This window comes from Mesoplodon densirostris, chromosome 14 (genome assembly GCF_025265405.1).
Source record: "Mesoplodon densirostris isolate mMesDen1 chromosome 14, mMesDen1 primary haplotype, whole genome shotgun sequence".
Taxonomy (NCBI): domain Eukaryota; kingdom Metazoa; phylum Chordata; class Mammalia; order Artiodactyla; family Ziphiidae; genus Mesoplodon; species Mesoplodon densirostris.
The window spans coordinates 49,136,833-49,208,921 of NC_082674.1; positions in this window are offsets into that span (position 1 = coordinate 49,136,833).

Consider the following 72,089-nt stretch of genomic DNA (forward strand, 5'->3'; position numbering starts at 1 on the left):
TTCCTCAGTGATCTCTGTACTATTCATGACTTTGGATAAGCTCAGTGGGTAGAATATCTTCAGACCACAGATTTATATTTATAAATTCGGTCATAATCTCAAATATGTATCATGCCAGATCTTTTATTTTGATTTTTTAAAAGAATTCTCTCTGCTGTTATTTGCTTTTACTCCTGCATTCCTTACCTTGGAGCACAGCCCTCCATCCACCCAGCCTCTCACCTAGAGAGCTGACAGTTGTCCTAAGCCCCTCACTTTCCTTCATTCTCCCTAGTCCATCAGTACCACAACTTTTACGGCCTATTTCCTAAATATATTTTGAACTTGCTCCTTCTTTCCATGCTCACCGTCATTTTCTATAATCAGACCCTCATTATTTCCTAACTTTTTTCCTTTAAGGCTCTGAAATGATCCTCCCGCCTCCTGCCCGCCTCTGTCAGTCTATCTTTGGCACTGTTGTTGAGGCAATTGTTCTAAAAATCAGCTCAGGATTATGCCTGCCCTCTACTGAAAATTTGCCTTCCCTTTGCTTTCACTGGCCAGCTTTGCTTATCCTTCAAAACACGATGGTGAAGGTTCCCTAGCTCCCCTGTTTTTTTGTCAGGGTGTCCCCACCCTGGTGCCCACAGCACCTTGGGCCTAGCATTATCAGAGCACTGTCAAACTGTTTCACTGCCTGTTTGTTTCTCTTCCTCCTTTGAACTTCTCAAAGGTAGTGACTGTATATTTTGCCAGGAAATATTAAGTGCTCAATAAATATTTGTGAAATAATTATATGGAAGAACCACTGTCTCAAAGCATTAACCTTAATTCAGGATGATATTTTTCAACTAGATTTATCATAAATTGAAGTTAATCTTCTCCATGGTTCCTAAAGAAAGTGGAATTAGGGGACATATTTTAGAGAGAGATGAAGTCCTCCAGATTACAGACTCAGTTAGGAGTTGTAGCAGCCTAGAACCCACACTCTGATGTCATATTTTAAGGGAGAGATGGAAATCTGCCCCCTTCCCAGTTTTTCATATGTACATGTAGTAAATTACGTCCACATTATCTGTAGCAGCTTTTCTTGAACTCTATACCCAAATTAGATGTTGCGTTTTTCAAACCTGGATCACTTTATTTAAAAAGAAAAGTTCTTTAGCTATATTCTGTAACTATGAATGGACATCATTGTGCGTCCTTTTGTCTGAAGGAATTTCCCTCTTGCTACATTGAAGTTTCAGAAATTTGATTTAATGCCAAATGATTGCGTCGGTTGGCTATTGTAATGCCAAATATGTATGTATTGGAGAAGTTATTTATTTTACATGTATTTATTGTTTTCTTTTTTATTATTATGTATAATGGAATTTGAAGACAGAGATGGATTTCTTTCCTGCAGTGTTACCACACTAAGGGTTAGCATTATGGAATGTCATTTGACTGGCTCTTGTAATGATAAATATTTCCAAGACAAAACCTACTGTGAACCTGTATTCTCTAGAAATTTCTTTCTCCCTTGGCTACTATTTTACCTTAAGGAGAAGGCAGAGAAAATGCAGTAGCAGATTACTTCTAGAAACTTGTAAGCAATTAAGTAAAACTCACATGTATGAACACATCTTTCCCTTTATATTATTTGCCATCAGTTACACAGTGTGCAGATTTTTTTTCTGCTCTTCTTATTCAAAATTGATGCTCTTGGTGGTGCTATTGTCCATTCATAAATATGCCTTGAAATTCAGGGTGTGCCATAGAGATAGATAAGTTAGATTCTTTGTCTAGTGACCTTTCATTCGTTTAGCCATTAAACATATGACTGAGCACCCCTTGTTGGAAATGTAAGCATGAACCCAAATCCTGGTTTCAAGGAGCGTAGAGTTTAGAAGTGGTGATGAGATATGCACATATATATGACAAAAGTTTAAAAAAGCAATGCTAAAAGACTCCAACCACTTCTTATCAGCTCCACTGTCCTCACTGAGTATGAGTCAATATCATTTCTTGTTCGATAACTGCGGGGTCTGCTAATTGCTTTTGCTACTCGTATTTCGCCCCCATCCCCAATCCAGCCCAGATAATCCTCAACACAGCAGCGAGAGGGTCCTTTTGAATTCAGTGTCAGGTCATGGCACTCCTCAGTTCAGAGCTCTGTAATAGCTTCCATTTCACTGCCATAATCTGCCCTTCAAACCCTCACCCCACGAGCCTCTGCCCCATCTCCTACTGTTCTTTCCCCACCTCACATCCCTCAAGCCACTCTGGTGTCTTTGCTTTCTTTAAAAACGCCAGGTGTATTTCTTCTAGCGCTTTCCACTGGCTTCTCCTGCTGCCTGGAATGCTCTTCCTCATATATCCACGTTGCTGACTCCTTCCCCTCCTTCAAATCCTCTGTTTTTTGCTAAGATTTCACCTTCTTAGTAAGCCCTACTTTAATCACTGTATTAAAAATTGGAACCCCCTGCACCTTGTTCCTCTGCTTTACATTTCATCTTACCGCAGAATTGATCACCTTCTAAACACTAAGTGATGATTTGTTTATGATGTCTGTTGTTTGTGGTCTGTTCCTCACTAGAATCTCAGCTCTATAAGGCAGGGATCTTTTTGTTTGCTGATACGTCTGAAGCACCTAGAGGAGTGCCAGCCCATAATAAGCACTCAGTGAGTATTTGTTGGATGAATGAAAAACATGAGATTTACAGATAAAATATTATTAAAATTTACAGGTGAGAGAAGTTTATTCCAAGAGGAGGGGATTGGGAAGATCTCAATGGAGGTTTATTTCAGTTGGATCTTGATATAGGAGAAAAATTTGGATACATGCAAATACATTAAAGTGAAACTGTTTTGCTCATTGTTTCAAGTATTTTTTCCTTTAATATTGTCTTATAATTCTTATTCATAATATTCTTGTTAAAGTCAATAAGAGGTACACTGAGGAAAGGATAAAGTTCAAAAAGAAATAGGAAGGGCTTCCCTGGTGGCGCAGTGGTTGGGAGTCCGCCTGCTGATGCAGGGGACATAGGTTCGTGCCCCGGTCCAGGAGGATCCCACATGCCGCGGAGCGGTTGGGCCTGTGAGCCATGGCCGCTGGGCCTGCGCGTCCGGAGCCTGTGCTCCGCAAAGGGAGAGGCCCCCGTACCGCAAAAAAAAAAAAAAAAAAAAAAGGAAAACAGCTGTAAAATTCTTTGGGGTATGAGAGTATACTTTTCACCTGTCTGTGTAATGGTTCATTTTGTTTTGTGGTAAGAGAAGGAAAGGAAAAATAAAAGAAAAATCGCAGCAATCACATTAAGTCTATCACTTTCCTGCTACTCTTTCAAAATAATCTCAGACACCTGATGTCCTCAAAGCCTACTTCTATTTAACTAATCACTCGTTAATTCCAACATAGACTTTAAAAACTTCTGTCATTTGAATGCTTTGTAGTTCTTTAACTTCTTCTCTTAGGCAAATATAGAGAAAAAATAACTACATAAATATTAACATCAGATAATTAACATAATATAATGCTAACAACAACACAGGTTTATAGAAGAATCCTAAATTGAAGTGCCTGCATGGTTTCTGCCTTCTCGTTTTTCTTACTTAAACTGCTCAAAAGGAAGCTCGAACTGCAACATCAAACACTGAACTCAGGAGTTCAATACTAAAATGACTGGAGGCCAGGCTGAAAACTAAGCAGCTAAGAGCTGAGGAAAAACCTGAAACACAATTCCAGGCGATAACTTTGCTAATTTGGCAAGAGACTGTTGCTAAGGTGCTGGTTTTCTCTGCACACTTGCCTCTTTCTCTTTCTTGACCACACTCCGGTCAGGCTTTTATACTTGTCTCTCTACTGTAACTTTCAGTCCTCACCTTTGCCATCGCAACAGCATTTGATAACGCTTGGAACACTTTCGTGGCTAGTATTCCTGGACATCGCATCTCTGGTTTCCCTCCTACCTCACTTCTGTCTCCTGAGCTTTCTTTGCTGGAGCCTCCTCTTCCTCCTCGTTGCCACCTTGCAGTCCCGGTGTGTTCCAGGGCCCAGTCTTCCTGCGTGTCATCCTCTGGACCGGCACTCTTGAGCCCACCACACTTTACTCCCCTGGCTCAGATGCCCTTTACGTGCTGATGACCCCAAGTGTTAATCTCTAGCACCTGCCTCTTCCAAGCTCCCACTGCTTATCCTCATTTAATAGGCATCTCCATGTTAACCTGCTTAACACAAAACACTTGGTTTCATTTAGCCTCAAATCTGCAAACCTCTCCTCCCCCCAGCGTTCTTCATCTCAGTGAGTATTAGCATCACCATCATTCAGTTGCTCAGCCCAAATTTCTTGGTTCATCCCCGACTCCTCTCTGTCTTTCACACAGTACATCCAGCCCTATCAGCAACCTGTGCGGGCTCTACCTTCAAGGTGTATCCCAAAGCTGACCCTTCTTTCCAGTCCCTGACTTCCCATTTCTAGTCTTAGTCACCATTGTCTCTGGGAGGTCCTCCTGCATTAGACCCACAACTGGTTTTCCTGCTTCCACTCTTGGCCCCTTACAATGCATTCTCAACCCAGCAAACCAGTGAAGTTTCAAAAGGGTAGATCAAATAATGGCACATTTTCCAATGAGTTTCTATCACACTTAGAATAAATTCAAAGACCTATCAGGGGGCTTCCCTGGTGGCGCAGTGGTTGAGAGTCCGCCTGCCGATGCAGGGATGCGGGTTCGTGCCCCAGTCCGGGAAGGTCCCACATGACGTGGAGCGGCTGGGCGCGTGAGCCATGGCCGCTGAGCCTGCAGCAACGGGAGAGGCCACAACAGTGAGAGGCCCGCGTACTGCAAAAAAAAAAAAAAAAGACCTATCAGGGTCCGTAAAGCCCCGTATGATTTGGCCCCTGATTCTTTCTCCAGCCTCATTGCTTGTCTCACAGCCCATCAAACCCAGTGCTCCATCCCACTGGTTTCTTTGCAGCTCTTCAGACCCCCTGTGGCACAGCCTTTATTGTTGCTACTCCCTCTTCCTGGAATGCCTCCATCCCCTGCAGGTAGCCAGATACAGGACTTGCTTCCTCCCTTTATTCCCTGTACTGCTCCCAGGTCACCAGCTCAGATAGAACATCCTGGCCCACCCCACTGAAACCAGCACCCCACTCTACTCTCTTTCCCAGCCTTGCTTTTCTCCACAGCAGCTATCACTATTAATTGATTTTTATGGTATATTGTCTGTCTCAATACTATAACATGAAGGCAGGAACTTATTTACTTTCCTGTTCCCTAGCACATGGTAGGCACGCAATAATTTTTGGAGCAAATGAATAATTGTTGAATAAATATAAAGTATTTGTTAAGCCTGGTTTTATTTATTTTTTGCCTCCTTTGTTTTCTCTGTTTCTGCTTTCCTCATCAGAAACATGTCATATTTCAACCTTGAAGGTGACTTTTAAAAAAATTATATTAACCAGAAGACAGTATAGATGATACAGAGAAACTTTGAAAATATTCATTGAAAATTATAAATCTCGACCCATTCATACCCTCTGTCTGGCATATTATCATTAGCTTAAGATAATTCAGGTACTGGCTGCAGTTTCTTTTCTTTTTTTTTTAAACTTTCCTTAGAGATACAGATTCCCATCAAAAACAAATACAAAAAGACCATGAAAGAGAGAAATACAGACAGAAAGACAAAATATGAGTATTTATTTCCTTCAGTGCCTTCTGAATAATTTCCATTCAGTCCATGAAAGACTTTGTGGAAACTAGAGAAGTTATTTCATATTTTCCATGACCCAATTCAACCTAATGCCCATAGGCTGGTCAAAACTGGAGCCAGGTTTTCTGATAGATGTTAATAGGAAGTTAGCAGATAATTATGGAGATTAAAAAAAAAAGTGAGAAATGAAAGCAAGATGGTAAGCAGGGGTGAGCTGCACAAACATCTGTGCATCAATAACCACAGAAGAGAGAGGGGGGCATTTGATACCTGGGCTCCTGGCTGGTCTTCCCCATCATCCCACTTCACCTTATGGTCTGCTAACCTTCCTCCTGTGCTGGCTTCTGAGCTGATAGACAAGTAATTACAGCACACTCTTTTGGTTTCTCGCCCACTGGGGTACAAGTAAAGCTGAACAACTAGGACAGTCCTACCTTTAGGGTCAGTCTTTCCCTGATGTTTTGGTTGTTCTTTGTGTTTATTTGCTGTTAGGAAATTCTCAAAGGAGAGTTGTAAGTAATATCAAAGTGGACCTATGCAGAAAGTTCTAGAAAAACTGTTCTCCCCTGGGGGAGTCCTTTACCTCTAGCAAAGGCAAAGTGATTCTATGGTTATTGGACCTGACTGTGAGTGTATAAGTGAACAGGATTTCAAGCAGCCTACTTAGGTATTTGTTATTTGGTTAAGTAACTGTCTAGGTTTTATAAGCCAATAAACTGTGAAATTTAAAAAAATACAGTTTATTTTCACTCAATAAAACTTGCAGCTAATAAGATTTTTCAAGTAGAGATCCTCCAGATCAAAAAGACAAGAATTGGTTATTACTAGTACATTATTTATATACAAATGATGATGCCAAAGTACTAAAAAAAAGTATTGAATTAAAGGGTTAATAATATGTTCTCCCTAAAATCTTATTTTTTTGGATGGATATATGTTAATTCAAATTGTTTCTTAATTTTTATAAATTTAGAATTACAATAGGCAAAGAGAATTTTCAAACTTCACATTTGAACTGATAAGTAGGGAGAGAATATTTGAAATTAAAACTTTTTAGAAAATCTGGGCCATGCCACTGCCCTGCCAATAATAGTTGTCTTTGGTTATAGCCTGGGCCCTATTTCTTCATGTCTATAGGCCAAGAATGTGATGTAGTTCAATTATGATAAAATTTCTGATAAATATAGATGAAAGTAAGCTTGAATACAATCCATACAGTATTTGAAGATGTTTTATTCGATTGATCTTTTTATTTTGTAGAATTATATTTCACTTCATGTGTTTGAAAAATTTTTTGAAGTCTTTCTTAGGTATATCTATGGGTTTATATAATATTTATATATCAATTAGTTATATAGGTTTTTAAAAGCTATCCAATCTAGTTATTAATTTAGTTAATACTAAATTAACATGATATATTCATAATATATACTCTTAATTTTTATTCTTTTGTGTTGGAGATTCTTATGTTTTCTTTTAAATTAGTTTTTTAGCCTCCTTATATTTGTGCTCACTCTTTTTTGTTGTCTTCGTTTAAAGGGACGGGCGTATGACATTTAAAATTAATTAAGCACTCTTTTTCAGATATTTTCTTCTGTTGCCATAACTATACGATTAAATTGAAGAGTAAGATTCAGTTTGAAATGATTGTGTCCTTGGCTACAATAAGTTTTTAATTCATGTTTGAATGAGCGTATTCCATCAATATATTTATAGCTCCACACATTATTCTTTTATTGGACATATTTTAGATGACTTAGGCATAATAAGCATGTGTTAGAAACCTCCTTGAAGTTGACTCAGAGATGTTTGGGGACTTCACATCCATTTTCCAATATTTAGGTCTCATGCACTTCCTAAACTTTGGAGAATTTTGCATTGTATAAGCCATGAAGAAAATTGAATGTTAAAACAATTATTCTTTTTCTTACTTCTGTGGAAATTAAACAGCCCAAAAAACTTTAATTCAATACTGTATTATGCCTGAGGTCTTAAATACACAAAAGTCAGTAAAATAAAAGTGATGGTTCCTAGAGCAAGTATAATTCAGACATATTGCACATATATATTAAAGCATAAAAGTTAACACCATATGTACAAAATACTACACGGGCACATTTGTGTCACCACTGATAAATGCACAACTCCTATAGGAGCTGTGAACTCTTATATGAGCCAGGATTTGAGTCCCAGATATGAGAGAGGTTTAGGTACAGTTGTGGGAATACTGCTACATTTCTTCTGTAAATTTTAAATTTCAACCAGAAAACTGTAGAAGCGAAAATTTCATTAGGGAAACAATTCTAAAACTTCTAATTTTTATAACCACAGATTTATTTCTGTGTGATAATGTAGTAAGGTCTTTGCCACATGCTCTTTGCTGTTCATTTATTAATTTATTTTCAATAAATATTTATTGAGAATTTACTAGGAGCTAGACCACCTTAAATACTCGGGTCATCAGCAAACCAGACAATAATCCTTGCCCTCGTGAAGTTTATGTTCTATGAGGAAAGGCAGACAATAAACATACTAAATTAGTAGATTATAAAGTAGATTAAGAGGTCGTAAGTGCAATAAAAAATGGAAAAAGAACAGGGTGCTGAGGGTAGAGGTTTGGTGGATAAATTGCAATATAATGAATAGGGAAGATGTGAGGAAAAACTGGAAGGCAGTAAGGCAGTCAGCCAAGTTCATAGATGGGAGAAGACAGTTTCAGGCAAAGCAAACAGGTAGAGCAAAAGCCTGAAGACAGAAGCATGTCTAGCATATTCAAGGTGCAGCCTCAGTGTGGTCAGAAAAGGATGAGTGAGAGGGAGATAACTACGAGATGGTTGAGGAAGTTAACAGGAGGCTAGATCATGAAGGGCCTGTAGGCCATTGTCTGGGTTCTGACCTTTACTCTGAGCAAACTAGGATGTAATCCAAGGGTTTTGAGCAGAGAAGTGACACCTTCTGATTTTACTTTTGAAGGGGTCATTTGGCTTTTTAACAATATGGGCACTGTGGTAACAGTACAGTACAGGGCTTTACCGGAGACTCTTAGAATAATCCAGGCTATAGGTTTGAACCAGGTTAGCAGTAATGGAGTAGGGTGAGAAATGGCACATTTTGGAGCTAGTCTGAAGGTAGAACCAAGAAGATTTCCTAACGCACTGGGTGTGGAGTGTGAGAGTAAGAAGGAAATCAAAGATAACTCCAAGGTTTTTGGCTCGAGCCACTGGAAAGGTGGTATTGCTATTGTCTTAGATGTATGATTGCTAGTGAAACGGTTTTGGGAAGGAAGATTAAAAGTGCAATTTTGAACTTGCTGAGTTAGAGATATCTTTTCGATATCCAAATGGAGATGTAGTCAGTTGGATCTAAAAGTGTGGAGTTCAAGAGAAAGGTCTAGGCTGGAGATATAGATTGAGAAGCCATGAGCTTTGAAGCCATGAGTCTGAAAGTAGGCATCAAGGGAGCGGGTGTAGATGGAGGAGAGAATAGGGCCAAGGAATGAGCCTTGGAGCACTCTGACACTAAGAGGTCAGAGCAGAGAGGAAGAACATACAAAGGAGACAGAAGAAATGACTCGTGAGGGAGAAGAATGAGCAGCTGGGTCAAATGTTGCTGATAGATGAAGTCATATGAGGACTGAGCATTGACCACTGGATTTAGCAATGCAGAAGTCATTGAAGACCTTGATAAGAGCAGTTTCCATGGAGTATTAGGGACAGAAGCTTGATTGTAATGGGTTCAAGTGAAAAAAATGGAGAAAATGTTTATGCACAACTCTTTTTATATATTTTGCTGGAAAGGGTAGCAAAGACAACGGATGATACTTGGTGAAGATCATGAGGTCAAGAAAGTGGTATGCTGGTAGGTACTTAACAACCGGTTCTCTGGGAAAAAACAAGTTTGATTTGTAGCTTTTGCCAACTTCAATAGTGTAAATACCCCCTAGTCATGGCTGATTTCACTGAATAAAGAGTTGAGAACAGATGTGCACAACGGGCTCTTGAAAGCTGGCATGAGCCAGCTCTGTCACACCACTGGCTCAACAGAGGTTTTGCTTTGTCTTAAGATGAGAGAAAATAAAAGCTACTTTGTACATCCTGAAAAGATTAATCCAGTAGATAGCTAAAAATTGTTGATGTAGTCAGGAAAGGGATGAATTGCTGGATTACATTTCCCAGAGTAGGCGAGAAGGAATATGATCCAGTGCACAGATAGAGGGATTGGCTTTAGATATAGATATTTATCATTCATCTGTATTAATAGTGGGAGAAGCAAGAACATGTAGTCAAAATCTATAGGTAGTTGTTGTACGGGGAGTCTCAATGCTTATTTGCGTGGAACAGAAACTCATTTAAAATAAATAAAGTTTGGGCTTCCCTGGTGGCGCAGTGGTTGGGAGTCCGCCTGCCGGTGCAGGGGACGCGGGTTTGTGCCCCGGTCTGGGAGGATCCGGCGTGCCGCGAAGCGGCTGTGCCCGTGGGCCATGGCCGCTGGGCCTGCGCGTCTGGAGCCTGTGCTCCGCGGCGGGAGAGCCCGCGGCAGTGAGAGACCCGCGTACCGCAAAAATAAATAAATAAATAAAGTTTGAAAAAATCAATTTTTGGAAGAATATAGTGGTGGCTTAGAAAACCCAGGCTAATTGTAGTTGAGCCTCATGAGGGGACTCATCTCTTTTCTCTTGAGTTTTAGATATGTTCCTCTCTACCTCTGGATACTGACTTCTGTTCCTCCATTTTCACATGACCCAAATTCAGCTTTCTTGTTCAAGTGTCCAGTAGAAAGAAGCAAATGACAAATAAGAGAATCTAGGAGCTTAGCTCATGTCAGTCTCCACCTCTGGTCCCGTCAACCTAGAGCAAAGGTAGGAGCCCTTGGCCAGTTAACAGAGAAGATTTACTCTAAGAAGATGGTTCTCTAAGCAAGATGGAGCTGAGGATGAAAGAGTGGACCATCTCCAGTATGGTCACTAAGAGTTTGGAGCAAGTATTGAATTGGTATGCTTCTGTGTCATTTATTCATTCATTTTAAAATTTATTCATTTGTTTAGTTATTCCACAACTAATTATTAAAAATCTATCATGTGCTAAGCATTGTGGTATGCAACGGAGATATGAAGACACATAAGAATGACTCTGTTCCCTGTCCTGAAAGTGTTTCCATTTTTTCTAAGGTGTTTGTAGTCGTCATCATTATGAAAATGGTGGTGGTAATAGTAATAGAGGTTGATTACATCTTAAGGACCATATGTTGAGGATATTTTGTACTATTTGCAATGCAAATGTTAGTCATTAGCCCAAAGGCATCATGTACCTACAAGGCATTGTTAAAAAATCATTTATTGCCGTTTGAATCTCCTGTTAGAAATGAATTATTTTTGGTAATTTTTATAATTTTAAGTTTCATAGATCTTTAGTCTTTGTGAGAAAAGGAGCATGGATTAATTACTTTCATATACTGAAAAAGATATATTACCTCTTGCTGATGTTTGAGATAATTTGTTTGTCTTCCAAATTATTTTTTGAATTATGTAATAATATATGTACATTGTTAAAGGCTTAAACATTACGGGAGGGAATAAAATTAAAGTTAAAATCTCCCTTCCTGAGCTCTTCCCCCTTAAAACTCCCAGTCTCATTTCCCAGAGAGAAATACTACCAACCATTTCTTATGTAGACTTTGGGAGATTTTTGATGTATATTTAACATATTCATACACACAAAGATATGGTCTTATGCACCAAAAGTGCTTGACGTTTGTTCTTTGAAATTCCCTGCATATTTAAGAATATTTATGGCATTGGGCTAAGAAATAACTTGAATCGCAAGGACTAACTTTCTCCACTGAACAGATCTGAAATAGAAACTCTAGGTAACTGTATTTTTTCTTATAGTAATAATCCAATTTTACTGAATTGTGTTTCAGAGAAGTTACATGACTTGCCCATGGTCACATAATTAGCAAATGGCACAGGTGAGATTCAAACCCATACCCTTATTGTACTGGACTGGACTGTCTCCTAAATGACTTTGCCTCTTAATTATATATAACAGTGTTCTTTTTTCATGAATTAAAATAAATTCTTTTTCCATGCTTTTACAAACCTTGTTACTGTACCTTTTGGTAATGGAGATTTCACCTCTGAAATATTATGCTCTCTATGGTAATGAAAGTAAACACAAGCTTACTTCTCTGAATTAAAAATTTTTTATGTTTCCACAAATTCAGAATATTTTGCAATTTTGATTTTTGGAGCTGATTACTTTTTTAAAAAATTGTATTAGGACTGTTTCCCTGAAGGATAATTTCTCCTATCGTCTTTGTTGCCAGACTAGGTTGACAGGTTCACTTTCCTACCTTCCTAGAAGAACAACAGGAAATAGTCATAGGAAAAAAGAGATGCATATTTTTAACCATCTTTAAGGCCACATATTCTGGTGAATGGTTTTTCTGTTGTCTGAATACTCGAGCCTCAACGTTTGTGTGTTCCCTTTAAGAAGAGAGTATCTTCTATTTCCAAGGCTGGAAAATATAATCTTAATTCCTTCAATGAGAATTCTGCAATTCTGATTGCAAAGAGAGAAAAGAAGGGTGGACAGGTAGCTCGTTTTAGTATTTTGAAATTGGACCTTTTCTATTTCAGCCTGTAGACTATAGGAATGTCTAAAATCCAATATAGTAAAAGCATTTGTTTTTAAGGCCAGTGTCACCAGACATAACATTTTTGCACGTTATGTTTATACTGTAGTTTTGTTTTATTTTGGTCCTTTGTGTTTGCGTAGGATCCTGAGAAAGTTTTCTTTTGGAAACTTAGGCATGTTCATGTTAGAGAGAATATGCCTCCCTTAATGATTAAGATATTAATTTGAGGGTATAAAAAATGAAAACCAATAAATGTCATCAGTGATACGGGAGGTGAAAATATGAATTAGGTAATATGGAGAGTGAATAATGATAACTTTGCATCTTGCCCAGACATTCCTTTCCTCTCTCCTTAACGGATACACTTACTGCTCTATCTTCCCAGCAAGTCAGCTATATTTAGCGAGAGCCCACCATATGTTAAACAGCAATGTAGGTGTTGAGGGTAGTTACAAAAGAACTAAAAAATAAAGATAATTCTCTGGAGGAATTTATAACCTAGTTTCCTCTGTTTCCCCTTGCTTTTCCCATTTGATCTCTTTGTTTTATTCCATTTAATTTTTCATTCTGTGAGGGCTTCAAAGGAACATGTGGATCCAATGTTCCTTTTTTCCCTTTACGTACTTTTTATGCCACTCAGGAATATAAGGCAGTAATTTTTATTTCTAACATTTTAAAATACATAGGCCATGTGGTATATGACTATGCAAAGTAAGATCATAAATATTGTAAAGACAACTTTATAGGTGCTCACAACACCACAGGTGGTATCTATACATATGTGTAAAAAAATTACATATGTAAAATCCTGTAGGCCTAGAGATAGCTATGTGTTTCAGTAATTGAAATGCAGATTTATATGTAATCTATATTATAATGATCAAATTGAGTGGTATTACTGATTAAACATCATAGTTGTTAATATATACTTATTCGTAGTCATTTTGAATACAGTTAATTTTAGGGACTAGACTTCTCCTAAAAGTGCTGGGTCAGCATAGGTAAAATAATCCTGAAAACACTCCACATACACTTCTAGACCTGGAGGAATCACTGCTAAGACTTTGTCTACACTTAGCGTTTCAATATCCTATTTCCATTTTTACCATTGACATTCTTTAAATCTGTTTTTGGTGATTGAGGGAAAGACAAATTAAGTAAAATAATTATTAGTTAAGTAAAACAGTATATCCTTTGCAAACATTTTTTTGTTGTTGTTGTTTTTTGCTGTACGCGGGCCTCTCACTGTTGTGGCCTCTCCCGTTGCGGAGCACAGGCTCCAGACGCACAGGCTCAGCAGCCATGGCTCACAGACCCAGCTGCTCCGCGGCATGTGGGATCCTCCCAGACCGGGGCACGAACCCGTGTCCCCTGCATCGGCAGGTGGACTCTCAACCACTGCGCCACCAGGGAAGCCCCTTTTGCAAACATTTTGAGCAGCTTAATTAACAATGTCCTAGATGAAGCAAATATACACCCAAACCAAAGAATAAAAAAACTCTCTCTCTCCTCCTCTCTCTCTCTCTCATTCTTTCTCATTTTCTCAGTGGGGAAGAATCAGAAAGGACTGATGGGATGGGATGATGACTCTACAAAATGAAAGAGTCTCAACACCCCAGTAAATGCCTTTCCTCATGCATTTGTACTATTTATCTACTCAATTTAGTTATGTGACACTGTACTAGCTAGTGGTGCAACAGAGGCAATAGCTAAAAAGTAAATATAATTAATTAATATTTAATCACTTTGCAAATTTACTGTGATTAAACATGAAATAGAACCACTATAAATCGATTCAAAACAAACTCCCTAGATATTAGAAGACATTTACTGTTTAGAAATATGTATTAACTCATAAATTTCACACAATGTTTCCTGCTATGGGCGAATGTGTATGCCACTTACCCATCAGATGAGTAACCAAGCACTTAAAATGTTGTCAGCCTAACGTAAACGGGATAATGCTTAACATTCAAGAAAAAGAATCTTGAAATGGTCAAACAATTAGACAAAAAGGAAAATATTAAGCAATTTGCATTATAGTTTAGAGGGAAAAATTTTAAGAAAATATAAATGAATTTTTTTTGAGGCTTGATTAAGTTCTTCAAATAGACTGGAAAACAAAGAGATAAAGCCCTAAAGCCATGAAAGGGCACTCCCTCATGGTGATCTTGACAAAGATCTGCTAGGCTCTTTTCAGTCAGAATGGGGCACAGGGAATGCTGGAATCTGGGCTGAGAAGGCAAAGTGTTTGTTTGATGGTTTCAGAATGGAAGGTAACTTTGGTGAACATTCTGGTAGGTTAGCCTGAAGCAAACAGCACCCTGGGATTCATGTTTAACAAGTGGATGAAAATTTGTTGATGTGTTGGAGCCAGGGTTTGTGACACTGAAGTGAGAGTGTTTTGGGAGGAGGAACAGAGAGCCATGATCTGCAGGAGAAACTAGCTAGCAAAAACAAGAGCAGATTAGACTCTTCTGATACTGAACATATTTTTTTGGCAATCACTCTGTTTTGGTGTACATCCTTGCAGATGTAAAAATGAAGTCAGGTTTTATGTGCACACACACACAATTTTCAGATGAATTACAATGTATTTCTGCCTCTATATTCCAATATATGTATATGTTTATACATTTATTTATACAATCAATCATATATACATATATATACATATATAAATATATCAACCTCATCTTTTAAAAAACAGTTGCATGTACTTCATTGTCTACGTGCATCATAATTAAATTAGCCAATTGGATGAAATTTTAACCAAGTAAGTTTACATTGACCCATTTAAAATATATCTTTATGCTTTGTCTTAGTCATAATTTTGGTGATCTATGACCACTGTCTCCCCATTATCCTGATTAACTGGAAACTAACTGCTTATTATTAGGAAACCTCATAGAAAGCAGCATTTAACATTAACTTTTAAGGTAAACTAAAAATCAAAAGACCTAGATTCTATTTCTAGCTTCAGGATGTAGATATTGTGAGTTAACAAAAACAATTGTACACTAACAGCAGTAAACATATGGCAGACGACATGTGGTTATAGATTTGTTCTATAGGTTTGTTATAAATTTTTAAAGGAATACAGACACATGTTGGTTGACAGCAACTCATATGAATGGAAAGGAAGAAAATGATCTTATGAGATGGTTAATTATATTCATTTTTGTTTTCCTCCCTTACATTTCTTTCCTTGTTGAACCATGCACTAAACTACCCTTCAGCCCTCCCACGAGTTCCCTGGTATAACCTATAGCTTTACAGAAACTTCCAAAACTTGCTTCCCTTTTAAAGCTCCTTCACCATGCTTGATTCCTTTAGATCTCTTCTCTTATGATTGTATTTTTCTTAGTGTTGAGCTCTCTTATATTAATTTCCTTTTCAAAGTTCAATGAATACTGAAACATTGATTACTTGTAGATACTCTGTCTACTTTTTACAGTTTTACATGCAATTTTTTTTTCTCTAGATGACATTGAAGGATAGGAGACACAGTAAAGTAAGCTTTTTCCTATTCTGGCATTATTTTTACTCTAGAGATTATATTTAGTTAAATTTAGTTAATTTGAAAAATTTTAGTAGTCTTTATCATCTGGTACCTCCTTCTCTAACATTCCTTTTATGGTATTAAAGGCATTAAATATATGCATATTTGATCCATCTGTCTTCATGCAAGATTTGTATGTGTGTGCGAATATATGTATATATATATATATATATATATATATATATTCAGCTATGATTCAGTTTCACTTTGTTTTGGATGACAATTGTTGTGTGTTCTCCTATGGAAGTATTCAAGTTCTAGTTTCATTTAGGGGTGTATGTTTAGGCTCTTTCTCCATTAGCAAATTATATATAAACTCAACTTCTATAAATAAACCAGTTTCAAGAAACCAGGGATTAAAAAATTTTTTTAATTACATGTTCAGAGCTTTAAAAATGAGGCACCATATTTTCCAGAGCATCCCTTTTTGGTGTGCTTTGATAAGTATCACAACATAATATTGGATTGTATGTACATTTTAAAGCTCTGATTCATAATCAGATTGTAATTTAATAGGAAATTTAATTGTGTTAGAAGATACACTAAATATTTGATAGATGTCCTGAAGACAAATGTTGTGTGCCAAGAAGAGAGTCATAGTTTAGTAAAGATTAAGACAGAGCTGAATCCCCTGCCTATTAGCTGTGTGCTGAGCAGATTACAGGGGTGTATCCATTCCTTCAGGGAAGTTTAACTGGTGCGATGTAATTTACTTTGGATTTTCAATATCTTTTGGTTACTTCATCTCCTAAAAGGATAACTTTGAAAGTAAATTGCAAACGCAACCATATTAGACTCTTCTGAGGAAGAATTAGAACAACAGATCAATATAAACTGAAGTGTGTATTTTTCTAAATCAGTATTAGCGTGGCAACCAAGAGGTGACTGATATGCTTAAGATACAAATTAATCATCAATAGAGTTCTTATATCATACTTTGCAGTTAAAATATTCAGGAGCTAAAATTCAGAAAACGGTATTCTCAGTGCCTTGTGGCCTCATGATCAGAGTATTTGACCACCAGTATTGATCCTGCAAGCTGGTGCCCTGCATGTAAAAACATATGAACATGCAAAGGTTTGGATTTTACAAATTGTAATAAATCCAGTAATTATGAGGTGTAGTCAGTTAGCTCCCATGAACTGAAAGGCATTCTTAAGCACCCAAGGTGTCCTTCCCACACTCGGGATATGCTGTATGTAGGGTGAGAGGGTGCCTCTCCACCATAATCTTTCAGTCCTTGTCTTTTCTCCTGGGTGACAATTCTATAATGTAAGCATCTATCTGCTAAGAACTGAACTGAAACCTCCTATCCATTTTTGCATAGAACACTGGACAGCCATTAAAATGGAACCAATATTTTCTCCTTTCTGATGCAGAGGAGATTTAAATTGGTACCCTGAAGATAAAAGGGCATAGCTTATCACCCAGTGCCCAGCCTTAGGGGACTGTGTTTCTTTTTTTTGAACAGATACAAAAACATGGTTTTCCTTTCCCAATTTTTAGGAATAGTCATTTAAAAATATGTTATTAGTATAATTGCTTATATAAATCATGGTCTTTAAATTATTCTAATTTTCATGGATCCATTTAAAATACTGATTATTTAACTTCTGAGCAAAATGTGTATAGGTGAGTGTGTATATGTGTATGTGGGTATGTGTATGTGTTTCTGGATTTATTGTAATGTAATAGTTAGTGAATATCCATATAAATAAAGTATAGAATTAGAGTATTCAAACCAAAGTTTATTATTTAGGTAAAAAGGTATTTATTGTATGTGTGTTCTTCAGTTGATATATCGTAATTATGGCTACAAGTGTCTATTTCATTTTTCTGTTGTCTCAGTTTTCATTAGCTGCATTTTTCATCTCACAAATAAAAACATTCAGTGTTCCTCCAGTGTATGCACACTTGGCAGATTATTTTACAAACTCAGTCTGTAGCTATAGTTTCTGTATCTGTAGATGGGCAGATGGAACCAGTCAATGAATTCCCTACTATCTTTAAAGTTCCATGATTCAATGACATTTGAGACTAAAACTTCTGCTTTTTTAATGATCTGAGGCTGAATTAAAATAATTTCTTTGAAATTAGCATTGCCTTTTCAAAACTAATTCCAAGTCTTATAACACCAAATCCTCTACTTTATAATCTCCTGACATGTAATGGCTCTACTGCCTGCTGTGGATGTGGTCCCTCTGAACTTGGCTACATAGGCCTAAGTCCAGCACTTAAATACTTTACAAATTGAATTGTGCTTGTGTTAGAAACTGATTGATAAAATAAATTACCATATCTTGTACGTTAAAATTTGAGTTCTGCAACTGTAGCTGTTACAAATTACCTGAAAACCTTTTTATATTGCATTTCTTGTGGCTCTATTTTACAATTGCTCTAATAAAGAATTCTATACAAAAATTGTTTGATATTAATAGCAATCATTAACAACTTGATAGATTCTTGTTAAGTATATTTGCAATACATTTAATCTTATTAAACTCAGCCTTGAGTTGTTTCTTCCAAATATTATAGGTCTTTATGAAGCTAGCAATATAAAGAAGAGATTTCAACCATTTTCGGCCAAAAATTAGGTTTAGTTTAATGGATCAATTTTTTTCTTATTAAACTGCATCTGACCAGTGCCAAGTAATACATTCAGCATTGATCTTTGTCTCACCCTGCTGTAGCTTGCGTTCTCTTTATGTACATGAAAAATAAGGTGCCAGGAATGAAAACAATGCCTGTATAATACAAATATAGAATTTTTCTCAGACTTCCATTCAGTTTATCATTTCACTTTGTTATTAATGCCTTGCCTGCTGCTTTTCAGAAATGTGTTTTTAAAAAGCACATTTATTTCCATAGAGAATGCTTTCTTCTGGTGTAATTAGAAAAAACACACACCATATACTGGAGTACATCAATTGTTTCAGGGGCATGGACAAAATGTATGAGCCCTGTTCACATGTGCAAACAGTCTGTTCTAAATGTGGAGCCCTCCGGGGACTTGACCCATTAACACTGGGGGTCTGAAGTGTACTGGTTAGAACTGGGGCTCCGTTTTGAAGTTCTGTTTTTCTTTTAGTAAAAGTAGAAAGATAAATGAAAATGGAACCAGATTTTAATAGATACAGAACATGCACGGGACAAAGTTAAAGTGGTGTCGGTGCTTCTTTGAAGTTCTCAGTCTTTGAGACACTATAGTAATAACAGGAGCCCCTGAACCTCTTCATTCCACTCCTCCTGTCTTTTTGCCAGCCCCAATACATTCTGCATACTTCTCAGGAGAATCTTATATTATTGCCACTGCTTGGAACTTCCCCTCTCCTTAAAAGTTTTCCTTGGCTTTTCCCTGCTCTAAAGGGCAGAATTGAAACTCTACTCCTGGCCGTTTAAAATTGGAGGGATGGGTCTTCAAACTGGCTTTTTGCTCTTGTCTTGCATTCCCCTGAACAAATCTTCGACTTCAGGTGTTTCCAAATACACTTTGTGCATTTCTTCGTTCACCCCCTTCCCCTGGTTAAAATGCCCTTCCATCCTTCCTTTCTCTTTTCCACCTGTCCAATTTCTGCCAATCCTTCAAGTCCCAATTTCACTTGTCACCATTGCTTCAAAAGGTTACCTGCTCACCTGCACAAAATGTGCTTTAATTGGGAACATAGAGTCAAACAAATTTTGTTGGTATATACCACAGACTAGCTACGTGACCTTGGGTGATTTTAGTTAACCTCAGTTTAGTAATCTCACTCCAACTTTAAAGAGGAGATTATAATATTCATTCCATATGGTTCTTTTAAGAATTAAATGCATTATATGTAAGCTGGGCCTATGGTTGGCCTCTGATAAATAATAATTTTCTTTCTTCCTCCTTGAGCCCCTGGGCTCTGGACCATTCATTTGGCACACATCACGTATTGCCGTGTTGCAGTAATTTTTTCTCTATTTTTATTTGTTATCTCATCAACTGGTTTTTAAGTTCCTTTTCCATGGTAATGGCTCCATATACCACTTTGTATCTGTCATGATGCAGAGCAAAATAAACCACACATGGTAGACATGATTAATTAAAAAATTTTTCCCCAGCAATGAAGAAAAGAGAAAAATGTCTTTCTCCTCCATTATCCTCCTACACATTGCTCTTTGACATCAGGATCCAGTTTTATAATTCTTGCAATTGGTTTTAGATTTTTCTCTTAGTCTTGTTTTAAAGAAGTTATCCTTGATGGGGGGCCTGAGCCCCCCCACTAACCTAGAAGAGTGACAACCAATATGAGACATTTGCATTGCAGGTAGGAAAGAAAGTGCACTAAACTCAAAAGACTTAAATGGGGTCTTTCAGTTTGAGCCAAGCGATATCCTCCACTCTGTTTAACCAAGCAGTGAAGTGGTGATTTGATTTCAAGTCCTAGGTAAGCCTTCTTGTATTTCAAGTGGAATAAATACCATACTACCTGGAACACAGCTGTAATATGGACTGCACTGTTAACTCTCTGGCTGGGAATGGGAGTAATAATCCTCAGAAAGCTGTCTTGTATTTTCTAGGCCATGGAAAATGTGAGGTTTTCAAAGCCATGACCTTTCCCATGATCTGATGGCCCCAACTCCTATCAGGGGCTCTGGCACTGCTAAGAATATAGGAAATCCTCTTGGGCAGTTTTTGGGAACAACCTCATGTATGACAGCAGTTATTAAGTATGTTTTTGGGAAAATTGTATCCTTTAAAGATGGGCTGCTGAGTGGTTATCATTTCCATAAATACCTGAGGCATAAATCATTTATAATTTCATCCAAGGCAGCCAAGGTGTAAACATGCTTTTTTTTATAGACACGTGAATGCAAACACACACACACACACACACACACACACACATGCAAATAGAGTAACATCAAAAGTGAAATATACAGCTCTGTGTGTGTGTGTCAAACTGGTGTAACTGGCCAAGTCTTCCGTGTGATCAGGATCAGCCCAGAGATGTCCTAAGTTGGGTATAAGTCATGAATTAAAAGCAAAGCAAAACAAACACAAAAAGGGTATGGTTTCTGGAGTAATGCTTACTTATAAATGTTAATATTGAATATGTATGATTTATATCACATCAACTTCCTTAGTCTTTCTAATATCTAAGTAATTACTGCATATAAAACTGGACTTTTTAAAATTTAAAACTAAAATAAAAGGCTAAAATATGATTGTGGGATCCATGTTTTTATAGTATAACCTTTTAGGCTTCAGTCTTATAGTAAAGTCCATGAGAAAAACGTTGTCAAGGCTAGTGAGAGAAAAACATGTTACGTCTTTGTGACATTTTGCCAGGGAAAATTGTACATACACTGAAATTTCAGCTAACTTAATTCATAAGCACTTGTGATTAAGTTGTGGGTTAAAAATAATACCTGTACTTAACTTTTTTAAAATTTAAACTGTCCAGAGAGGCAGAAATGAAAAGTGAACATTTCCCTTAACCAACAACTTTACTCCTCTTAGAAACCACTTTTAACTCTTCTATGCTTCTTTCCCTCTTCACCTCCTCTCCAGCCAGCTCTCTCTTTTTCCTTCTCCCTCTCTTTTTGTTTTTCTACTTAATTACATTGTCAGGTAATAAAATTATTCTTTCATTTTCTGAGTTATCAATCTTCGACTACTCAGATGATTGTCTACGATGAACGGCAAATTCTTTTCACACAATCACTGCCTTCCATATTCTCTTACTTCTCCAAATTTCTGATTTTTGTCAAGTTTGATAACATGTACATTCTATTCTGTAGTCATAATTAAGCCTTCTCCTACTCCTTTCTTCTTTTTCCCCCTCATCTTCTTCACTACTATAGGATGATACTATATATTTTAACCCAATAAAACAGTATTACGTTGTGTAAATATTTTCAATATTTATAACCAGGACAAAGTATTTTGGTTGGACTTAGGCAAAGTAAATAATATTTCACTAAACTCCCACTGCTGGAAGGAGGGGATCCCAAGCTTCCAAGTCCAGTGGATATATGTTTAAATTTCGGCAGTCTTTTTTTTCTTAATCTCCAGGAATTTTTCCTTTCTCATTTTTTCATAAACAGCCCGCTCTTGTTAATGGATATTATGTTCTTTCAAATCTCTTTAAAGATACTAATTATAATTTTTAAATTTAAAAAAAATTTTTTTTTTTTTTTTTTGCGGTACGCGGGCCTCTCACTGTTGTGGCCTCTCCCGTTGCAGAGCACAGGCTTTGGACGCGCAGGCTCAGCGGCCATGGCTCACAGGCCCAGCCGCTCCGCGGCATGTGGGATCTTCCCGGACCGGGGCACGAACCCGTGTCCCCTGCATTGGCAGGCAGACTCTCAACCACTGCGCCACTAGGGAAGCCCTTTTTTTTTTTTTAATGCTATTAAATAAAATGCTATCAAATATGGTGATCCTCCATGTGTTGCCACTGCAGCTGTGTAAGTTTCCAACAGAACTTCCCATCACATGGAAGCACCATTAAGTATTTGTGAGGTTTTTCTGAAGGAGGCGTGTGTGTGGGGCAGGCAGGCACTCAGGGACTCCCATAACTGGCACATGGGACGCTTTATTTTGGCCATGGGGCACTTTGATCTCTGTTTTCTCCTTGGTTGCTGGTAAGAAGGTCTAATATTACATCCACTCTGCCCTGTTTCTCTCTCAGGCCCAACTCCCTCACTGGGCTCACTTACCAGCCATATCACCCACTTTCTTTAGAAAGCAATTGTTCATTTTTTTGAGCGGGGGGACTATAGTTTGCTACTGCTCACATCACATGCTGGAGAGGGAGAGTAGGGAGAAAGATCTTCGTGGGTCAGCTGTTCAGAATGTTAACTATCCAGTTCCCTCCCTGCTGACAGCCTCACAGCCTTCTTCTACTGTTTGAGCTTGTTGACTCAACTTGGGCTGATTTTTTCTCTGAAGTTTTGGACTGCAGTTTTCTTTCTAGTCTTTTCTCCTTTAATTTACTTCCATTTTCTTTAATCAGTTTCCTCCGACTTTATGGTTTGCTTCTGGTTTGTTTTCTTATTTACCAGGGCTCTTAGGGTTTTATTCTTTGGAAGACAAAATAAAACAACCTCTTCTGCCATTTCAGTGTGACTTGGAAAGGAAGGGAAGGTAGATATGAGTGCTTGGTTTGCTTTCTCGAGCTGGAATCAAGGTTCAAGCGCTGACCTAACAGAACTGTGCTTTAGAAAGATGTCTCTGCCAGTAGATGGAGGGTAGAAAGAGGAGAAACCAAGGCTAGGGGACTCGTTAGGAGGGTGCGAAACTAGTTTGGGTTCAAGATGGTGAGAGTTTTAACTAGGGCAGTTCTTTATTCTTTAATTTTATTTATTTAATAATTTTAATTATTGTTTAATTTTAGCAGCCATATGAAAATAATGTTATGTGTGAAAACAAAAAATTCCAGGGATACTTAAGATGTGAACATCTTAAACTTTTATGTGTACCATCCTGGACAATGAGAGACGATGTTTGGAAGTAATGATCCTGAGGTAGTGAAAAATATTTAATTATGAAATAAGAATTCATTGTGCTAACCAGACTGCATTTTCTAGGACAAATCTAGAAGAACGCTTTCAACTAGGGCTAACAGAATACGGTTTTACAATAATATTGTTTGCTAGTTGTGCAAAAACTTCAATTAACTTCAAGAATCCAGAGACACTCACACCTGTTTTGTGTTTGTTTACTTGTTCCTTTTATGTCAAGAAGGAAGTATGGAAATTCTACCTTTATTCAATTATGTGACTAAAACTTACATGTGTGAGGGACTTGCGAATTGTCTTGCTTTTTAGGTAGGGCAGCAAAGCCAGATTAGCAAGACTGCACAGTCACCAAGTTTACTTGATATTTTTGGGAGTGGTCTGTGTTTCTGCTTGTATTAGAATTGTAAAGAATCCAAACAAATGCCTAAAACAATTTCTCTAGGTTCTTTGATGGTGTTAGTATATTCTTCATATTTTAATATATTACATAAACTTTGAGCATTAGAGGAGCAGTGAGAAGAAATGGAACCAGATCACTTTTAGTACAATTATCAATGTACTCATCTAGTAGGAAGAAAAAGAGAAAAATCCTACATATTATGAGTCTGTTAAAAATCCATCTTTGTCAAGGAAATTTTTTGTTTTCATAATAGTTTAGTAGTTACTCCACACAATGTAAAATGGTATGGGCATAATTATTAACTATATTCCCAGTGAAGTACACTTCTATTTCCTATGCAGATGTGCACTTTATAATTTCTTCTGTTCATAATTTGTGTATTGCCACACAATTCCCTTTTCTCCTAATAACAAAATAAGTGCAAGATGATTTATGACACTTTTGAGTCTTTTTCCTTTCTTGTATTAGATCATTAAGAATATTCTAATAGACTTTTTTCTTCAGAGAAAATCTATTTCCATAGACTTCTGTGTGTTTTTGGAGAATGTTTTCTTTCATTTACTCATCCCTCTGTTTTTCCTGCCTCTTTGTTTTTATTTCAGTCAATAAACAGATGAAAAGAAAATGCCTGCATAACAAAATGCAAAGTGTATTTTTTGTTTGCTAGTTGATAGATTATTTAGAAAAGATGTGGGGAATGATAAAAATATAACCTGCATTTGCAAAGCACTTTTAAAAACTTTATAAAGCAGCTTTGTAAACTGTGTCCTGTTCTGGCTTCTTAATGGTCCTGTGAGTTTGTAGGGCCAGGTATTACTTTTTTAGGATAGGGGTTGAAAAGCCCATTTGTAGAGAGTTTAAGTGACTCATCCAAAGCCCCATAGCTGATTGTGGTACGGACAAGTCTTGATTCACACCTCCTAATTCTCAGTTTGGGAATGACCCTCTACTATGAGTAAAGTACAAAAGCAGAGTCTATAGCTGGCAACAAATGAACAAAGAAAGAAATAAACAAAGTATTTATTCAGCAATCTTCCTAATTGATACTAAGCCCCAGTATCATTATATTGGTTGTTTAGATATGTTGATTGGCAATCTGCACTGATTATTAAAATGGGCAAAGTAAACAGATTAATTATGTGTTATCCTTCCTGACACATGCAAACACATGGCCAACGAATGTTATAGAATCTAGAAACTGGAGAGAGGTCTCTGCAAGGACCTTTTCCAACATCCTGATTTTAAACATGAAGAGACCAAGGCTTGGAAAAACCCAGCGACCTGTCCAGGGTCATACTGTTATTAGTCTTAGACTCACTAATAAAAATTCAAATTTCCTTACTTCCAGCCTAGGATTCAGATCTTCTCCTTAGCCATATCTTCCCATTCACATACTAATTATTACCCAAATCATTGAAAAACTGGAGCTCTTTACAAAGAGTTTTCTAGCTCCCATTAATGAGATGGGAATGTCATAGGATTTCTGATCTGTGTTTCAAAAAAGAAAAAGTAAGTTGGAAGAGGTAGAAGAAGGAAAATGGAGATGTGTTCTAGGCCCTTGCTCCACGGAGTAACCCAGGGACCTGCAACGTCAGCATCACCAGGCAGCCTGTGAGACTTGCAGATTCTCCAGCTCCAGGCCAGACCAGGAATCTGCAAGATCCTTATATGGTGTGTGTGCACCTTATAGTTGCGAAGCTTTGCTCTACATCAACAGAGTAAGGAGAATGAATTTTTTGTTTGCTTTTCTCCCATCAATTCTTTTTTTCTAATGCAAAAAATGTCTTTAAGTAACAAGTTGTCAAGATTTAGCTTTTTTTGGTGGGGGGGCAGTATGCGGGCCTCTCACTGTTGCGGCCTCTCCCGTTGCGGAGCACAGGCTCCGGACGCGCAGGCTCAGCAGCCATGGCTCACGGGCCCAGCCGCTCCGTGGCAATGTGGGATCTTCCCGGACCGGGGCATGAACCCGTGTCCCCTGCATGGGCAGGCGGACTCTCAACCACTGCGCCACCAGGGAAGCCCAAGATTTAGCTTTTTGAAAAAGTGGAAGTGGCTTCTACAAATTCTTCTCTAACGCATTAGAACTCTGTGGAAGAAATCTCTCCTTCAGAATTATAAAATGCTGTGTTTTAAAAAATTGTTCTCTATATGCCAGATGTCAGGAGTAGATAAAATATGCCAGATATCAGGAGTTTATAAAGTGCCATTTTAGGAAAAAATAAATGAATGGATACATTATAGACATGCTATTCACGATGTTAAGGATCCTTCTTTTTTGGAACGCGGAAGTGTTCAGGTTTATCTTTATATCGTGTAAGGCTTAGTCCTCTAGGTTCAATCCAGGTTTTTGATATCAGTGCGAAAAGCTCAAAAGAAAATCAATTTTGTATCTAAAATTTTAGAGACAAATGAAGACAATACAAAATCAGTAATATATTTGTATGTAAGCAAATGACCTCTGTTGGCAAAACATTTACCTCAGTGAAATGTAGATCAGTGACTTTAAAGTAAACATGAAGTTTGCCTGGTATTTATGTAGTATTTTCACACAATGCAAATTAAAATGGTTCTCATTCTTTACATTATATATCTTATACTATTTAGAGAAGGCTAAGCTAATGAAAGGACAGTCTGATATTTTTGCAGTCCAGATTTTATTCTTTCCTTATTTTGTTGCAAGGTTTTCAGGGCATGAGTCAGTGAGGTGAGGGAAGCAGGACCTGGCCAGTGTCTTAGGAGGTGAATAGGATTTGAAAAAGTAGAGAAAGGATAGGTCAGGCCTAGGAAGAATCTAGGTTTTGTGGGGCCTGAAATGGGTACACTGCTGGGTCACTTTTTAAGATAAATAGTGCAAATTATAAATACAAACTGGGAACTTGTAAGGGGCTCAAGCAAATGCTTCCTGGCATGTTTGCCTCTAGGAAGGCATTCTGCGTGGATAGAGCACTGTACACCAAGGAGCAGGGTCGAGATGCTTTGGGGTTTACAGAACTGTGTGTACAGAAGACCAAAGAAGATGATAATGAGAATGAAAACTTATTGCCACATGCCACATACCCCTGTAACTTTTCCCCTGCCGTATGGGTCTTTCTTAGGGTTTAGGAACTGATAAGTCATCTGGCTTTTTCCAAATGTTACTAACTTTCAATTTCCAGGGAAGAAGCTTGAAAATAAACCCTGGCTCTGAAAGTGAGGTGACAAATTTCCCATGAGCATGGTGCTGACTATGTTTATTTTACCCAGTTTTTATATTTTAGAGAAATATTTTAGAGAAATATTTTCAGTGGAAATAGAGGACACTCTATATATGTTTAAAGTGGTCTATGATGCTTTCACAAACTGTTTATGTGAATGGGTTGGCTTTTCCCTGGTGGGTATGCAGCAATATCCTTTGTGGGTTACTAAATTCTAATTTAGTAAAAGAATTCCAAACCTTTTGCCTTCCCCCAGCCAACTCTTCATAATATTCCCCCAATTAACTCGAATTCTCAAAAATTATTTTTTATTCATTTAAAAATTATATAGCACTTTGAAGTATTGCTAAGTAATTGGGCTTAAAAAAATAGTGATCCTAGAAATGACTGGGGATCTGTAGACTAAAGAAATAAATTAATGAATGTGCTTAGGATGTGCCAGGATAATAAGGCCCCCAACAATTCCTGGCTGAGAAAATTCTGTACTTCTAAATCCCAGAGGGCAAATCATGTCTCTTTCATTCATCACAGTCTTGGAAGCTCCTAATTTTAAACTAGTGTGTAGGTGTCTCTCTGCTCACAATAGAACAAGTGAATCAATAAGAGATGAATAGTTTGGGAAAATTTCAACTGCTTCTGCACCTACTTTCATTACACACAGGGCATAGATGCATCAAGGTCAAGAGTTACTTATAGACACTGTGATTTGGGTCCAAGAGAAGTTTTCTCTGGAGTGTCATTCTCTCGAAATGTATTTGCAAACACACAGCAATTTAGACTAACAAAGGCAATCCACTTTACTAATAATTTGCTGTAGCAGAAGAGATGCTCAAATTCAGGATTCAAATGCAAAGCCAAAAGGAGAGACTGGAATTTAAAAATCAAAACAAAACAAAACCTCACTCACCAACTTGTATGGTTCCCCCAGTCTTTGCTCCCCTTGGATTTTCCTCATTCTAATACATTTATTGCTCTATCTGGTTAAATCCCAAATTACCACTTCAATTTATCAGCTGGGCACGGTCTCATAGAACAGATCCTAATCCCAGTGTCAGCCTCACTCTACAAGGGCTCCTCCTGCTTTAACTTGGTGCTGAGTTGCCCTGGATACAGCTCCCTGCCTAACTCGGTGGCCCTCACAGGGGGCTCTTCCAGCCCGCAGGCAATGCAAATGAGTACAGGAAATATTACATTAATTTCTAGGCACTTCAAATAAGAGTTAGAACGAATCCCTAACTAAATTGGTACGGAACAGTTAGGTGACTGCCTTTCTACTCCTGGGTGGGGCACCTCCCTGCTGATTGACAGGTTGTCTGCTTTTGAGCAGGGGAAGAGGCTGAGAATTTAAACTTCACTCCCACCAACACTTTCACTTGAGCAAGGAAAAGCTTCACTGCAGTCACGGGAGTATATTTTCTCTTAAAATACTGCTTTATTTTATACATACGTGTGCACACGTATAAAAATAGAATTACTTATACGTACATATATGTGTGAGTGTATATGTATATGTGTATATATATATCTATGGATATATATATATCCATAGGAATTTTAATGTGCCTGGGTTTGGGAAGGGCTTGGTGGACAGCAGGCTTGCTAGGAACACTCTCTGCCTATTCAAATCCATTGTCTCATAATCCCATCCCTCTGCCTTCATGAAACAGACATTTGTGTTTACTGGAACCTACATAATGCTTATTGAGAGTCAGGACAATATGGTCTACAGAAGACAAGTCCTCCAGGCTAAGACTGTCTAGGTTAAAAATCCCAGCTCTGCCACTTACTGTTCTGTATGTTCCTGAACACATTTCTGAACACTTTCGTGCCTCAGTTTCTTCATCTGGAGAAGGAGGATAATAATAGTAGCATACCAATTAGGATAGATGTGCTGATTAAATGAGGTAGGACAGGGACTTCCCTGGTGGCACAGTGGTTAAGAATCTGCCTGCCAATGCAGGGGACATGGGTTTGGTCCCCGGTCCCGGAAGATCCCACATGCCGCAGAGCAAATAAGCCCACGAGCCACAACTACTGAGCCCGCGTGCCTAGAGCCCGTGCTCCACAACAAGAGAAGCCATGGCAACAAGAAGGCCGTGCACCACAACGAAGAGCAGCCCCCAGTAGACGCAACTAGAGAAAGCCCACGTGCAGCAACGAAGACCCAATGCAGCCAAAAATAAATAAATAAATAAAAATTAAAAAATAAATAAATGAGGTAGAACAGTCCATGTTATATTGCATATAATAAGTACACAATAGGGGCTTCCTTGGTGGCGCAGTGGTTAAGAATCCGCCTGCCAATGCAGAGGATACGGGCTTGAGCCCTGGTCTGGGAAGATCCCACATGCTGCAGAGCAACTAAGCCTGTGTGCCACAACTACTGAGCCTGCGCTCTAGAGCCCGCTAGCCACAACTACTGAGCCCGTGTGCCACAACTACTGAAACCTGTGCGCCTAGAGCCCGTGCTCCGCAACAAGAGAAGCCACTGCAATGAGAAGCCCGCGCACCGCAACAAAGAGTAGCCCCTGCACAGCAACAAAGACCCAACACAGCCAAAAATAAATAAATTTTTTTAAAAAGTACACAATAGATGTTAGATATTACTTTCTTACGATATTATCAGGAAACAATAGAATATTTTATGTAATGAATTACAACACTGAAGCACAGAATAGTTACCTAACTTGCCTAAAGGCTAGTAAGGGTGGAGCAGGGAACTCCATCCCTGGTCTGACAGAGAAGCTCTTGTTCTTATTTCCCTGTTTCTGTCTCTGTGTTAGCCTTGCCTGTCCCCTTATCTAAGACCCTGTCTTATACTCTGGGGCATCATCTACAGTGCTTCTGGCAGTGTGGAGCCCAGAGGATGCATAACAAAGATGCATTGGTGGATTAACTTGTTAGAGCACCCCTGCCTGTGATGCTGCTGGCCAGTTCTTAAACTTTTGTCTGACAATATACTTCTTTAATACCTGTTATAAAATGTTTATCTTTCAGAATCTGCCTTTCTTAACTCATATCTTTTTCTCCATAGTGCAATTTTGCATGGCTCTGTTATATCCAACTTGTTGGTTGAGATTGTTTTCTAACTGTGTATAGCATGGCCAAATAAATTGTAAGTTGTACTGTTTTATATTCCTGCTTAATTTCTCTTGTACTTTGAGGAGCAGTAAATAATTATATACACAGTGGAGATTCCACATATAAACAAATTGAATTATCAAAGGAGCCATTGCATTTTTCCTTACTGGTGTTTTGCTCTCACATGGTTTGAAGAAATATGATGGTGAGTGTAAAGTCAATAATTACCTCCAGGTTGCTTTTGTCTTATTTGTCCTTTTTGTAACAGTTAATACTATGGGCCAGTCCTCTCTCCTTGAAGTTCCTTCTCCCTTGAACTTTGGTGACACCAGAATTTCCTGGGTTTCTCCTCTCTCTCAAGCAGCCTCTTGGGCGCTCTCCTACAAGTTCCTTAAATGGTCATTTCTCAGGGCTCCCTCTTTGGTGTGCTTTGACTCTAAAATTGCTGCCTGGCTACTCTTATTCACATCCATAACCCTCCCTACGACACACCACATGTTGTTCTGCAAACTTTAATACCAAACCTATGTACCTAACTGCTAGATAATTCTCAGGTCTCTCTCTCACTGTACCACAAAATCATGTCCAAAGCTGAACTAATTTCCACACAAAGCCCCCAGTCTTCTCCCCTTCTCTATATTTGATGTCTAAATGAATAACACCACCATTTACCTTTTGCAAAATAAATAAAACCTGGGTGTGAGTTCCGATTCTTCCTTCAAACACCAAGTCTTGTGTCTATTACACCCTAACTATCTGTTGAATCCGTCTGTTCTTCTCCATACCCAGTACCACTATCTTAGTTGCATTAATTGCTACTTCTTGCCTATGTTATTATTAACCCCTAAGTGGTCTCTCTGTCTCCATTCTCACCCCCTCTAATTTATCACCTTTGTGTTTTCTAGAAGGACCTGTCTAATCACAGATGGAATTATGCCTCTTCCATGGTAAATACTCCTTTAGGTGCATGCATTCCCATCACTGTCAGGGCAGAATCAAACACCAAGCACCAAGCACTGGAGCATTCTTGCAGAGAATGCAGATTTAAGTCCTGGTTCCTGCCCATTTCTCCAGCCTTTAGGAGACTGGAGGACACTTCTTCATGCATATTCTGTGTTTCTGTAATCCAGACAACTGGTCTGTCCTTGAACAAGCACTGTCTTGTTCTTTCACACGATGTGAGTGGTGGAGTGTAGGGCAGTGATTAAGTATGCGGACTCCTGAAGCCTGACTGTCTAAGTTGAAATCTAGGCTCTGTGTGACATTGGATAAATGGTTTAATCTCTCTTGTCCTGGCGTTTTTCAACTATATCTACAATACAGGATAGTTGAAATGGGTGAAGCATAAAGAATAGCAAGTGCTCAATATAAGGGAGCTGTTATTATTTCTATCACACATTCTTTAGTCACTCAACTGCCATTCTACTTCCTGGTCTAGCTAACATCTTCTCTTTCTTTAAAACTTAGCTTGCGTTACATGTTCCAAAAAAGTTCTCTCACCCTCTCCTCTGGGCTTCCGTTGCATCCCACGCATACCCCTATCGCTGTGCTTACCTTGATTTTGTGTAGTTGTTTACCTGGTTTGAGCTCTTTAATCTCTGTCTTCTCTGCACCAAGCACTTAATACTGCCTCTGTAACTGCTGAGTGGTTTGTTTAAGAACGTTAAGTCAGTGTTTAAAGAAGACTTGAGCTTGAGCCTGGGAGTTAACTACTTACTTGCTCTGTGGCTTTGGGCAAGAGAAAGTACGTTTTCTCATAGGGTTGTTGGAATTATTAAATGCATGTGAGTATGATTTAAGCACTCTAACAGTGTTAATTATCTGAACAGCTGAAGGTGGAAGTGGTATTTCCACCAGATTGTACCTTGCTGTATAAAAGCCATGTACCTTTGTTTTCAGCTGTGTGGATAGTTATACTTAATTGCTTTTTCTCTGAGATATCACAGCATAGACACTTCAGCTGAGAGACACCATGTGCTCGAGGAAAGAAAGGATGCTGGGCCCGAGGCATGACGCCTAGTTCTATTCTGTGTGTATTCCTGACTGCGTTAGGGAAGGAGGTGGCCTCTCATAAACTCAGTGTCCTTACCTGTAGCAGAGGGCTGGTGTAATTTGTTTAGTTTCCTCCTAGCAATCACAGCCTATGATTTGTAGCATCTGAAGGAATACTGTAGGAATGGTTACATTCTTAGGTACTCTACATTCTGAGTCACCTCATCTTTCCTCCTTTTCTCCATCTCCAAAAAGCAAACACATCAGCCTGGCTACAAAGTGGTTTATTCCAAATATTTTGAAATGTTTTCTATACGGTTTAAAAAGCACTTGTTTGTGTTGTTCTCTTTGGGTGACGAAAGAGAACTTTAGAACTTACTGTGGAATCCCACTGCCTGAGAAGGAGGAAGGGTGGGATGGGATGATGACGAATGAGAAGCCCTCTGGCCTTTCAAAGGCAGAAAATAATTGATATTTTAATGAACCATCCACCCCAAAATGTTTTAGGTTTCATATCATGAAAGAAAAACACATTATAAGATCTGCTTCAGGTAGCAAGTGACCAGAGAAAATGCAACAAAATAAATGATACTAACAGTATCTATTCCTAAACAGGCAAATGGCTCAAAGAAGGACTTGAGAAACTTAATTAAATAGGCAGGAATTCCTGGGCTTCAGAAGAACAAGGCTGCACCTCAAAGGAAGATTTCATTTCTAGTATACGGATAAGCATTTACCATGTGTGTGTGAGGCCTGGTCATAGGCACTTTGCATGTATTAAATCACAACAATCCTATGACATAGGTACTATTACTATACCCATTTATCAGATGAAGAAACTGAGGCACAGTTCTACAAAGTCACACAGCGAATAAAAAGGGCACATGAGATTTGAATTCTGGCAGTCTAGCTCCAGAATCTGAATCTTACCTACTACACTATATGAAACAGTCTTATTTTAATTTTAATGTTTAGTTGGAAAGATTTCCTGGAAATGGGGGTGGAAGCAGGAAGAGGATGCATGTTTCTTTTTTTAAAAAAAAGGGAAAAGTAGAATTTCCAAAATTCTAGACCTGACCAAAGTAGTCATTTATTTTCCTAAATCTTCAAAATGTATGGAACTTAATTATCCCATATCCTGTATGTTCAGTCCTATGGAAAGATCAACTCTGAGGAATGGGTTAGTGCAAGTTATTAAGTGCAAAATGAATAACCCCTTGTTGTGTGTCATGACAATATTGACATGCAGAACCCATGGTTCTTTATGTTCATACATCCTTCACTATATAGGAAAATTCAGTGTGAATGAGACTTGCCATTAAAATAAGTGAAAAAGTCACTGTGGTGACCTAAATGGGAAGGAAATCCAAAAAAGAGGGGATATATGTTATGCGTAAAGCTGATTCATTTTGCTCTAACAGTAGAAATTAACACATAATAAAGCAGCTCTACCCCAATAAAAATTAATTTAAAAAATAAATGAAAATGTATAAAAGAATGTTGAACCCCTATTTTCCATGGAGCACTGTAAATTTGGAAAGTTGTCAAAACTGTCAGTGACATTTTTCTTTTTCAATTTTTAAAACTTTTAAATTATATCACACAATTAGTAAAAGCATATAAAACGTAAAGCTTTAATGAATATTTCCAACTGAACATGCATGCAGCTCTCATTCTGGTCAAGAAAAGGACACCCCCAACACCTCAGAAATTCCCTTCCATCCATTTAGTAACCCAGTCACAACCCATACCTTTCCCTAAAGCTAGCCACTATCCTTATGTCAGTTTTATTTTTAACTCTTTTTTAAAATCATCAAATATCCATCAAACCACAGAAGCCTAAAAATTGTTTTACTCCATACTGTCAGTCCACTGACTCACTAGTTTAATAATCACAGAATCATACTGTGCAGTGCTAGGTTCGTAAATAAAATTCATTAAAAAGTTACCAGTGTTTCAAAAAAAAAAAAAGGTTATACTGTTTGTTCCTCAGGGATCATGGCTCTTCATTAAGGAAGAGTGTCCGATACTTTATTTAACAAGGGCTAGGAGTCAGTTTAACAACTATTATATTCTATTTGTATCGTACAAAGGACTTTTGAAATAATTTTTTCAAATCTTGCAATAAAATTGAGGTAAATATTATTACTACCTTTTAGTGGTGATAGATGAGTTAATATCATTATTATTCCTTTTACAGATGAGGAAATAGGAAATTTATGGGTGATAGATGAGCTAATATCATTATTACTACTCTTACAGATGTGCAAAGAGGTTGGGTGAAGTGCCCAGGAGCACATAACCAGGAAGAAGTGGCACTCAAAGTTGGGACTCAAAGTCAGGTCTCTGCTTCCTGCCCTTTCTGCTTGATCCTCCTGCTTCTTTTAAAATAAAATGTTTAGTAGCCGTCTTTTAACTTTTTAAAGTAACAAATAGTTCACCGGGTGCTTTGAATTCAGGAGACCTCTTAGCAGTATCTATTCCTAAACAGGCAAATGTCTCAGAGAAGGACTTGAGAAACTTGATTAAATAAGAAATTCCTGGGCTTCAGAAGAGCAAGGCTAGACCTCAAAGGAGGATTTCATTTCTAGTGTACGGATAAGCATTATCTTAGCAGCCCTGCTAAGGTAGGCAGAGCAGAAGTTTTGAGTCTCACTGGGTGAAAAAGCTGAGGTGGTTCAGAGATGCAGTGTAATTGCATTAAGTCATGTGTCTAGTGACTTAGGGAGTGAACTCCTTTATGTGGATGCCAGAGTGAGGTAGAGGAGGAAGGAAAGAGGGACCACTGAGGGGGTCACACCCTTTCCTCCTCCCTTCCCCTTTGACCACTGCTGCCACAGACCGTGTCCTTGACCACAGGGGAGACTCTGGAAGAGGCTGAGACTGAGGTTGTAGCAAGCGGCCCTGGGTGTGAAAAGGCCTGTGGTGGGGACAGAGAAGAAGGTGGCCGGCGGGGGTGGGGGTGGGGTCACAAGAGTGGAAAGGAGTACAAAAGTGGTCCTGAACTCTGAAGCAAGAGACTCACTAGGAAACAGGCTCATATGAAAGATGGGGACTATCATAGTGTTTTTGAAATATGAAGAGAATGAAACATCAAAAAAATGAATCGTTATATTGGTTTCAAGGTCAGTTGGATAAAAATAGAGTTTCATTTTAAAAAATAAATTTCTTCAGTTTTTCTCCAACCCTATTATTCCTAATTTGGGGATACAACATTTGGCCCTATTTCATCTACCAATAACATGTGAGAATTGGAAGTTTCTATGCCTCATCTTTCTTTCAAACATCCTTTCTTGGTTCTTCTGCCTAGTATGTCTCAAGGAAGCGTGTAAAATTCTTTCCACAAGCATTTAAGACATATCTTAATTTAACAAAATAATAAGCATATGCTTTGTAGCACTTTTAAGAGGGAAAGGAAGGTAGAACCCTATCAAACCATCATAGGGTATTACAATTCTATAAAGATGAAGAGACTTCATCAAACAAATAAAATAGATCCAGGGGGACCAAATCTGTAATTTACAGTATTAAAAATTTGGAACTGGTAGCTAATTTTAAAGTCATTCCCTAACCGCAAACATCAAAGTGATGATGGTATCAGAGCACTGTCATTCCTCTTTCAAATATTTACTCACACAAAAAGCCAGTAATTAGAGAAGGAAGCAGGATTTTCACAGTCCAGTCTTTGTCTCAGGAGGAATCTGGGGTTTTTTTTTGTTTTCTTTTTTTACACCCTTTCAAACTATTTGGAGATTTTATATGCCTAGACTCAATCATAAAATTGAATTCAGATATAACCTTTTGCAGTATGTGGAGCTAATGAAATCACTGCAAAGGTCATTTACTTAAGCAATAAGCACTTCAAATTGATCATGATCAGTTAAACTATCAACTCCAGGTAATGATTTTTTCTCTCCTTTTCTTTTTTCTTTTAGTACTTACTCAAGTACCAGAATTAGAAGATCAGTTTGTCCCTTGTGTTTAATATCCAATTTTCTACCAATCAGAACACAAGACATGCTCTGTTAGATTTATGATACTCTTAAAATGAGTTTTATTTTACAAGTCAAAGTACAATCACCAATTTTGTTGACATATTATTACGAGCTGTGTAAAATCTTAGATAAAGGAGAAAAATCTGTGTATCTCACATCTACTAGTTAGATATTGTGGGAACATTTGAAATATGTAAGGATATGAATATAGACATGCTTGAAAATAAAGGACAGTATTTCAAATTCAGTATTTTTAGCTCAGTTTTGAAGATCAATTTTTATTTCTTATCTCTCTAATAACATTTGGTAAGTCAGACTGTGTGTAATAATATTACATATTATCTTTACCTCAATCAAATAAAAATAATTATGTCAGCAAACTCAAAGAACCAAATGTAATGTTATCCTTAGTTAAATATCACAATTTCTTTAAAAATTTCTAGGAATTGTGACAAAACTTTAGCACTGTTGCTGAATTTGACTTTAGCTAGTTCTAAGCACAATATAATTATTTTATCATGTGAATATGTGCCACCATCACATCTTTATTTTTTATTTGGATGGTTAATTTTTGACCAGTTCACAGCATATAGCCCCTTCTCTAGAATATGAGCAGAGAAAATAAGAGGAGTAGAAATTTAAATCATCAACTGTGTCACCTTGTCAGCACCCCTGGCAAAGCGGCTGATGGTTGCTCAGGTTGAAAAGAATTATTGAGGTGAGACTTTGGGGGCTATGGATTTAATTTTTTTTTTTCCTTGTATGAACTCCATTCTAATGCTGCATCAAGTAGCAACTACTAGCGGGGACAGAGGTCAGAAGAGGAAACTAAAGTTAAATAGACAATGGCGTCTCCTACAGAACCTTAAAGTAATTGCCTACCTACCTCTCAGATTCTGAATACATGATTTATGGAATCATCCACCATTCTTCCACTAGTGAAAAAACTATTTTTTCTGCTTATTGAAAAGCCTTTATTTTGTATTCTATCCAAGGTTTTCATTTTGACTAAAATATATTATCAATATGATGATATTGTTTTGATTATTTTTTCTTGCATCATGCAGATAATTTAGGTCCCACATCCAATATATAAGCAAATCCTGTTGGTTTTGCCCTCAAAGTGTCCTGAATCCAACCATTTATTTATTTATTCATTTATTTTAAAAGTTAATTAATTAATTAATTAATTTTATTTTTGGTTGCTTTGGGTCTTCATTGCACGCAGGCTTTCTCTAGTTGCGGCGAGCGGGGGCTACTCTTCCTTGTGGTGTGTGGGCTTCTCATTGCCATGGCTTCTCTTGTTGCAGAGCACAGGCTCTAGGCACGTGGGCTTCATTAGTTGTGGCACGTGGGCTCAGTAGTTGTGGCTCGTGGGCTCTAGAGTGCAGGCTCAGTAGTTGTGGCACATGGGCTTAGTTGCTCCATGGCATGTGGGATCTTCCTGGACCAGGGCTCAAACCCATGTCCCCTGCATTAGCAGGCAGATTCTTAACCACTGTGCCACCAGGGAAGTCCCAATCCAACCATTTATGATTACCTTATCTCCAAGTCACCACAACTCCCACCTGGATCACAGCAAGAGTTCCTAATAGGTCTCCTTGCTTTCAGTCAGGCCTCTGATAGTCTACTTTTCGCAAAAAAGTAATACTCTCAAAGTGTAAATTAGATCATGTCAACCCCCCCCGGCCCCCCATCACACATACAAAATGCTAAGTTCTCACCATGGCCTGTGAGACCCTGCATGACCTGGCTCTAGGCTTCCTTGCTTCCCACCCCGCTTCCAGGTCCCAACCACACTGGCCACTTTGCAGCTGTTGAACATGTAAGCATGATCGCTACTCAGGGCCTTTGTTCTTGCAATCACCTCTACCTGGAAAGCGCTGCCCCCAAACACACAGTTTGTGCCTTCACTTCATCTAGGTCTCCTCTCAAATATCGGCTCCTTAGAAACGCCCTCTCTGACCATCCTATCCGAAGGTCTGACCCTCCTGTTACTCTTAGAGTATAGCTAGTTTTCTTCAAAGCACTTATTGCTATCTAAAATGATATTATCAGTTAATTGGTTGCTTGGTTAACTATCTGGTTGCCCCAATATGTCTGACTGCTCCAGAACATGAACTCTTATAAGTCAAGGACTTCCCTTCTCCCTTCCCCTTCCTTCCTACCTTCCCACCTCCGTTCCTACCTTCCTTCACTATTATATACCTGGGAAGTGCAACTAGTGCCTAGAACATAGAGGCACTTGATAAAAATTTTGTTGGAAGATTACTGGAGGAATGATTTTTCTTTTTAATATAATGTGACATAAGTGTGACACATTTTTTGTTCCCAAATAGTTTACCAAAGATCCCAGGACCTTGCTTCTTTTTTCACTGATAGAAATGCCGTCATTGTAACAGTAGTATCCCTTTGCATTTGTTTGCAGAGATTTCTATTCTATCCCTTTATATGATTGGTGTTTTGGAACCAGCATCATACTGCTTTAACCATTATAGTTTTGTGATCCGTTTCAATAACTGACAGTGTCAGTTCCCTCCCCAATACTCTTTTCAAATTCTTATTGATTATTGCCCATTCTTCTTACTTAGTTTTGACAGATGAGCATTTGAAGGGCCAATTCAAAAAAGTTGGATTTTAACTGAAATTATGTACAACTATATATTAGTTTGGAAATCTTTTTGCATTTTTTACAATGGTGGGTCTTCCAATTCAAGAGAAATATGTCTCTCCATTTATTTGAGTCTTTTTTATAGATCAGTAAAGCTTTTCTTTTTTTTTTTTCATTTCTGGACCTTTCTCATTATTGTTATTTTCAGGTATTTTGTATTTCACGCATTATATATAAGTGATTTCCAATTGAGATGTAGCTTTATTTTAAGTGCTATTTTCCCAATGAGCCCCACCTGTAGTTAGCTTTCTCTTTGTGCTGTGTAACTGAAGATTTGAGTTCATGTTAGAGCAAGTATTTTCAGACAGTCAATTCCTTTTTCCATAACTCATGATTTCATGTTTATGAATTTAATAAATATAAAATTATATATTTCTAAAATTCTCATGTTATGGTCATTCGTCCCTATCCCTGCCACTCCCTGTCCCCTTTATCAAAATAACTAACAGAATTTGTCATTTGTATTTATACAAAAACTCCCTGTCATTTGAACAATTTGTCATCCATCCAGAAATACACCATGAAGATAAGTTTAACACTGTTCAAATAATTTACAAGTCATTTAAAATCACTTTTTGGAAAAACAAACAAACAACTATGTTCTTTCCAAGTATAATATGTAGAGAGAAGAATTTTCTATATTGTGTCTGGTAAGGAAACAACTCATTCCTTTTTTTTTTTTTTTTTAAGAATAGGCTAAGCAATAGAAGGTAAAACCAAAAGAAAATCACTAGACCCAGAATTATAGAAAACCATAATAGATATAAAAATAATTCAGAAGTATGTAATATATCCCTTCTTGTATCATATATACATTTTAGAGGCTTAGCTTATATCAATGGCAAAACTATGTGACATAAGTCAGAAATAACAACCAACACTTGGAAATTACAAATTCTTTTTTTTCTTGTTTGTGAAATTTTATTTTACTTCATGTGCTGCTGTGGCTTTCATGTGCAAGTACTATACTATTCTCAGCTCTAGTGCAGGGCTCTAAAATATAATTTATCCTCATAAATCATTGTAAATAATGAGTTCTGGGATGCAATTATTTAGCATATAAAACATGTTATAATATGAATAACCTAAAAGGACCACTTGCACCTTCTGTTTTGTAAAAACTGTAACACCTTCTTGGTGAGGATTTTCTTCCCCTGTATCAGAACTATCTGTGACCAAAGTTATGTCCCCTTAGCTGGTGTGAGCCTCAGTACTCACTTGGTGTTTCCTCAGAGGAGATGGTCAGTTGGAGCTTCTGGAAACCAGTATGCTTTTTTTATGTTTCAGGGGGCAAAGAAAATAAAGTCCCTCTCTTACTATTTGTTTAGTGTATATCCTTCTGCCTTTTTGGGTGACACTCATGAATAATCTGAACTGTCACTTTGATAACTGGTTCCTGAAGACCCATTTTCAGAAGATCTGAACTTCTGAAGAGGGAGGCGGGGTTGGGCAGTGGAGGCAGGGGGTGCTGGGGCTTCCGCCAACGCGAGAGGGCAACACGTGCAGGGACGCCGCGCTCATTTGTGAGAACTTGAGGGTCGGTAGCTTTAAATTAAATATTAACATTAAAAAAAAATGAGGTCTGGGCTGGTTGTCACTGCACAGAGGAGGCCTAAATTGGGCTGTGGCCCTGTGGTCCCAGCTCCACGGGCAGAGCCAGCCCGCTGAGAGGGGCAGAGCCATCGGCCTGTAGAGGGAGGTGGGGTTGCAACTTCATTTTCCTCTGACATGTTTTGTTGGCTGATTAATAGGCTGACACTAATTTAGGTCTCAGAAGACTGGAATGTTCCGTAACAGGGTAGAGAAGGAAGGAGTGGGGGACGGCTGAGAGGGGGAAGAACAGAATGTGGGTTGTCTCAGAACTCGGGCCTAGGGAAACCCAGGGCATATTTTAAAGACCTTACCCGCTGGCAAAGTGAGAATGAACAAGCCAGTGCCTTAAACAATTAATTTCCCTAATCAGGCAATCTAAATTGTCACACTTAAGTATCTCAGTGTTGACCTGTTTAGACAATATGCCTTAATCCACGGGGGAGTAGTTTCAGTAGATCATGTTTAAGCTAGCTAATTAATATCAAAAGCAGTGTGGAATTGACTAACAGGTAATTTAATCAAAAGATAATTAAAACTATTGAAATTTATAAATTATTATTTAATTAATATTAGTTAATATTATAATTTCCAAAGTCTGAATTATGCTGATTAAAGGGTTCTCTCATAAATACCACTGAAAATTAATTGCAAATTAATATAATCTGCTGAATATCCTCTTAATGGACTTCCAGCTATTCTTGACTTTTGCAATAAATAAACATTAGACCCCATACTGCATCCCATCCTCCTGAATGTATTAGGTATTCTAGAAATATTGAGGCCATTAACTCCTTGGATTTCTAGGGGAATTCACACATAGAACAGCATCTTTGATAGCAGAGAGGTTGATTCTTTTACTGAGAATGAAGCTGAAGAGCACTGAGGCTGGGTGAAGATGCTGAGGAAGGGATTCAACTAGCCAGTGGCTGTGTGGCCCTTAGCCATGGCTCCATCTAATCCCTTTCCTAACCTGCTTTAGAGAAGCTTCCAGAAGACAGTTGGGAGGGAGGGTGCAGGAGAGAGTTCCGATATGGAATGTTGCCCTAGGCTCTTGGCTTCTCTCTGTACTTTGCCTCCAGCCCCTGCCTGTGGGTGAATTCATTAGGAATGTTGTGAAAGGATTCAGGTGAGTGTGACTGGGGAGCCAGTGAAAATCAGACCTTGTCAAAGCCACCCACAAGCCTGTGATGGAGCTGTGATACATCTGCAGAGAGGAGAGAGAAAGGCAGGAGAAGTCGGGGTTTGCACTAGATATTTCTGTCCCCTCTTATCTACCACAGGAAGACAAGCTAACAACAAATCCGGGGGAAATGTTGTTCTTATTATATCAGGGAGTTGGCAATATTTCCATATTGGACTGGGCAGATACCCTCAAGAGACAACTCTTTATTGCTGCTTCTCCCAGTATTTAATTTCTTGACTGTTAGGGGACCTAGAAAGAGGAAATGGAAACCAGAAAGCTGAGCCGAAGGGAACTCTCTTTGGTCATTGAGGATTGGTGCTATTAACCTTTCCTAATAAACTGAAAACGTAGGACCTCCCGCCCACCTCCTGCCACCCTCAGTGTATAGCATCTAGCACTTTGGGGGTGCCCTGTAAATATAAAATGACCTCTCTGCCTCTATTTATGAGGTAGTTAGATGCTGAATGGGATGTCACATAACCTAATACTACATATAGAAGCCCCTGGCTGAAATGTATATGCAGTAAAGACAGATTTATAGCTGTCTTGAGTTTCCCTTTGAATTTCCAAGATTTATTTGAGCTTAAGGTCTCAACTTTAATTTATGCTGCCAAAGCATTCTCCAGAATTCACACGAGAGCAGGGTCTTGGGACTAGTGCTGAATTTCCTTTGGTGAACGTATGCTTTTGGTCTCTCATTTTCTCTGGAGGCTGTGACTGAAATTGAGGGTGATGGTCTTCATTTTGTTTTTGTCATTCACTGTGGACCACTATCAAAACTGCTTTTTCTTAATTGGAGCATTTTGGGGAAACTAATGAAAGGAAAATCTTGCCCCTTAAAAATTGAATCACAGCTGTAGTAGTAGATAAGACTGACGCATTCAGTCTTTAGAAAGAGGCAATCAATGTTGAATGCATCAGGTGAGTTCATTTCTCAAGCTCAGCTTTAATAGCTTATAAAGAAGATTGATTAAGTTCCTGTCTGATAGATCAATAGTGGAATGAAACTGAGCTTCCCTCCTTCCCTTCTTCAATGTGGATTCTTGATATGCTTCGAGGCAGAGAAAAGGCAAACATTTGCGCATTGCTTTTCTGTTTCAACTTGTTATTAACAGCAGCTACTATAAACAGGCACAATATTTTTAAATTACCTAGGTTGCTTTATTGTATATTAAACATTTGAGAAAGTTCATTAACTCACTCAACAAATAAGTCTATTTCAGTTGTGCTACTATGAACGATTCTGGTCTAGATAAAGATAAAAGTGATAACATCAAAAACTTAGGGAAACTTCATGAATTTAAACATTGAGTTTTCAAATCTGCCGTCTATTCTGTGTAGTGGGTATTAGCTTATAAACGTATGAAATTTTTGGTTTTATATATTTCTGTTATATTTTTAATGTAGAATTGTAAGTTTTTGTTAAACTAAATAATTTCCTGTACCAAATTATTCATATAAAATACATATGCATAATTTATTTGCATTGTATATTATATATTCCTCAATTCAGTTAATTCAGTTCATGTCTGAATTATATTCAGATTTTTCTTCAGTCGTCTTCCTTTCTTCTCTCTTTAGTCTATGGAATCATGACTGTTGACATTGAACTGTAAAGTGTGACGATTAGGTAGATAATTATTATGTTTTCCAACAAAGATCAACTTGCACATATGTGTAGAATATTTTTAAGTGCCATATTTCTAATTACTTTTATAAATTGGGCAGATTTTTTTCTGCTTAAGCTACTGTTTTATCATTTCCATGTAAATAAACTCCTTAGTGACTTCCTGGTGCTCTAAGAATAGAGATGGAAAGCCTCCTTTCCCAGCCCCTTATGGCCTTGTGTAGTCTGATGTCTAGTTAATCGGCCTCCAGGTCCATCACTCCCACTCACATGCTGCTCTCCAGCCACACTGGACATATTTCAGTTCTTTAGCCAGTCATTTCTCTTTTCCACTACGTGACCATTGAAAACTGGTTTCTGTTTCTTCTGCAAGGAACCCTATCCCTCCATCATCCTCCCCCCCATTTACCTGGTCATCTCTTACTTAACCTTAGTTGGCCATTTGTTCTTCACTTCCTCTGGAAAGCCTTCTCTGATTCCTCCAAAGCACATCTTGCTCTTCTATAGTCTCACCTGACACCTTGTACCATAGTTTTATAATGCCTTTACTTGTTTAATTAATTGATCAGTGTCTATGAGCCTAGTGACTAAGTCTGGTTTTGCTCACCTCTGCAATATGGGTCAAATAATAATAAATTGAGTTTCTGGCACCTAGTACATATTTGTTTAATAAAGTATGAGTGTTGACTATGGAACCACCTTGAGCCATCCTTTTGCTTTAATCATCTCCCTGCCCCTTTTAAAGAACATTAGGAAGTGCAGAAAGCAGGTAGAGCATTTAATAAAATGCATAAACCAACTAACTTTGCCTCTGATTACTGAGTACCCAAGTGGATCTTTTCTTCCTTAAAGAAAGGAAGAATCACATAATTTAATGAAAACCATATATTGCTGCTTGATTAATACTTAAGTTCCCTCCTCTCTTAGTAAAGATAGGAAAGAAGGTGTGTGTGTGTGTGTGTGTGTGTGTGTGTGTGTGTGTGTGTGTGTAGGCAGGGGGGTTTGGAGATGGTGATAAGAAGTGTTGTGTTTGAATACTCACAATAGGGGACCTGGAGAAGGGAATTATAGTATTTTAAGAATAATTACAGTGTTTTCCTCTGTGATTTATTGAAAAAAATGTCTGATCAATGTCAAGGTGAGATTAAAAGACTTTTATACATCATCAAAATAATCCTGCTTTTAAGGGAGAATAATAGGCCATCAAGAGTAAAAGGGTGTCTCCTAGAGGTTGGTCTCCTCTTCACGCATATGAGCACCCTCTTGGGTACAAAAGGAAGAACAGAAAAGAATATATCAAATGATCAAATATATGTTATTTGACAGTATTGCAACCATGGATTACTCTGAGGTTAAAAGTGGCATGTTAAGAATACAAGAAGCTTTCTAGGAGGGTGAAATTATTCTTTTTCAACCATCTTTTCATCTCTTTTTACATAGTTTTTCATCTACCATTAACTTTTCTTTCTTTTTGAATTTTAAACCAAAATGCTAATACTTTTCAAGCACAGTGTTTCTTAATTTTCAAAAGCTGTAATGAGAGCAAGTCAAGTGAGTTGAGTGTACAGGGCTTGGATGGCCTCTAGCTGTGCCTTTGGTTTTGGTTTCGGTTTTGTTTTGTTTTTTAATGCCCAGGGCAGCCTTCTTAACCTTGTTTCTAAAATTGCAATAAATACTGCAAACATCATAGGTTTTTAAAGGAAAGAATTACTTTAAACTTCCAGAAATATTATTTTAAATAAAAGGTATTATAACTGTTGTTTAAAATTACTTTTAAATGATTGATCACTATATATTAACTGAAATTGATAGCATAGAAAGAAATGTTCAAGGCTACAACAAAGTTCTTTGGCACAATAAGAGCAAGCATGCAACTTTTAATTATATATTATTCTTATTGACTTTTTATTAGTAGCGTAAGTATGGTAATATGATAGGGAAATCTTTTTCTTTTTTTTAAGGTTTTTTTTTTGAGGTTGATTTTTTCAAGTTTTTTGGAGTATAGTTGCTTTACAATGTCAAGTTAGTTTCAGGTGTACAGCAAAGTGCATCTGTTATACATATCATATAGGCACTTTTTTAGATTCTTTCCCCATATAGGCCATTACAGAGTATTGAGTAGAGTTCCCTGTGCTATACAGTAAGTCCTTATTAGTTATCTATTTTATATATAGTAGTGTGTATACATCAATCCCAACCTTTCAATTTACTGAGGTTGTTTTCTTTTTAAACTTATTTTTCTCATTTATTTTTGGCTGCGTTAGGTGTTCATTGCTGCACGTGGGCTTTCTCTAGTTGCAGCGAGCGGGGGCTACTCTTCAATGGGGTGCACGGGCTTCTCATCGCAGTGGCTTCTCTTGTTGTGGAGCACAGGCTCTAGGCATGCAGGCTTCAGTAATTGTGGCATGCAGGCTCAGTAGTTGTGGCTCACAGGCTCTAGAGCGCAGGCTCAGTAGCTGTGGCGAAGGGGCTTAGTTGCTCCGCGGCATGTGGAATCTTCCCGGACCAGGGCTTGAACCCGTGTCCCCTGAATTGGCAGACGGATTCTTAACCACTGTGCCACCAGGGAAGTCCCTGATAAGGAAATCTTGGGGATGCAACTCTTTTCACCTTTTCAATGACTTGGTAACCACAGGTAGTGTTTGTGTTTATTTTGGAACTTTGTCTTATCAAATAACTTTTGAGATAAAAGTCATTAATCTGATGACACAGGATAAGGTTTCTGTTACTAATGTCTTTTTAAAACCATTTTATAGAGTGTAAGTTTCTAATTAGAAACTTAAGAAATAAAACATTGACTCTAGAGAGAGATACCTTTGCCTTCTCCCTGAGAATATGTGGACAGAAAAAAAAAATTATGACAAAGTTGGGAATTCCCTGGTGGTCCAGTGGTTAGGACTTGGTGCTTTCACTGCTGGGGCCTGGGTTCTCTGGTCGGGGAACTAAGATCCCACAAGACGTGTGGTGCAGCTAAAAGAAAAACATAATAATAAATAAATAAAACAACTGGGAAAATATTCTGCATGGCTTTTCTCAACCTTATCTCAGCCAATAATCTCTTTATTATAAACATTTTATAACTCTCATTATTCTGGGATGAAATACATAGTTAATACAACTTATTACACACATAAAATTTTTTTAAAAAGCAACACAATTTTCTAATTGTAATTTTAAAAAGTAGAAAAAGGAACATGATCAATAATAAAGTAATATGTATCTCAGAATGTGAATGCTTGGCAGGACTATACCAGAAGATGGAACAAAGTTGGCTGAAGCTTGCCTGTATGTATGTCACCATGACTGACCATGGCTGGGAGAGCTCTGATGTGTTGGCTACTCAGACGCAGGAGTGGGTTTCCATCTATGAAATGAGTTACCAAACAATGAATAACACTTGGTAAAGTTAAAGAACAAAACAGTGCATAATCTTCCCTTGATTATGTGGTAGTTGCATTCCCAGAAATTTCAGTTTCTGTTAAATTTGTGGGAGAAAAGCTTTGTGTTTATGTGTAAAAGGGTACCTTAGGCTCAAAGAATTACAGTGGGTTTTCAACAAGAATATTGCGCAAGACAACAGAAAAGTATTCAGGATGTAGGTTAGTTTTTTGTTACTTATTGGATTGACTCACTTATTGCAAGAATACTTAGCATCCCTGGCTTCCACCTATTAAGTGCCAAAAGAACCCTCTGCATCATTATGACTACCAAAAATATCCCCACGTTTCCCAAACAGCTTCGAGGGCTTTCCACTGAGAACCATATGATTGCTAGTGAACACTGCCGTAGCCTATATAAAGGAGAGAGATAAATACCCCCTACTCCAAGCTAAGTATCCTTGAGTCTTTCATATTTGGGTTCAATCACAGTGTGCAAATAGGCTGAAATCATGCAGCTATAAAATACGATCATTATCAAAAGCTTTATTTGGGGACTTTAAGGTCCTTGAAATTATAATGATCTTCTAATGGTGAGCTTGTGACCATTTCTAGATTTGCAGTTTTCAGGAGAAAAATTATTTTTATTGGGAATTGTACTTCAAAAAAGTCCCTCCAAAATTAGCTAAGAAATGGTCATAACCTCCACTAAAAGGCATGCCTTACCTAGGAATTGAAGTGAAAAGGGCAGTAAGAAGAAACTGAACAGGGCTTGTGCTGAAGGGAGAACCCAATCACAGCATGGTATAAATTGGGTTCCCAAGGATGTAGACTCTGAGGCAGTGTTTAGTGTATGGGGTGTTTATCAGAGAATGCCCCGGGGATCAGCACCTGTGCAATCAGGACAGAGCAGAGAGAAAGGTCAAGCTGTATCCAGGCTTAATATCTACTTCAGATGACTTAATAGAGAGAGAGACCAATCGAGGTAGGATGGCCTCTCAGAGTTGGACCAGGATGGGCAGATATTTTGGTCTCACAGTGACCATCCATTTTATGTGGACGGCTCCAAGAAGGGGAGTGAACTTGAGTAAGGCCACTCTTTGCAAGTGGGGTGAACCCTGGAAAGGCTAACAACTGAAGACTGTCTGCTGACAGCACGCCCTGCAGTTAGGACAACTTGTCCTTTATTAAAGGGGGGTGTGGATGGCACCTCACAGTATTCACCACATAGGTCAGGCCATCTGTCCAACTGGAATTTAAACAGCCCACCTGGCAAGGATACCCATGGAATCCAATCTCTTGGATGAGAGGCTGAGGCAGCAAGAACCTCTGACATACATCTTATGAATGGCAATACATGCAGTTATCATTATTTCAGAAAGATCTGGCGGTACTGAAAGAGGGACTGTGAGTACAGAAGAGTCCAGACACCAGGAGCAGAATATTGGTCAGAGAACCAGGTCCAGGCCCCAAGCAGAGAAGCTGAAGTTCAGTGCAGGACTCCAAGCCCCGGTAGAGAAAAGAGAGACCAAGGAGCTAGAATACCTTCTGGAAGCTGAGGTAGAAGGATAGTTGTATGGTCTGGACAAAGATCATAGGTTTGGGGAAATAGGCTGCACATCAGAGGGAACACCCTAGGGGCCCTGACCTCAGGGACAGATTTAGGCTCTGACACCTTATGTCTGAGTCAGGATTGGCTCAAAGGTTGCAGGCTGGACATCATTGAAGATTTTTATTACTGTTGACTGTATGAGGTGAAATGGGCAGCAACTAACAGAAAGGAGAAACTCATTATAACGGACAGAAATCTGAACAGTGGAATGGAATTCACTGTACTTTGAGGAAACATGTTTTGGTTGTAAGGACAGGCTTACCAAAATGGCCTGTCTGGGCTGTTTTCAGAGGATTTGGAAAAGTCCAATAGCTCTCATCTCAAACTAAAGAAATCTGAGATCTGTGTCCCATGGAGAGACGTGACTATGGAACAGGACGGTAGAGGATCAGATGTCAGCCTTAGTGTTTCCGCTTTTGATTGGCATACAGTCGAGTTCCTCTGTCTGGATTTTTCGGTCTGGCACAGTTTCCTTTCACCCACTTGTCCTGCCTTACTCCCTGACCTCTCCCATGCGGCATGCTCACTGACTCTTTCAGTGCCCTCTTGTTGGAGGCTCCCCCAGCTCTTTGCCTCTCCTATCCCGTCCTTCTTTTTAAGAATCACTTCCGATCACACCTTCTCCATGGAGATCTGCTCCATACAGCATCTGTTCTCCTGTAATTGTACTGGCAAAACTTAAATATTTAATTGTTCTCGACTTATTTCCTGGATACTACTTTTACCTTCCCAGATAAACAGACTGCACTCCTCTTAAAGGAAAGGATCATGTCAGAAGTTCCTTTTGTATCCTTCCCAGTGCTCACCAAAGCACTGGGCACCAAGTGGCTGCTGGGTAAACAGTGAGAAATTCATCTATTGACTTGGCTGGAGAAAGTATATTCCAATTCACATTTCTTTAATTAATGACATGGTTTTGTTTTTAAAAATCTCCTCATAAGATCTCATGTTTTCTTACATCTGATGGTGATGAAAATATCTCACCTCAAACATATGAAAATATGAATTCCTATCAGTATAATCTCCTTCCTCGTTTAATGAATATATTTTCACGGCAATCAAGATTTTAGGTCTCACTGGGAATTAACTTTTGTCTTATTCCAATGTGGCAGTGCCATCTATGAATCTCTCTGAGAGACGCCTGCCCTGCCATCTCTTCTATAGTTGTGACCCAAAGGGTACTAAGTGATAGCTATGGGGCAACATTAATTATTCTAAGGAATGTATTTCTATAGTAGAATCTGAAGTTCAGAATTAAGAGGACATCTTTTGCTCATGACATTTTGTTTCATCTGTGTTATTTAATTAGAGGTAGTCTTGTATTATTAAGGACTCTTTCTCTTCAATCAGACGGTGTTTCTCTTCCTAAAGCTCAATCCCATAAACACGTATTCTACAAATGTCAACTCCATTTTGTGAGACCTCAACAATACAAAAATTATTTTCAACACACTGGTTGACTAATTAATCTTACGTAAACCAGCAATTTGAAATCCTTGATGTATTTATTCAAGTCTGAAAAGAAGGTCTTGTTTTAAATTCAATAAATGTGTTTAAAAATATCTTCTTTTAAGGTTGTCATGTTATTCTTTATATTTATATTAGTTAATAATGATGGTTATGTATATTTCTCTATATATGTAAATGTTATGTGTATACATGTGTGCATGTGTTATCTATTATCACAATAACATTTTAAAACAATGCTTCTCATTCATTAAACAAATATTTATGAAGTGCCTAGGATGTGCCACTTATCTAGGTACTAGAAGAGAATGAACAAAAAGCCATGACTTACATTAGTGTAGTGGGGAGCACAGACAATAACTTACATTCAAGAAAGGAAGGCAGACAATAAATTAGAGAAATAAGTAAAATAAAGCAGAAAGGGGGGATTTTTTTTTTTTTTTACTGTAGTTTTGAATAGTTTTTAGTTTTACTGTAGTTTGTTGAATTTTTAGATACATAGGAAGGTCAGGGAGTAAGAGGAGGGCTTTTAAAAATGCCTGAAAGAAGTGGAGGAAAAAGTACCAAATGTAAAATAGATAGTTAGTGGGAAGCAGCTACATAGCACAGGGAGATCAGCTTGTGCTTTGTGACCACCTAGAGGGGTGGGAGGGTGGGAGGGTGATGCAAGAGGGAGGGGATATGGGGATATATGTATACATATAGCTGATTCACTTTGTTGTAAAGCAGACACTAACACACCATTGTAAAGCAATTATACTGTAATAAAGATGTTTAAAAAAAAAAGAAGCCCCATGGATATTTGGGGGAAGAGCATTCCAGGCAGAGGTAGAGGCAAGTGCAAAGGCCCTGGGACAGAGGGCCAGATATATTTTCAGAATAACAAGGAGGGGAGTGTGGCTGAAGCAGAAAGATTCATTGGGAGGGACTAGTCATAGATGAGGTTAGAAAGGTAATGAGGAGCCCAGTCCTGTAGGAATCTAGTCTTGGAAGCTGTCAACAGGAGTCTTACTCTTAGTGAGATGTAAGCCACCACAGGTTTAGAGCAGCATTACCAGTTACTATTATTACATCCGTTTTACAGAAGGGGAGACTGTATGGAGCTCTTATTTGAAAAAAATTTTGAAAAACACTCTCATTCTGGAATCATTTATATTATAATCCTATTGTATCTTTTTAAGGAGAAATGTTTTAATACTTGTTCATGCATAGCAGAAAGAATGACCACTTCTATTTGGCAGATTTTTAATTAGAAAAGTCTTTTCAAATTCCAGTAGTGAAAGGCCAGCCCAGGTAATGGGAAAGGTATTGGATTTCGAGTTTTCTATAGTTTGGGGATCTTGCTTTACTTCTACTGGCTCCCATTTACCGAAAGCTCACTAAGGGCAGGCATTGTGATAGACTTTTACATTCACTGTCTCACTTAATTCTCACAACAGTCCTATCAAATAGGTATTATTCCAATTATACAGATGTTTAGATGAAGAAACTTTGGGTTAAATAATTTAAATAACTTGCCCAACGTCCTATTACTAATGACGGAAGGAGCCCTCATTTAAGTATAATGTGCGGTGACTTCTGATACCTGAGACAGGTTGTAACCCTTACATCCTTTATCACTGTGGCCAAAGGGGGAGTTTTGATAGACTCTGGGAACCTTTCCAGGTATCCCAGACTGAACTTGTTCCACTGAAATGGAGCTGGGTTTCTCCTTGTTTTAGGGCCACTATTGTTGAAAGCTTAGGTTTTTATTTTGTACTTGCTTAAAATGAGACTCTAGATAATAAGACACGTTTTTTCTCCCTCTTTCTCTGTTTCCCTCTCTGCTTTCTCCTCCTCAGACCATCTGCACCCCCTCCCCTCCCCTGTCACTGATGGTAATAAACTGTGTGTATGATCTGTGACTCTGCAAGTTCGTATAATCGTATGTAAACATAGACATTTCCTTTGCCTTACAAAACAGGGATCGCTCTGTATAAACTTCTCTGCATGTTGTCACTTGACATTGGCAAAAAAAAAATCCCTGGAAAAAATTCAGTGGATCTTCAACCATTTCCATATTAAAGGCATTTTCTTTGTTTCCAATTCTTTGTGTTTCTGTAAACATACCTGTTACCAACTGATGCTTTTATTTTTGAGATTAATTCCCAGGTACAGGATTACTGGGACTAGGGTATATACAATTTTAATTTCTATAGATCTGTCTGGATTACTTTCGAAAAGTTCCATAACAACTCATATTGCCAGTGGCTGGTTATGAGATATAACCATTTTCCTGAATCCTCACCAGAAGTAGGTGTTACTTCTCTGTTTAATCTTTTCTAGTCTGATGGACATAAAATCATGGAATTTATGTTCTCCTGTCAGGGAGGTTGAACATCTTTTCCTTTTCATAAGTTTATTGGGCATTAGAATTTACTCTTTTGTGAAATGTCTATTCAATTGCTTTGTACATCTGTTGCATGGTATTTTTTTTCATTGAGGTGAAATTCACATAACATAAAACTAAACATTTTAAAGTGAATAATTCAGTGGCATTTAGTACATTCACAGTGTTCTGTGACCACATCTCTATATAAGTTCTAAAACATTTTCATTGCCCCAGAAGTAAACCCCATACCTATTAAGCAATTACTCCCTATTTCCTCCCCCCACTCCCAGGCTCTGGCAACCACCCATCTGCTTTCTGTCTCTGTGGAGTTACCTATTCTGGATATTTCATATAAATGGAGTCATACAATAGGTGACCTTTTGTGTCTGGCTTCTTTCACATAGCATAATGTTTTCAAGGTGTGTCAGCCTGGGTGGTACATCTTTTTGTTATCAATCTGAAAAGCTTTTTGTGGATCCTAGATTTTAAAACTTTTATGTCATCTGGATTGCAAATCTTCCTTAAGATAATACCTGCCAGTGGATTTTGTTTATTGAATTATTTGTCATATAAAAGATAGTAATTTTTACATATTCAGATATGTCTATTTTTCTTTAATTTCTGGGTTGGAAATTCAGTGTAATATTTGTATTGGTTTAGGTTTACATTGAAATTTTTAAGCAAACTGGAATTTTAGTATATGATTTTTCTTCCTCTCAGAGGGATGGCTGCTGGTATCATTATTATTTTTTAATAAATTTCCTTTCTTTGCTTGATTGAAATTGCATCTTTCTGTATATTAAATTCCTGCTATTGACTTTTTCTGTTTTCTCAAGTGTGTTTCACTGATGTTTCTGACTATTCCTATGCCAGTGCCATACTATTTTGATTACAGTGCTTTGTATTGCTCTTAATTTTCTTTCCCTGTTACATTTTTTGTGCGAGTTTATATTAACATACCTAAAATTTTTTGATTGTATGCAAGAAAAATTACTTTAGTTTTTTTTTTCAATTTGGATCTTAAAAGCAATAAATTTAAAAGATTCCTTCTGAACTAAGCTGACTAGATAATTTCCTGATATTTCTGTTGCTAAATCTGTAAATTGCAATCCTGATTAGCAAGAAAAGATTGCTTCTTGACTGGTTCCTTCTTAGGGAAAACATGGAGATTAAGCCCCTTCCCATCAAGTCTTATATAAATCATGAGTATTTCATACTCAGATCCATCCCCACTGCATTAATCTGTGAGTGTGTTTGAAGGCAAGTACAGAGTGATGCACCAGCTTTCCCAGGAGAAGTTATGTGTAATTTGCTTCTTAGTGATTTGCAGAACTTGTCGCTATGCATGACTTTTGTTCCTTGATTATTAAAGACCCTTGAACTCTTCATTCGTGAAGCATTTGTAGGCAACCATTATGTACCCATTACTGGGTGAGATCTAGAAAAGAAGACATTACTCGTTCCAGCTTTGAAAAACAAAGATAATTTTTACTTCACTAAAAGAAGACACAATCTCTACCCTTGGGAAAATCACAGCACAGTTGGGGAAATATAAATATTTATAATTATATCCAAATACATCTTCAAATCAACATTTATACACACATATACACATATCTCCCAGTAATAACTTGCATTTGTATAGCACAGCTCTTTATAGTTTAGAAAGTGTTTTCATCAAAATTGTCGTATGAGAATGTCCCTACAACATTGTGAACAATGTCCAGCAGTTATTTGTACCCCCAATTTACTGATGTTCAAAATAAGATGTTTGGGGTAGACAAAGTCAAGGTCCTTTCAGAGAAGATGGTTTAATTCCCGATGCTTTTTCTCTGGTTTATTCTTTAATGGAGCCATCCTTGCTTCCAAGCACCAAAGGTATAGGACATCGTTTTCCTCTAGAAGTGGGGCTGTTCACCTGTTTGGTGGGCATTTAAATTATGTAATATGGCTTGTTTGGGGGGTTAGAGATCCAGTAGAAAACAAGACCTCCATGGTCCCTACCCTTATAAAGACTGTGTTTTTGAGGGGAGGGACATATAGGGCAGGGAAGGCAGGAATAATAGACATATAAACAAATTACTAGAATTGTGACCATTATACAGCACATTGGTATATGGAACACATGGTATTTGACCTGGCCTAGCAAAGTGAACTTTTCTAAGGAAGTGATTGTTAAGCTGAGTACGCCACAGCTTGGGGGAAAGCACTGAAGAAGAGGGAAAGCCTTAAGACAGGAAGGAATACAGAACATTGAAGGATCTGAAAAAGAGTGGGAAAGTCTGAAATGTGAATAGTAAAGTCCGACTGTAATAAAGCCAGGCAGTGAGTTGGGGTAAGATTCTGCAGGGCTTGTAAGTCAAAGTGAAGATTTTGGAAGTTATCCCTGGAGCATCAAGAAGCTTAGGAGAGGGCTCTGACTGGTTCAGAGTAAGGCATAAGAAGAGAGACCAGTTAACAGCCTCCTGAGAGAGTTGAGGTAAGAAATAAGGGTCACTAGGACTGGGATATTGGTAGTAGAGAGAGACAGAAGGGGATGGATTTGAGAAGCATTTAGGAAATAGAATTCACAGGTCTTGATAATTGATTCATGGTGTGGAGATGTCAGGAATATCTTCCAAGTGTTGGTGGGCTTGGGGGGAAGATTATATGAATTTAAAATAACAGTTAGATCAAAGGCTCTTGAAAATTATTTTGGTTCTTTCTACCTTGGTGCAAAAGGGGAAAAAAAATAAAAGAATGTGCCCTTGTAGGAATTAAAGCCATAACGACACACCAAATATTTGCTTTAACTAAAAAAGGCTACAGTTGTACAGAGCTGAAGTGAATATGATACACTATTGATAATAAAACTGAGGTCCTGCCCTCCATAAAAGTTAAACTACTTATACTCTTGCATGTTCACTCATGTTATTTATTATTTTCTATGTAAAACCATTATTTTTATTGCAAAAGGGGCATAATTTTACTCTCAGCCTGTAAGCCTTACTGTAACTTATCTGTATCTTCTAAGCACAGAACCATTTTTGTCCCTTTAATAAGTGTAGTAATTTACATTGGTATAACTATGATAATTAGCATAATGTAGTTGTATTCTTAACCACTGCCTTATTACAACAATTTTAAATCTTGTTATCTTTTCCTGGTGGAGTGGAGCTTATGACTATCCATGATTTTTTTTTAAACATAGTTTAAAAAAACTTTTGCTTGCTTTATTTCACTTCTGGCTCAATTCAGTCAGCAAAACTTTATGTGTAGTTTGGAGATTTTAATCACTATGTATTGGATGAAATTAGATACTGTGTCCATTTTTTTTTTGGTTCTAGATTTATTTAGGTTTTCTTCCTAAATCTTTTACTTCCAGGCTAGTGCTTGCAGGTTTTCTTGCACGGCAAAAGGGAAATTTAGTCTTTTTTTTTTCTTTTTCAACTGCACTGCGGTAGATAGTTGGAGAAAGGAGAGTTTAGTGTTAATGATTAAAATACTGAATAAAAATTATAATGAACTCTGTCATCTGAAATAATTATAAAATAAAATGCTTTGTTTAGCCAAGTATTCATATACACATATATTCCATATATAATTTATAGATGGCTAATTTTCTAATAATCAGAGCTAAATTAACTTCCCCTAAAAATAAAACAAAATTTAATTGCACGTTGGCCTTTGAGGAGTCAGAAGATGTATCAGGATTTTCCAGTGTCTGAGGGGGCCTAAATGGGAACTTCCCATTATTTCAGGTTCCATTATGCTTACTCTCTAAAGTTGCAAAAGTTCTTTGTAATAGAACATTTTAAGTATTCAGAAAAGATAGCTTTGCTCAATATGTCAGATCTTCATTATCTACTTCTAAGATATAGTAAATTCTCAACTTTTAAAATAAATGCATATTCTACAAAGTGTGAAAGCTAGCGAGGGCACTCTAGGAAGTGAAAGAGATAGTTAAAATAATTAAAATATGAGGTTTTAATTTTTTATTTTATTTAAAAGCTAATAATCTGGATCCTAACTCACCAGAACCATTAATTAAGTAGATTTTTTTTTTCAGCACTGGCCTTTCCCACTTTAGTGCCGAGGTTGTTCAAGTTCAAATCAGCCCTGTTGTCTTCCTACCACCTCAGATCACCAACGATCAGAACACCTTTCAAGGTTGCAAATTATGAAAAAGTATTAAATTATGTTCAATTTACACTACCCAAGTTAGCCAGAAAACTTATTAATCAAATACCTTGAATATTTCCAATTTTGACAGCTTTATTTAATTTAGAGAATTTGGTAAAAGAAACAAACACAAGAGCAAAACACCTTCCATAAATTGTTTCAACAACTTATGAAATTCAAAAGAATATGATACTTTTTTCATTTTTAATTACCCAGAGGCAAAGTATGTTCCTCTTCTCTTTGACTCATGAAACTCGACCTAACATGGGTATCACAAGGGACAGTAGCAAAGGTACTTGCTGCGTTACTCTTTTGGTACAAATTGTGACAATCTGTGGGACTTTTTCATGACTTTTTTTTTTAATTGGATGAGATTTTACATATATCAAATAATTGCATCCATTTTCTTCGTTGTTTATCTCCCAGAAGTTGCTTAATAAACGTTCAATACAAATGCTATTAACCACAAGAAAGAAGCCATGTATGTGAAACACCTTTGCAAACCGTAAAGTGCTCACAGATATGTGATAATGAGAACATGATAACAGTGGGTGGGTTTTTTTTGTTTTTTGTTTTGTGGTCTGCGGGCCTCTCACTGCTGTGGCCTCTCCCGTTGCAGAGCACAGGCTCTGGACGTGCAGGCCCAGCGGCCACGGCTCACGGGCCCAGCCGCTCCGCGGCATGTGGGATCTTCCCAGACTGGGGCACAAACCTGTGTCCCCTGCATCAGCAGGCGGACTCTCAACTGCTGCGCCACCAGGGAAGCCCGACGACAGTGGGTGTTTTAACAAGGCTGACAGTTGAATATTCCCTGAGTATTAACTGGAAACCAGGGAGCAACTTTCTTGGAGGAGACTTTGTAGTACTTCAGCTTCTGCACTAATTTGAATCTGCTCATCTGCTCTGCTGAGATCTTGCACATTGGCCCATTTCACTCTCTAATGACAGGCCTGGTGCATTTTGATGGAGAGCTTGCCAAACATGTCAAATTTCAGAACAACAGGTAGCCAGCCATCTCTGTCTCTGAGACATCCTTTCTACATTTTGATTTCATTTGTTTCACCTCCTTCTACAAGGTCCAACTCCAGGCTGTTTTCTTTCAGAAAGCCTGTTCTTCACTATTCTGATGTCAAAAGGCATTGCCTCAGTGGCTCTTAATATTTGAGCTCTTATTTTGACATCAGATTAGTAGTCAATGTTGAGGTATCTCTCCTTTTGCCTTCTGGAATCTTTACTTGGATCCATACATTTTCAGGTAAATTTTATGTGTGTAAATTTCAATTTTCAGGTCCAAAACCATACCTTTTATTCCTTTGGATGCTTCACAGAGCTCAGGATCCATGAAAATATATGATCATTTCAGTTTCTGTTGATTTGACTTTGATCACCAAAGAGATAGTCATAAACCTTCCTGTGCTTGGAACATATATTTGATTCAGTTATTTACTTTTTCACAAAGAGGTTTACTTTTTGTAAAAAGGGTTGTGTGTGGTTTGGATAAAGGAAAGATACAAAAGTATTTTTTTGCAGTTCTCTCTGTGATCAATGCCAGTTAGATTGAGGAGGATACTTCACGTGGATGGCCTTCATAGGGTCCTTAAGCTTCCTGAAATTATATGAGTAATGTTGTGTGTTTGGGGACTTTTTTCCCTTTGTAGGGAAAGAGTCCAAAATTTTTATCATATTCTCAAAGTGACTCAAAGATAGTTGAGGGTCATTGCATTAGAAGGTACTAGCATAGCTGAGTTTAGGACTACAGATGTGTAGACTAAAATACTCAGTAACAAAGGCTTTTTTGTCTAGCTGTTGATAGTAGTACCAAAGACGCTTGTTCCGTGTGTTACTTTTCACTTTTACCTTACTTTACCATACCATGTTAATGCATTTATAAAAATACTCAATACATAAAAATCCAAATTTATAAATAGGGTGATGTTCACTTCATGAAATGATTAGGTAAAATTTTGTTTAATGAGCTTTCCCAGACATTTAAATTACTTCATTTATGTGTCACTTTTCAGAAACAAATGTTCTTTGCTCTGGACAAAGTATACCAGGAATTCTATACTTTGCCATGGAATAAGCAAGCCCATAAATTGATTGCATCTTTCTGTGGGGTAGCCATGATTTTAAAGTGTGAGTCTTACAGATATGAAGGTGTTTTTTTGATTTGTTTGTTTCTGTTTTTTTAATTCTATATGAGCCCTCACATTGGACACAGCACTGGACTCACAATTGGTAGATGAATAAAACCTATATGTGGATTAAATGACTCTGTTCATGTATTAGTCACATGGGTGATTCTTCCAAAACCCCAGCCTCCAAGTTCCTTGACCTCCTCTCCCACAGTGATCTTGTTTTCCATCATACCTAAACCAAGATCAAACCCTGGACCAGTGATTCTCAAAGTGTGATCTCCAGACTAGCAGACTCAGCATTACCTGGGACTTATTAGAAATGAAAATTTCGGGGCTCAGCCCCAAACCTATTGAATTGGAAACTCTGAGTGTGAAGTCCAGCGATTCCTTTACCAAGGCTTCCAGGTGATTCTGAGAGCTGCTTCCCTAGACCTTGCTGATACCAATAACTTTACCTGTTTCCTCATCTCAATTTCAAGCTTCCCACTCTTCAATCACCATTTTTATCTTTCTGGCTCTCCCCTTCTAGTATCTCAACTTTCCCTAAGATTCATCAATCATTTTTACTTTTTTCTCATCGTCACCTTCATAGCTCCTGTTCTAATGAGATCTGGTGGTCCTTGATTACAATCATTAAGTCTCACGCTCCCTCTGTCTTCATCTTACCTGGACAAATTCCCACCCTGGTTAGGTCAACCCTCCACTCCTGCACCCTCACACCTGAATATCTGGAGGAAAACTCACAACCATGCCAGAAATCTCACTTTACCACTAACCCAACTGGGCCTTTGGTGCTACCTGGAAATCATAGTACATTTCCCTAGTCTAGTCACTTTCATATTCTTTTAAGTATTTTCACATGGATGTTACTGTGGATAAACTACCCGTGCCCTTCCAATGGCCATCCCCAAGCTCCTGCACCAGGTTTCACCTCCTCTTCCCTGTTACAGGAGATTATTCCAGCAATTCTCCTTTCTTTCTCCTGCACCACCATTTGTTCCTTCTCTAGTGGATCACTGCCATCAGCAAAATAAATATGTCTTCCTATCATATATCATTAAAAAAAATTCTTTTACCTGCAAATGCCCTACTACCTATTACCCATTTCTAATAGAAATACTCCTTTTAAAATGCTGTATCTAGTCAATTTCTCCCAATATTCTCTCTTGAAACTATTCCAATCAGGCTTTTCTTTCCATTGTTCCACCGAAACAATTCTTGTTAAAGTCACCAATGAACTCCATGTTACAGCCTCCTAAAATGCCTCATTTCTGCCCTTCTCTCTGTCCATTAGATGCTGTTCTCCACCCCAAAACTAGGATAGTCCTATTCAAAAGCAAATCGCGGACTTCCCTGGTGGTGCAGTGGTTAAGAATCCCCTGCCAATGCAGGGGACACGGGTTCGATCCTTGGCCCGGGAAGATCCCACATGCCACGGAGCAACTAAGCCCGCGAGCCACAACTACTGAGCCCGCATGCCACAACTACTGAAGCCCGTGCGTCTAGAGCCGGTGCTCCGCAACGAAGAGTAGCCCCCACTTGCCTCAGCTAGAGAAAGCCCAGCGCAGCAATGAAGACCCAACACATCCAAAAATAAAAACAAATAAATAAATAAATTTATTTAAAAAAGCAAATTGCATCATGTGAGTTCTCTGCTCAGAGCCTTCCAAAAACTTCCAATCTTATCAGAGAAAACTCAAATTCCCTACTGTGACCATGTGGTCCTATGTGACCTTGCTGCCTCCAAGCCCCTGCTCTACCTTGATGATCTCACTGTCTGCACTCTTCCTCGTGTCCACCCTGCTCCAGCCACACTGTCAGTTACACTAGTTCTCAGTAACCAGATCCAATCCTGCTTCAGGATTTTGTTTTCTCTTGTTTCCCATGCTTTGCCTGCTCTTTCCAGAGATTTCCACAGCAAGATCCACATTATCCTGCTCTCTCACTTATTTAAGGTCCCTTCCTTCCCAACTACCCTATTTAGAAGCGTAATAGCCCACATAGACTCACTTTCTCTTTTACCCCAGCTTTATTGTGCTCAACATCACTTATCACCATTTGACATATCATTTGGGTTGAACCACATGAAATTGTAGATAATGTCCATTTTGTTCCTCCAAAAACTGGTAGTGCATAGAGTTCAGGCTAATTCATATTTCCTGTTTTTGAGTAAGCTCGTGATAGAAGAGGCTTTTTCTGTTTTGTTCACTCCTGTAGCCCCGGCTCATAGAATAGTGCTTGGTACATAATTAATACTCAATAGAAATCTATAGAATAAAATGAATGAATGAGTTGGCAATACTTCTAAGGTACTTACAGTGTGCTATTCATGTTTCTATCCATGTATCAATCTCTTTTTTGTTTTATCTCTTTATATAAAAATGAGTCACCATCTTTTTCAACCAGGAACTAGTATGCAATTGGGATGATTCAAGGGGAACAGAGTAACTATTTGAAAGAAGTATGCAATATAAATTCAAATCTAATATATGTATATATATTTATATAATGTTTATTTCACTAATTATGCTTTATTTTTACTAAGACCCCCTACTGTAAATTCTGATATTTATGTCCTGAGCACATTTCATCTGAGTAGATGAGAGGCATGGTAGCAGGGCAGAATTAGGGTGGGATTAAACTATTGCTTCAAATTGACAAAGTGATATTTCTCTCCAACTAAATATTGACTAAATTTGAAAGGAAAGGCTTTGGGATCATGAAAAGTGTGAGTATCGCCGGTGGGGGGAATGCCTTCTTTCAGTTTTGCAGTAAGAATATGCTTTAAAAGCTGAGGCTGGTTGGAAAAAACCTGAAATGCTTTAACAATGAAGTTCAGCTACTAAACTGAAGTTGGGGACTATGCATGCAGGCCTGTGCTCACCAGTCATCTTTTTAGGATGGTGTATAAAGATGTGATCCGGAACACTTAAATGTAATCTGAGGAAAAATAATTGAATCAGGAATCATATTTTTAAAAAACCACACAACTTGCAACATCTTGTAAGGTAGTTAAAATTGCTACATCCATTCTTTGAACAAGTTCACTGAGGCAAAGGAGAAAGCAGTCTTTTTCCAGGAGCACAGCACACATTGGGCGGAAGATCCGGGATGAGAGCCCAAAAGTCCCATCTTCCTGTCTCATACTTTTGTATTCAAAATATTGCAATCTGCTACCTAGAAGATGATTAGTGTGTAAAACTGAGTGCTTTAATTTTACTGAGGGAAAAAGTAATGTAGAAAAAGCATAGTCTGTGATGGAGACAAAATTTGTCTAAACAAAGATATCTTTGGTTAATTAGTAAAATGGCAGAGACATTTATGAAAAACAAGATAGGCAGATAAATCTCTTTCATAAGTGTTAAATATTTCAATATTCACTCATTTGAATATTTTCAAATCATTTGAAAATCTTTTAGTGGTAATTCTCATATATATGTAGAAATGATTAACATTTCTACAAATTATGTTTGAAACATAATTTTTTTTTTGCCACTGAGCTAACATTAATTTTTATCATTGTATCTTTGAATACTGTATTACTTATCTGACCTAGAACATTTCACATAAAAGTTAGCAAAAGAACAGTTCAGCTCATAAAAAGATGTGATATCTGTGAAAACAGATATGATTAAAACAGTGTGTGCTGTTTAAATGAATTAGGAGTCATCATGGAGAGCTCAAGGAAGAAGTCTCCCCATCACACAGAGGCAGTTAGGAAGGCAAATAGGACTCCAGGGTGCATTAAAAAAGGGAGAAAATAATATGGAAATATTAAGTTGATGTCATATCAAATAATGATACACTTTCATCTAGAATACTGAGTCTAATTTCAGTCGATGCACCTTAAGACATGTCAAGCAGAGAATAAAAATATCCTGAGAAATGGAAAAAAATGAGTAAATGGGGAATGAATTTATGTAAAGACAATGTATCTCTGAAAAATAAGTTCTGTTAAGTGGGAAGTCACTTGTTTTCCCAAATAGCACAATAAAGAACATTTTGGTAATTGGGTGAATGATGCTTATACTAAAGTAGCAGTGCTAGATAAACCTAAATAATAAATAAAGACTGTATTATCTGAGAAGTGGAATGATACTTAAAACCAGTGTTCTGGGATTAGAAAATGGTTGCTGATTAAAAAGAACTGAATAGGAGCAGCAGTGATGGAAACAGAACTTCCACGCTAGTGGCCTTATTCTTTACCAAGCTGTGTACCTACCTCTGTCCCCAACTGATACATAACATTAATTGTAGGTTTATACCCTTCTATGGTGATATAAAAGTATAAAATAAGATCTCTTGTCTTTTTTTACTAATTAACAAAACAACTTGCATATGTGTTTTCTCAGCATAAAAGAATATACTGGGCCTCCCTGGTGGCGCAAGTGGTTGAGAGTCCGCCTGCCGATGCAGGGGATACGGGTTCGTGCCCCGGTCTGGGAGGATCCCATATGCCGCGGAGCGGCTGGGCCCGTGAGCCATGGCCGCTGAGCCTGCGCGTCCGGAGCCTGCGCGTCCGGAGCCTGTGCTCCGCGACGGGGGAGGCCACAACAGTGAGAGGCCCGCATACCGCAAAAAAAAGGAAAAAAAAAAAAAAAAGAATATACTTATTATAGAATATTAGTAAATCTGGGAAAACTAGAAAGGAGAAAAAATTCTTACTGTTACCAACCCAAACTGATCACAACATTTTGACGTATTTTCTTCCAACATTTTGTCTATATTTGGTGCTTGGTTGCTTCGTTTTATATATACCATGGAAACAGTTGTTTTCTGTTTCTTTTCATTTTAGCAAAAACATATTCCTGTGTTATTATAAGCTCTCAGTGATAATTTTCATACAATAATATTGCATCAATAGATGTACCACAATTTATGCAATCATATCTTATAATACTGATGATCCTGCTAGTGGCAATTTTGTACTCTGTTTGAGATAGTATTACCAAGTGATTAGTGAATAGAAATTTTTAATAAAATGACAAACTTAATGATTTTACAAGTTGTAAGAAGGAAGGGCAATAACTAGCTTTTTTCACCACCTATGTTTATTTTCAGTTACATGCATTCACATTATTTTAGCATTTCCCCTCTAGAGTATAAACATCCACTGGGTTTGTATGATATCTCCATTAGCCCATTTCTATATGCAACTGGGAACTTAGTCAATAGTTTCTGAAAGCAGCTACCAGGGTTAATCATTCAAACAGTGATCATGGCCAACTCTAGAGACAGATACCTGAGGGACAGGAAAATTATCCCAAAAGAATCCTAGGCTTGGAGAATGTAGACTCAATGAAAGAGCTTCTTCACTACAAAGGATACTTTGTGCCTATTACTTAGAACTAAAAGTAGCTAGAGCTCACTATTGTGAAGCCTGGGGCTTCCTCTAAGAAAAGAAATGAAATTGTTTTATTTTTTCCATTAATATAATTGTCATTTTATAACATGTTGGATTTAGTTAGTTTAACTTGGTATATAAATTTTATCTCATTTATCCTCATGTGCTTGTTAAGATGATTAACATCTTATTTCACAATGAAGAAACAGACTTTATGGTTAGAAAGATAAAAGGGAACTAGGATTAAATCCTAAACCCTTCACTCTGAGCCTAGTTTACAGTCTTTGCAGTGACATTAGTTTTTATAATGCAAGTGACAATGATGAGGTAAACTTAACCCTTATGGACTATTAGATGGAATCTGAGAAGTCCTTTCCTTTATTTATTTTTTGCTTGTTCAAATAGGAAAAGATTAGTTCCATACATCTATTGCTAATTTTAACTCCCTCCCAACACAGGAAGCATGCACTATTACTAGAAATTGGGCTTATCTATAATGTGGATGTGCATATTTCTAGCTGGACCAGTGCAGATTGCTTTCTTGAATCTCTAACTATTTTTGATTAAGTTATTTATTAACACTCTCTCCCTTAGTCATCCATAGCTCTGGATGATTCCAAAGTTCAAAAAAATTGTATGCCTTTCCGTAGACTACTGTTAGTCAAGCTCAAAAATTTTTTGTTCCTTTTTTTTCAAATCTGTAAGGAGATTAGTAAAGACTAAAGTTTGGGAAACTTGGAGGAACAACCTTGTTTCAAAGGTAGAGTTAAGAGAATCAACTCACAAGGTACATATATTATTTCAATACCAAACAGATATTCAGAGAAGAAAAGCAGAGGCTAGAAATAGAGTGGAAATAGAGGAACTGAATAGCAGAATCCAAACATTTTAGAGCTTTGAGTGGGGCATTCTTTCTTCTCTTATGAAATGTCTTTGAAAAGGATTTGGAGCCTTGATTGCATGCTTAGGATGTCAGAGTACTAAGAAGGGGTAGGGAAATTCAGGGCCCTATTCTGCTTTGCTGAAACTGTAGCTTTTTTCTGCCCCCCACTGGTAATTATAATGATTGGAAAGATGGTGGGGGGAAAGTTTTTTTTTTTTTTTTTTTTTTTTCTTGGAGAATGCTTTTCTTTCAAAGATCCTGAGTTTGGAGATGATCTTTAAGTGAAAGGGTACTAGACATAAGAGTCTTTTTAAGTTCTTCTTATCCCAACATTTGAAAAAGCATTTTATTCATAAAGCTTATACTTTTTTTCAAAGGAGCCATTTAATTCATTATGGAGTAGTATGAAGCTGTTGAGAGAGATATAGCGGCTTGATTCATTTGAAATCACAGGACAAATAGACTTTAAAAAGCAAATGCATCCATTTTGACACTAATTATGTGTCTTTTGCACATGCAGTATCTCATGTCACAAATTGCTCTCATTTGCTTCTCTTTGCAGAATGTCTCTGAAATGAGATGAGTGGAAAATGCCTTAAACAGGTGGATGTGGAACAGGTCGGGGGCTATAAGGACTTTGGTGGAGGAGGGGTGGGTTGAGGAAGGAGAAAAATGAAGATGTCTTAGAAGGCACTGGAATTCATAAGGGATTCATTCAACATGATATTGACCCATGTGATAAGGTGGAATATATAGCTTTTCAAATATTATGTATCTTCCTTACAATTGTAACAACAACATAACAAAGCCCACTATAAACCAGGCATTTGTGCTAAGGTTATTTTATTTGTACATAATCTTTGAACCTTAAAATAAGCCTGTGATTATATTCCCATTTTATAGATCAGGTCACTGAGGAGGTTGAAGAATTTACCTAAGGTGTCTCCAATATGTGTGTTTTTCCCAAAACACCAAGCAGTTAACTCAATTCTGACACTATCTACCTGGAAATAGCATCAGATCTGACAGGTTAAGAGCTCAGTTTTCCAAGACTGCCTTCCCCCAACCTCAGATGCCAATCTCTAGGTCTACCTAGACCCCTGTGCTTCTGACCGGCTGGCTATAGATCAGAGGTCCCACAACTCTCTCCTTGGGTGGATTAATTTGCTAGAGCTGTTGACAGAACTCAGGAGAACATTTTACTTACTAGATTACCAGTTTGTTATAAACGAATTTAACTCGGGAACAGCCAGATGGGAGAGATGCATAGGGCAAGGTATGGGGAAACAAGTTTGGAGCTTTCATACCATTTCCAAGGGTACCACTCTCCTAGCACCTCCATATGTTCACCAACCTGGAAGCTCATCAAATCTTGTTGTTCAAGGATTTTTATAGAGCTTAATCCACAGCACCTCCACCCTTCCCTTCACCCAGGTCGATCAGTGGGGCTGCAAGTTCCAACCCTCTGATCACTTGATCTTTCTGCTGACCAGCCCTATCCTGAAGTTATCCAGGGGCCCTACCCTAAGTCACATCGTTAACATAAGGTGAAAAGGGGCTCCATGTGAATAACAAAAAGTACTCTCGTCATTCTAGAACTTCTAACAGTTTGAGGAGCTTAGTGCCAGGAACTGGGGACAAAGACCAAATATATTTTTTTATACCACAGTGGCATAACTAATACTTGGGGATTAAAGCCCAGGCAATCTGATTCCAGAGCCCTAGAGAGCGCTCTGGCCACAATTGTATCAGGACCTTTGTCCTGCATTTTTCCTGGTCCCACTCTTCTAGTTTGCTACCTCTGTGTTCTGTAGAATGCTTCATGACAAAGTTTACTGAAGTCTACAGAATTAACCTGAGTTTGGCATCTTGCAATCCATTCTTGGATCTATTTAGCACAGGAGGAGAGCTTTATAAATGATGCAAGAGTTTCTTAGAGTTCTTTATAGAACAATTCAAATAGGGCTAAAAACAACCAAGAGGAGAGAGAAGTACACATTCACATTCCCTGAATATGAACAAAAACAAAAGCATTTGCTCTATGGTGTGAATTGGAGGAACGTTATACTATTGAGCTGGTGCTAGTTGCCTGATAACGGACAAGATTAGCGTCACTTTTCTGTAACTAAGCCTGTAATGGTGTCACAGCTTATTTGATGCCAATTGGTGTTCCTGAGGTCCTTGGTATAAAGCAACCTTTGCAAATGAGTAGTCAAAATGGTTGGAATAAGGAATAAAACCAGAGAGTAAAAAATGAATAGCTAATTCAACACTTAATTTCTTTTAATTTTGAGAGTCTTACATATGTGCTACCACTGTTAATGGGTGGGTTACTGATGATAGGGGAAGAGTTTTAAATTGTAAATTTATTTTCACCTCAGCTGCAGAATTCAAACCTGGCATGCCTTACACGTAATGCAGTTTGACAGTTCATTTGAAATAAATGTGCCGATAACCCTTAAAAGTGGTAATAAAATACTCTTTGCTCTACTGTACAGATGATTAATACCACTAAAGTAATTAAATTCCATTAGACTGAGGTTCACATACCCAAGGAATTGGTGCCAGAATTTAGCCGTTCTCTAGCGAGGACAAAAGACTAATGCCTTTTAAAGCCATGTTTCACCAGGAAAATCCCAGGGAAGTCTATATTAACTTAGGACATCTGCTTGTTGTGATTGTTTGAGGTATTGATGCATTGGATCATTAGCAGGGTAGCGAGAACTAGTGTTTTCCTGTTGACAAGGATCTCTCACCAGGAGCTGCTAGCTTTCTGCAAGGGGAGAGAGAAAGCAAAGCAGGGCAGCCAAGTTGAGTCCTGTGAATGGCTTTGACTTACAGAATTATTGCTAACTGTATAGCCTCTGATGGTAGGAAACAGCATTTTGCCCCCAGCCATTTTTCCCAAGATCAAAGCCAAAGTAACTCTGTCTCCTGCTGTTTTGTAGCTGTAGATTCTTAAAGACTGGCATTATTGTCATCGATGAACAGTTTGCCCCCTTTCAGATGGCTGCAGTAATGACCCACGGGGGAGGCAGTGGTTAGGCAGTGCTGACAATGTGACCAGGTGCTGCAGCATAAGCGTTTCATTAAATATTGAAGCAGTGGTTTTCAGTTACAGGGGCAAAAAGGGAATTTGGTCTATGTCCAAATATGTGGCTATTTTTTTCCTTCCACCTCTTCTAATCACATTATTTTTTGCATGACCTTTCTGCTGGAAATTAGCTGCCGTCCTGAAAAAGCATTGTGTGTAATCTACCTAAGGTAATTCTGCATTCCACTTTACACGCTGGTAATCATTCTTAATGTATGAATGATTTATTTCATGGTTTTTTTTCCTCAAAATATGCGAACCGTAAAAAATAAACCTTACAATTATTTTCAGAGGTACCACATGAAAGAATCCTGAAATTCCAAGGGAGAGATAGTTTGCAGAAACTGAGAACAGGACTGAAATACATCTAAGGGTTAGGTTTTTATATGTATCATGTGAACAACAGTTTTAGAGCTTCAACACCGTTTCCATTTGGAGACCATGTTAAACTTGTCTGTGTAGTTTGTGAAACTGAATTCACAAGAGGACAACTCTGGTCATTTCTAAAGGAATGGGGTTGCCTCTTCATTAGAGAAGGGTCTGCTCCTCGACTTCCTGTGTGAGCAGGCTCGCTAACAGATCACAACAATGGCCTGGCTGATTGCCATGTGACTTCCTGCCATGTGTATTCCTCATCCTCTGATTCCAGAATCCTCTAAGAGAAAGTGGGACTTAACATAGGACAAACATTTATAAATTGTAATAAAATACCACACACAGAAAACTCCCTCAGAACTGCTGGAGAAAAACCTGGTGCCTGTTGGAGGCTATAAAAAGTAAACTGCAACCAAAATGTACTGTAAAACAAACCAAAGCTCCTTGTGGGAAAGAACACAGAATTTAAATAGTTTTGTCCCAGTTTTGTTTACAGTTAGGAAGAACTGAATTAAAATGTCATAATAACCAATCTTTTCATCTTTATCTTTCTTTCTTGTTCCATTTTTATTCTTTTGCTATTTTTCCCCTCAAACTTACAGATATTAAATGGGTGTACCTATAGGATTAAAAAACGCACTGAAAAATGACTATTTGTTGAACAGGTTTTCATATTATGACTAGTATTAGTAAGATAAAATAACGTTTAAAAGAGATAGAAGTCAAATTTCAATTACTTAAATATATTGTTATAATTCCTTTTAGGCTGTGCTGTTCAAAGCACTTTAAGAAATGATTACATTCTTGTCACTGATAAATTCTTAAAAATATAGAGGTTTATACAGAATAGAAAAAATGGAGGCTGCTCTAGATGAAAGCAAATAATGAAAAAAAAGAGGAAGACTTGTTTAAAGAAGTAAATGCTATATCAAGTTTGTTTAAACCTATCTATGCTTAGTTGATGATATTATCACCCAGCTAGTACTTTCATGTTGAAAATTGACTATAGTCTTGAGACTGTTTCAAGAGACAACAACTGGGCAAAATTCTAGGGTTTTACAGTGAATACAGAAATGAATACAAATGTGTCTCTTGCCAGTACCATTGCTTGTAGCAGATCTAGCCAAAACAGTTCCTTAAAAATGTTCACGATATTCCTCAAAGGAGTATATTTATCTATTTTCAAGTGCTGGGTGGCATAGTTTCTCTGCTTTAAGAGTGTTCAGGAGTGCTGGTGACATCTTCAAAGTTCAGTCTAATGGGATTGAATATTTTTTGAGAAGTCGGTAGGCATTGAAATTCATTCTATTCTTTTTTTTTATTATAATGTGAACATTCTGTTTTGACACAATTTCCTCTTCATTTCTTCATGACAATTTGCATGCGCCGTTTAAATTATTCCTCATTATTCAACTGTATTCTTTGGGCTTCTTTGAAATACATAAATATTAAGGATAGATTAATGCCAAAGAGCACATCCAAACTATTGCTGATGAATCTGTCGTGTGGCCAAAGGGGAACTTTTTTTGGTAACTAGAGGAAAGATTGAGATACAGTTAGCTGGGAAAGGGAGGAGATTTTTTTGCTAGGCTGCTAACTAGATGATCTCTGTTCAGAATAAGATCTTGTGTAATATAATATATTAAAAAGGTTTTTTCCTTTTTCTTTTTCAAACTTTCTTTTTATGATGAAATAAATATGTTTTAACCTTAACTTTTGTGGGGTTCCTGATTTTGTGATATATGGCCTTAAAGATGCTAAAATTATCTATATTAGGAGAAATCCCTCACTCAGAATGTTCTATATGTTGTGCAGTGATTTAGTAATATAAATCAACAAACACTTATTAAGTAACTATAGATACTTATCTCAAAAAGTACTTTGGCTAAGGCATGTGAGGTCTGACCTTAAGTATTTAATTTATAGAAATTGACTCTTTGGTGGTGCTTTCCCTGAGAACCTTGCATGCTCTTTTAAAGGTTAAGTCATGGCTTAACTTGTATTTGGTAGAATCCTGGCATCCTGTGAAAAACAACAAAGGATTCCTATACTAAAATGGAAAGCTGAAAGTTGTCCCGCTTCACCCTAATTAATTTTCTAATAACAATTTTTCCATTTTAACCTTTTCTTTTAGGACTGCCCCCTTTTGAGATGCTGACTTACTTTTGAGGCTTTTGAGCTAGGTAGCATTGCCAGAGAGAGCCAGAATTTGATCAGCACAGGGACAATGCAAGGCATGCTCAAGGAAAACTTAGGGCTCTCAGTCACTAAAGATTGGGATTTTCAAAGGATTGAGTAGAACAGAGGTAGAAGATAGGGGTTATAGACGGCATTCTTGTGTACTCCCCAAGTTCATAGGTTGAAACCGCACCCCGCAGTGGGATGTCATTAGGAGGTGGGGGCCATTGAGAGGTAATTGGATCATGAGGGTGGAGCTCTTATGATGGGATTAGAGATCTGATAGGAAGGACAGGAGAGTGTTGGCTCTCCCCAAGCCCTGCCCTTCTTTCTCTCCTTACCTCCTCTCTGCCATGTGAGGACACAGCAAGAAGACAACCATCTGTGAACCAGGAAGAGGGCTCTCACCAGAACCCAGTCATGCTGGCACTCTGATCTCAGACTTCCCAGTCTCTAGGGCTGTGAGAAATAAATTTCTGTTGTTTAAGCCACCTAGTTTATGGTATTTTTGTTATAGCAGCCCAGACTGACTAAGACAGTGGGGAATCGAGCATTGAAAGTTCTGATGGTATATGTAGCTGAGCCACATGAGAAGACAAGGAGGGAAGGAGGGAGAAAGAGGCAAGAAAACTATCAATAATTGTTGTTAAAAAGAACAGTCCCCACCCCTGCCCAGGTCTGGGGGATAAGCTGAAGGGACAATCTAGCAAAAGCAAAGGCAAAGTTCCAAATAGGCAAAAATAAGTTAATGAGGGCGTGCCCAGGCATAACTGAAGAGGAAACTTTTGTTTCTCCTTTCGCTAGAGCTGTCACTTACTGAACGTTGAGGAGTGATGGGCATGCCGACTTCCTGCAACAGGAAAAGTCTAAAATTAGCATGGAAAGCAATCTAGAGCTTTCCCCCCACATTTTGTCTTCTTCTGGGGCTATTTTTGTCATTATGGTGTCAAAGGAGGAACTAAGGGAGAGGCCTCTGATATATTTATGTCTCAAGCATTGTTCCCAGTACTTCACAACTACTATTTTATTTAATACTCTCAAAATTACGCCAAGTAGCTCCAATAAGTGGAACCTTGGCATTTGTAAATGAGCCATTCACTATTATGCCTCCTCATGAGTCACTGAAAGGTCTGCTGCATGTATGATTTTTAATGATACTGACAAAGGAGTCTGAATTGCTCTGCAAGGCTTATGTGTAAGGGTAAGTACTGGACAGTGAGCGCACTTAGCTAATCTCCTAACATCCACACCTTTACATGTCTTTTTTCTTCTCTCATCACTCAGAATTTTTATAATTTAAATACTTTCTTTTTTGTGGGGGTGGAAATAAAAATTCCTAGAGAAAGTTGGATGCTAGGTGATAGAAATGAAGAAGTCTAAGAAAGTGAGAGGTTTTAGTTAAAAAATTCGAAGTTCTAGATACATTTATGAATGCAGTACTGCATCTGTCTGTAGTTCAAATCTGTAACTGAAGAATCCACTATATGCACTGAAAAGGTAGAAGAAAAAGTGACTCATAAAGCTGTTAAAAGAGTCAAAAGTTGTTCTTTAAATAAAAGAGGAAACTCTGTGAAAATTACAGATGGTAGAATTTATTTTAATAGCTTCATAAATGACTTAAAACCTGTATTTATAAGATCATTAGGGGTCTGAGGGAGTTGCCTAATTTTTTTCACTTACATTATTGCATTTCATAAGGGAAATTATATACTCCTGTGGTATGTGGAAATTGAAGGATTTGAGAGGGACTCTAATTTTATCCTTCACAATTGTTGATAGTGTTTTATTAGGCTCATTATTAGCCTCATTTTAGAAATGAGGTAACTAAAGAACAAAAAAGTTAAGACTGACAAACCAAGGGCACACAATTAGCAAAGGGGAGCTGAGATAAACCTGGGTTTGACTCAAATGCCCTTTCCACATCCAAAATTTAACATAGGGCTTCCCTGATGGCACAGTGGTTGAGAGTCCGCCTGCCGATGCAGGGGAC